The 70,961-nt window shown below is 33.0% G+C and overlaps 6 protein-coding genes, 1 long non-coding RNA gene and 1 pseudogene across 15 annotated transcripts; 1 reads left to right on the top strand and 7 right to left on the bottom strand.

The window, feature by feature from the left end:
- Positions 1–6,552: 6,552 nt before the first annotated feature.
- Positions 6,553–8,876, bottom strand: LOC140177450 (uncharacterized). Its single transcript, XM_072210557.1, has 9 exons — positions 8,698–8,876; positions 8,509–8,574; positions 7,944–8,427; positions 7,770–7,856; positions 7,526–7,654; positions 7,301–7,435; positions 7,053–7,165; positions 6,889–6,982; positions 6,553–6,803 (listed from the first exon to the last, which is right to left on the bottom strand). Exons 1-8 carry the CDS (start codon positions 8,874–8,876, stop codon positions 6,952–6,954), a joined length of 1,224 nt encoding a protein of 407 aa, XP_072066658.1. The 3' UTR covers positions 6,553–6,803; positions 6,889–6,951.
- A 372-nt stretch (positions 8,877–9,248) lies between these two features.
- LOC112735761 (uncharacterized) lies at positions 9,249–9,813 on the bottom strand. Its single transcript, XR_003168530.3, has 4 exons — positions 9,772–9,813; positions 9,622–9,696; positions 9,495–9,548; positions 9,249–9,258 (listed from the first exon to the last, which is right to left on the bottom strand). It is a non-coding gene; the product is annotated as an uncharacterized lncRNA (long non-coding RNA).
- Positions 9,814–15,695: 5,882 nt separating this feature from the next.
- Positions 15,696–23,707, bottom strand: LOC112737339 (cytochrome b5 domain-containing protein RLF). Of its 2 annotated transcripts, none has more exons than XM_025787193.3 (7): positions 23,523–23,707; positions 18,939–19,074; positions 18,735–18,826; positions 18,054–18,441; positions 17,044–17,178; positions 16,850–16,900; positions 15,696–16,295 (listed from the first exon to the last, which is right to left on the bottom strand). In XM_025787193.3, the coding sequence occupies exons 3-7, from the start codon at positions 18,765–18,767 to the stop codon at positions 16,219–16,221; spliced, it is 684 nt and encodes a 227-aa protein (XP_025642978.1). In that variant the 5' UTR covers positions 18,768–18,826; positions 18,939–19,074; positions 23,523–23,707; the 3' UTR covers positions 15,696–16,218. The 2 variants fall into 2 exon arrangements, with proteins under 2 accessions (XP_025642978.1, XP_025642980.1); XM_025787195.3 differs by having other exon boundaries at positions 18,968–19,074; positions 23,523–23,684.
- A 12,460-nt stretch (positions 23,708–36,167) lies between these two features.
- On the top strand, positions 36,168–40,972 carry LOC112737337 (polyamine oxidase 1). 2 transcript variants are annotated; one of them, XM_025787188.3, is made up of 10 exons: positions 36,168–36,309; positions 36,412–36,661; positions 36,804–36,941; positions 37,114–37,166; positions 37,384–37,538; positions 38,590–38,733; positions 39,180–39,329; positions 39,732–39,986; positions 40,142–40,223; positions 40,322–40,972. In XM_025787188.3, exons 1-10 carry the CDS (start codon positions 36,258–36,260, stop codon positions 40,531–40,533), a joined length of 1,491 nt encoding a protein of 496 aa, XP_025642973.1. In that variant the 5' UTR covers positions 36,168–36,257; the 3' UTR covers positions 40,534–40,972. The 2 variants fall into 2 exon arrangements, with proteins under 2 accessions (XP_025642973.1, XP_072069252.1); XM_072213151.1 differs by having other exon boundaries at positions 36,176–36,309; positions 36,421–36,661.
- Positions 40,369–42,585, bottom strand: LOC112737338 (uncharacterized). 3 transcript variants are annotated; one of them, XM_025787192.3, is made up of 4 exons: positions 42,042–42,585; positions 41,581–41,787; positions 41,105–41,252; positions 40,369–40,743 (listed from the first exon to the last, which is right to left on the bottom strand). In XM_025787192.3, the coding sequence occupies exons 1-3, from the start codon at positions 42,516–42,518 to the stop codon at positions 41,109–41,111; spliced, it is 828 nt and encodes a 275-aa protein (XP_025642977.1). In that variant the 5' UTR covers positions 42,519–42,585; the 3' UTR covers positions 40,369–40,743; positions 41,105–41,108. The 3 variants fall into 3 exon arrangements, with proteins under 3 accessions (XP_025642977.1, XP_025642975.1, XP_025642976.1); XM_025787190.3 differs by having other exon boundaries at positions 40,369–40,874; positions 42,042–42,556; XM_025787191.3 differs by having other exon boundaries at positions 40,369–40,871; positions 42,042–42,556.
- Positions 42,586–49,880: 7,295 nt separating this feature from the next.
- Positions 49,881–53,350, bottom strand: LOC112732706 (receptor-like protein EIX2; annotated as a pseudogene).
- A 2,027-nt stretch (positions 53,351–55,377) lies between these two features.
- On the bottom strand, positions 55,378–58,830 carry LOC112737336 (uncharacterized GPI-anchored protein At1g61900). Of its 4 annotated transcripts, none has more exons than XM_025787183.3 (7): positions 58,274–58,830; positions 57,119–58,000; positions 56,684–56,929; positions 56,545–56,568; positions 56,148–56,288; positions 56,000–56,044; positions 55,378–55,746 (listed from the first exon to the last, which is right to left on the bottom strand). In XM_025787183.3, the coding sequence occupies exons 1-7, from the start codon at positions 58,302–58,304 to the stop codon at positions 55,673–55,675; spliced, it is 1,443 nt and encodes a 480-aa protein (XP_025642968.1). In that variant the 5' UTR covers positions 58,305–58,830; the 3' UTR covers positions 55,378–55,672. The 4 variants fall into 4 exon arrangements, with proteins under 4 accessions (XP_025642968.1, XP_025642967.1, XP_025642969.1 ...); XM_025787182.3 differs by having other exon boundaries at positions 56,545–56,571; positions 58,274–58,824; XM_025787184.3 differs by having other exon boundaries at positions 56,545–56,565; positions 58,274–58,824.
- A 2,139-nt stretch (positions 58,831–60,969) lies between these two features.
- LOC112737334 (large ribosomal subunit protein uL1c) lies at positions 60,970–64,837 on the bottom strand. Of its 2 annotated transcripts, none has more exons than XM_025787181.2 (7): positions 64,299–64,837; positions 63,362–63,541; positions 63,184–63,238; positions 62,222–62,349; positions 61,918–62,001; positions 61,498–61,623; positions 60,970–61,402 (listed from the first exon to the last, which is right to left on the bottom strand). In XM_025787181.2, exons 1-7 carry the CDS (start codon positions 64,662–64,664, stop codon positions 61,271–61,273), a joined length of 1,071 nt encoding a protein of 356 aa, XP_025642966.1. In that variant the 5' UTR covers positions 64,665–64,837; the 3' UTR covers positions 60,970–61,270. The 2 variants fall into 2 exon arrangements, with proteins under 2 accessions (XP_025642966.1, XP_025642965.1); XM_025787180.2 differs by having other exon boundaries at positions 63,362–63,568; positions 64,299–64,821.
- Positions 64,838–70,961: the final 6,124 nt, after the last annotated feature.

Raw genomic sequence — 70,961 nt, 5'->3', positions numbered from 1 at the left:
CAGTGACATTTGGTAGGGATATCAGGACAAAAAGCCAGTTACTATGCTTCATCGAAATGAAATTACAACCGATACCCATTGAAAACTAATAATATAGCTTTGTGATTGAGCGTAGGTGTGCTTTTAAAGCTTATTAAGTTAGAAGTGATTTTGACGTATATTCTATTAGTCTTAGCTTGACTTTATCTAACTAATCAATTTATTCCAAAAAGTTAACTTTTAGTTTCAGTTTGATGATGAGTGGATTGAAGTACTAGCCAGTAGCCACTGGCCCATTGCATAAGAAGGGTATGAGGGTGAGTGGGGGAAAGAAAGCTAGAAAAGTATACATACATAAATCTGGCTAACATAATTAAGACTAATATTGAAGACTATGTCCATCCAACATAATGATAGGAATCTCGTGCACTGAAGTAGTACGCCTAACATCCTTTTTGGTAAGTCATGAGGATAGATAAAAAAAGAAGCCAAAGTAAAAGATAAAGACAGAGAGAGTGCTTATGGGTGTGACTTTGAACATTCCTTTCTTTTTATTATTGTTGCTTGCCAGTAAGTGTTGGGACCCAAAGTGTAGCTCCCTGGTGAGATAGCTGGGACATCACATATGATCAACCACAAAATCCCACGTTTGGTTTCTTCCTTGGCGACCAGGGAGAGCCATAACCACAGGACCACCACAACCCCCTCTCCCTCTTTTTTTTTTTTTTATATTTATTATTTTTCTTCCTATTTAACCCAACCCCCCCTTCTTTTTCATGCAATTCAATCATCACCGCATGTTGAAACTTCATTCAACACCACCCCAGAGCTCCCCCAAATAAAAAAGGTGATATATTTTCATCACATTAGAAAAGCATACTCAGAACACAAGGAAAAGTTGTAAAAAAGTACACCACTACATGTTTCAGAAAGACCAAGGAGGAAACAAGCATCAGAATCCCAAGTTGATATATGCAGAGGAGAAGATGAAGATAGAAACATCTGAGAGTATTAGAGTATCTAAAAGAAGGATTATGGGCAAAGGAATGGGTGATCTTCTCAAAGAAGGTAGAGGAAGGTTTTATATACTTAGAAGATGTATCGTAATGCTCCTCTGCTCCCATGATTAATGAGTATTTGTATCAGCTAGTTTTGTTCAGAATTCTAATCTACTTTGTAACTGTATGCATAGTACCCATCTTCTATCTGAGTGAAACTTGTTGAACATGAAGTGATGATTTCTGATGAAACAGATTCTATCTGTTTGCTGCATTTTTTGGGGGGGACGGGGTGTGGGAAGAAGTTTATATACTAAAACATGCGTTGATATATGTACAGAACTATCATTACCATGCAAATTAGTATAATATAATTGGTTATAGTAATTAAAAGATGTCACTGTGGCTGGGTTGTGACTTGTGACTAATGACTTGACAATGCAGCATGGCCTTTTCCGTTTTATTTCTCCAAAGAGGGCCCAAAAAAGTGAAAGAATGATTGAAAAAAAAATATATAAGATTTTTGCTGCGGGTTATCATATTAATTATACAACTTTATGTCTGAAAGGATGAACTGATTAATAGGAGCAACTTTAGTATCTACCCTTGGCTAGAAATGTTAAAGAAGACTTTTTTACCCAAGATGGAACCATTCATGAAGACTTCAAATATTAAGGTTCCGACCAAAAACAGCTAAAATAAAAAAATGAAAAACGAATGTAAAAGTATGAAGGTTTATATCATCATTTATCTAGTTGTTCTGTTTGTATTGAACAATTTAGCAGGAAAATATATGGAGAGAATATGATTGAACTCAAGTTAAATATTCTTTGTGCTTTACTACTTTTGTTAAATAGTGACACATAATAAACTGACTACTCTAACTATGTTTATTATTATATGGATGCTGCTAAGCAGTCCAAATCAATGTTAACTGTTAAAGAGATTGCTGCCAGAGTAAAGAAAACGACAATTAGCAATGGAAGTAGAAATCAGGAGAAGGAGTATGACACTGAAATTTGCAGCCATACATGCATTCAGGTTCAGACCATTTATGTGCAGCTCAACTTCAGGCAAAGCTTCATCTATAAAAATCTACGTCTAGCAGGGTGCTTCAGGACGTCTAATCTCACGGTTCCAAGTTCAAAAATTAAAAAAAATTAATGATTGAAACACTTAATTTATTCTCCTAATTATCGTTCTAATATTCAACTGAGTAAAAGTCTAAATATATATGTTATTTTTCAAAAATATTGAAAAGATAAAAATTTTGAATTTTTAATTAAAAGAATGAGTTAGATTCTCAATCGATTTTCTAAAACAAGCACACCCAAATCATAGTAGGAAAATCCTAACAATTTACGGTGAAATCAACAATGTATGAATATATCTTGAATAAAGGTAATCACCAATACTCTTTGAAAATTAGAGAATAAATTGCCTTTTTTTATATATTATCTTCTAATAAACTTAATTGTACTTTATTTAACACATTAAATAAATCTGTCTATATATTTTATTTGAATATAGATTATCGTATTTGAATTAAACTCTAGATAATTAACTTATCATTACAACATTTTTATTCTCATGATACCATAAAAATTGAGAAATACCTATATAATAAAAAAGTTTATTTTTATTTAAACTTTAATTATATATTGACTTAGTTAAATGTATGATTATTTCATGTGTTAAAAATGTTCAAAACAAACTTATTATACAATAATGCATGAAAAATGACAATTTATTTCCTATTTTAGGAAAATGCCGGAATAATTATTACCTTAAATAAAATGGAAAAGCTCTGCATACAAGCCCTAATGGCTTGTATGCTTTACAAGTTCATTAAACAATAAAATCAAAATATGCGCTGCTTCAGGTACGTTGATTACACGCGCTATATAACATCGCGCGTATATCTAACTACCAGATTTAAAATATTTCTTTCCCTTTTCGTTTTCGTTATTTTGAGATTTCGTTGTTCTTCTTCTCGCGCGTCTTCCCTCCTTCTTCTCCATCGTTCTTTTCCTCTCCTTTTCTCACTAGCATCTTCTTCGTTTAGGTTACCTTTTTCTCTCTCTGCAACTCGAGCTTCGTTTTCTATTTTTGATTTGTTGTTTTCTGAAATCAAAGTTTGATCTCGTTTTGAAGATAATGGATCATTCAACCTCAGATTGTCAGCTGAATGCAGGCGAAGTGGATTATGAGTCAGAATCTAACGAAGTCCCTGAAGTTTGATTTACATAGGATTAGTATGAATTTTCTTTCAGTAATTTGTATACCATTGTGTAGTTGAAAGATTGCTGAACATTGACTGTGAAAGTAACACGTTTACCTGAATCTGTCGATTCAATGTATTAGTTGTGATTAATTACCTAGAATTTGTAGCAGACGCTCGAGTGTAGATCAATTCTTGTTTGGGTGTATTTTAGCTAGAAGTGTGGGTGTATCTACACTTTACTGATTTTTTGTTATTTTAATTGACTTATTGTTGTTCAGGTGTATCAGACATGATTAGGTGTGTTTTTAGTTTTTGAGATGGTGTATATCTGCAGGCTGTGTATTTACAGTTTATGGCTTTAAAAGTCATTCTATAGTTGAGTTGTATCGTATTAGACATGATTGGGTGTATTTGAATCATATCTATGGGTGTATTCACAGTTTTGACACGGTGTATTTTGCAGCCTCTCTCAGTTGTTGATGACGAGCTTGTTCCAAAGGTCGGAATGACCTTTACCACCCTTGAAGATGCTGAAAAATTTTACAGAAACTACGCCAAGGCTGCAGGTTTCTCTACAAGAGTTCGGTGCACAAATAGGAAGGGAAACGAGATTAAGAACCAACTGATTACATGTAGCAGAGAGGGAAAATGGAAATCTAAAATATCTCCGACCGAGAAGACCAATCCGACAGCCGGTTTAAACTGTCCTGCAAGAATTTATATACACACATTGAAGGATGTCGGTGCTTGGATCATTTCAAAGGTTGTGCTGGATCATTCATACCCCTGCTGTCCAAGTAAAGCAGAGATGCTCAAACAACACAGGGAACTAAGCATGTCCATTCGTCGTACGATAGAGAATAACGAGGAGGCCGGTATCAGACCTAGCAAAACCTACCAATCATTTGTTGCGGCTGCTGGGGGTCACCGCGAGCTAAATTTTATCGAAAAGGACGTGAGGAATTACATTACCAGGGAAGTGCGGAATGTTTCCGAACAAGAAGATGCAAAGGAATTCGGGAAATATTTGTTAAGAATGAAAGAGAAGAATCCGAATTTCTTTTTTGAGCTCCAACTCGAAGAGGATCAATCGATTAAGCTGGCTTTTTGGGCCGATGCAAGAAGCAGAACCGCCTTTGAGTATTTCGGAGACGTCATTTCATTCGACACCACCTACAACACAAACAGGTAACAAACTGCCCCTGTTTATGATGCTAAATTAATTTATTTTTACGAATCCGCATCAGAGGTGTATATTGGCTGTTTCATTGGGTGTATGCGAAGCATTTGTTAAGGTGTAACTAATGATTTTGCATTCTGGACCATGGTAATTTGTTTTAGGTATAATTTGGTCTGTGGTTCTTTTGTCGGGGTGAATCACCACGGTCAATCAACACTTCTCGGATGCTCTTTGATGAAGAACGAAGAAATTGAATCATTCAAATGGTTATTTCAAAGCTGGCTTCGTTGCATGGGAGGAAACGCTCCGAAAGGGTTTCTCACCGATCAGTGCGCATCCATGAAAAGGGCTTTAGAGGCCTGTATGCCAACAACAGTTCACCGCTGGTGTATTTGGCACATCATGAAGAAGATTCCAAGCAAATTAAACGGGTACAAGGGACATGCCGATATCGAACAAGAAATGAGCCAAGTTGTTTGGAACTCTCATAGCAAAGACTCATTCGATAGGAATTGGAACGATTTTCTGCTGAATTTTGGTCTTGCGGACAACAAGTGGCTTTCAGGTAATGTCTTTTTAAAATCTGCAGCAGAGGTGTAAATTGTATGTCCCCTCGGGTGTATTTACAGCCTGTGTTTGGGTGTATTATGCAGATCTGTACGAAGACCGTCACATATGGGTTCCTATCTATCTGGATCAGCACTTTTGGACAGGGATGAGAAGCACACAAAGGAGCGAGAGCATGCATTCATTTTTTAACAAGTATATCACCCGGAACAGCTCGCTTATTCAGTTCGTCAAACAATACGATAATTGCCTCGGAAGCAACGAGCAAGCAGAGAGAGAATCAGATGCTGCAGATTTTCATACGCTTATACCGTGTGCAACCAAATCCTGCATTGAAGCTCAGTTTCAAGATGTGTACACTCACGCAAAGTTTAGGGAAGTCCAAGCGCAATTCAGAGGAAAGGCGAATTGCATCACCAGATTAAAGAATTCCGCTCTAGGCTATTCAGTATACGACGTCGGAGAACAAGTTTCCAGCTCAATATTCAACAAGTTCGTGGTTACTTACGACTCAGTGGCAGCCGAGGTAAAATGCCAATGCTTATTATTCGAGTCGAGAGGGATACTGTGCCGTCACGCACTAAGCGTGTTAAGCTTCGAACAAGTAAGCCAAGTGTCACCGAGATACATACTGGAACGATGGAGCAAGAAGGTAAAGAGGCGACACACACACATCAAGAGCAGCCACGACGAGCCACTAATGGAGCCAAGAAGCAAGAGGTTCGACCAATTGGTTTTTCGTCCGCAAAATATCTGCGAATTTGCCTCCGAATCGGAGGAGCTGACTGCAATTTTGCACCGTGCGTACGATAACGTCATGGCCGAGATGGAATCATTAAAAGCCAAAAGGAAGGGGACATCTTCTTTATCCCACGAAGACGCCAACTTGGAATCTGTTAACGAGCTTCAAAGCCCGCCAAGGATTCGAACAAGAGGACGTCCAAAAAACAGGCTAGGTTCAAAGCTGGAGAAACAGATCGCAAATGCCACAAAGAAGAAGAAGACGAAAGTTTTAAGCGAGGTAAAAGTACTGTTCTTTAAATTTGTGGCAATTGAGTTTATTTTTCTCGTTAATAGTTTAGGTAATGTGTGTGTGTTATATTTCAGATAAACCTTTTTGATGCTGCATCAGTGGCGCATTCAAATTGCAGCCAATATCAAGGACACGTTATGAGTTATTAGTTCAGGGTACCAGCAGCAGGGGATAACTCGTTGGGTGTATAGTTTTACATAATATGGGTGTAAAAGCACTGTTATTTTGGGTGTATTTTCGTTAATTCACAATTTACATATAGACACATATATAGATACATATAGAACAAAAGCTGTAAAAATTCTCAGGTTATGGGTTTATATTTGATTTGATGTTTTTCTTCATATTTTAGTACATGTAATTCATACATTTTGAATACAGCACAGACAGTTTGGGTGTATATTTTATGCAATCTTGGGTGTATTATTAGACTTGCGTTGGGTGTAACAGTTTATAATTTGCGTTTATATATGCCTTGATTTTTCCTTCATATTTTACCACCTGTAATACAGCTTTTGAATACATCACAGACAGTTTACCAGCACAGATAGTTTAACTATGGGAAAAAATATACATGGAATAGAAGTTGTTGATAAATGGCAAATATTTACATTATTTGTTCAATTTACAAACTACCAAGCAGTTGGATTACCCAATTTCTATATCAGCAGAATTAATCTGACAAAACGGACTTAATAATATAGAGGATGGCTTCGACAGCCTTATAGCACTACTCTCTCTAATTGCCCGATTTCTCTGTGTATTCATCTCACTGAATAGTATCCGGGAAGCGTACTCCACTCTATAGTGGTCCACCTCCTCCTACAATTAAAAAGTATATTCTGTTTAAACAGCAATATTAATTCAGTAAAGTAATACAGAGTTATATGGTTCTAAAGACAGTTACCTGTGGCCAATTATCCCATTGATACTTCCCCTTTTTGATGTTTTCCGGCTCAATTAACTCCATTCACTTCATAACGTACACAGCGCAGTCATAGCTGAAAACGAAGAAAATAAATTACAAATCTCATTTACAAAAGTTTAATGTTCAGAGTCACAAATTTATACCTTGTTTTTTGGCCTGATATTTTAACATATGGTGATTTAATTTCCTTCTCCCTCTCCCCTTTCTGCAGAGGTTCCCCGCCGGCATATGTTATCAATCTTGAAAATACGTATCCCTTAAATACGAAAACAAATCAGTAATACACCCGAATGAATGGACAAGATACACCCAACTGAATGGACAATATACACCCATCAGAACTAAAGAAATAGACCTATCTATTAAAGTAAAGAAGACAGAGGCAACTTACAGTGAATTTATTAATGGCCTTTCTCTCATCAGTGGGAGCTTTTTTGTGTAGCGGGTCAAGTATTTGACATTTTCGCTTTCTTGTTTTTATCAGCCATAACCACCAATGCCCCGAGTAGCAGACAGGGGCAAAAATCTGAAGGATTGCCACACGTGAACAGTGTGTTATTTTATTTTGCAAATAAGTAAATAAGCATACTAACAAATTTAGCAAACAAAAACTTACATATGGGTGCGAAGTCAATTTTTTTCTATCTATGAAGGGAATGAAACTCGGGTAGGCTTCCACCCTGAATTCCTTTTTCGTTTTCGGTGATACGAATTTCCCGTTTGGGTGATCCGAAAGTGCCATGCACTGCAAGAATTGCGAATCAAGAAATGAAATACTAAACTTACACCCAATGGAACCTAAAAAATACACCCAAATCAATACAGAAAATACACCCAAAGTTCGGAGAAGTAACACTTACCACAATATCGGGGGGGAGACAGTATATTTGTTCTTTAAACCTCTTTTCATTTTTGTTGTTGAGGATGAGGCAGATGGCAGATACAATCTAGAAATATATGCCAAAATCAATTTTACATTAATAAGCATTGTAATTGACTTTGGTGTAAAAAGATTAATGTTATTCTAATATTACCTGAGATTCTATACCACTTTTTGCCTGTAGGGAGGCAAGGTGCATTCTCATCAAAATGTATTCTCCTTGGCCAATCAGAGTGCACATTTCCTCATACTCGTTAGTATTGCCATCTGCATCTTCCTTCAGTCTCATCCCCCAGATGTAGCACTTTTGTTTCATATCATCTGGAATTTGATTCATTCCCCCAGGAGTTTCAAACTTTGCAGAACTTTCTCCCCCAGTCTCCCTCTGAATTTGTGGACTTGTGTTTTTTCCCTTCGCCGCGCTGCTTGCTATTCTTTGGACCAAACTGTCCAATTGTTCTATCAAATTCGCAGCTTCTGGAGATTTTTCCCTTTCTGTCTCCTGCGTTGACGCCCCCTCCTGGCTTGAATCAGTCAATCCAAGGCTGAATGATGGCACCCCTGGATCTGTTTTAGGAACATAGGATGCTGCCCGTGCCATCATCAACAGGGTAGCAGCGTCTTCTGCGTCTGGATGACTGCGTCATGTATAAAAATAAGAATAAGAATAAGAATATACGGATGATAAGCAAAGATTGATTTTAGTCTGATGAACTTACATTTTAGTTGGAGCTGGGGGAACCGTGGGTGTGGTCTCTTGAAGTTGTTTGGGGGTTTCAGGAGTGCTGCACAGTTACAAAAAATTAATCACGGCGTAAAAAAAACTAATCATGAACAATATACACCCAAACTGTTAGCTAATATACACCCAAACTCTAAACAAATATACACTCAATACTATTTCTTACGTTTCTGTAGTCCCTTCAATCTGTAGCATAGGGGTTGGTTCAAAATCTGTCTCAGTGGTTGTTTGGGATGCCGGCACAAAAACCTGAATCGGGACTCTAAACAAGAAGAAAAATGAAAGGTTAACAACGCCTTTGAAAATAATAAGGTTATAAGGTTGAAATATTATTGGAAAACTCATATTGCAAGCGCTTCCGACGGTGTCTGTTCCCTCACAACCATCATATTCGAATCAGACGGACTCAACCTAGAATACACCCAAAGAAATTTAAGAAATACACCCGAACAATTCAAAAAGAAGACAGGCTTTGTTTTTTTGAGAACTTACATACTTGCAGTTTTTGCTTTTTTTTCCTGCCTTTTTTTTCTTGAATAAAATAATAAAGGGCTTTTTTTTCTAAAAAAAATATATACAGAATTAGAAGTAGAAGGGTAATAGAAGAAAAAAAGTAACGGTTATTTGAAAGAGAAATTACATGCTCTGTGACGGCTGGTTTACACTACTCTGTTCTGTGTGTCCTTGAGAGGAAGGACCATCACTTCCCAAGTTTACAGCCGGTATTCTAAAACAGATTTCATGTTATTCAGACAAAATAAGATACAGGTATAAAATACACCCAAATGAATGCACAAGATACAACCAACCGAATGGACAATATACACCTAACACAACAAACTTAATATTCCAACTCATTAAACAACATACACCCAACTTGATCCACACAATACACCCAAATGGTTCCACAAGATACACCCAAATCATGATAACAAGATTTTATTAAATAATAAAGCTTCTTACGTTTCAGACGACACATAGCGACCTTCTGTCGATCGCAGGTCAGGTTGGTTCTCCCTGCGAAACAAGAAACAATTATTAGCATACAAAACACAACAAAATATGAAATAGACAGCCCAGCAAGACATACCCCTCTGCAGCAGATTTATCAACGTTTTGCCCTAGCCATTCATCCAGTTCGTCACTTGATATTTCATATGTCTCACTACATTCATAAAAGAAGATGTTAACAAAAATAATTACGACGATAGACGGTAATATAGCTTACGAGGTACTGTACCCGTCAAAGTATTGGTCTTCTTTAGGAGGTGAATCCTCCACGACAACTTTTTTCTTTTTTGGTTGTGTTCTGGGTGGAAAAAAAAGAGTACCAATCAGAAATAAAAAATTAATTTTATCACAGAATATTATGCAAAGAAGTGCTTAGTTTTTTGGTGTTGTTTTTGTTTTTTTCTTTTTCTTCTCCTTCTCTGCAGGTGATGATTCTTCGCTCCTATAAGTTAATATAATAATAGACACTTTAGTTAATACACGAAATCTTTATAATGAAGCCAAAAGAAAGGAGTAATAATTTCAGGACATTACTCATCACTTGGTTCAGATTCAGATTCTGAATCAGAATCTGACTCCTCTTGCATCTGCTTTCTTTTTCTGGAGTCCATTCTGGAAGGCAAACAATGATTATTTAGAACATACTAAAAATACACCCAACGTGATCAACAAAATACACCCAACTCGAAAAAGAAATTACACCCAAGTATGGTACTTACTTTTTCCCCTTTTTGATGGGGTGTTTTCTTGCTGAATCCTCTGAGTCTTGTTGAGTCTCAGAGTCAGAGGTAGAAGTGTCACTGTCAGTAGCTGTTTCTATCTCCGAAGACGATGTTGGACTCGCCTTCCTTTTTTTTGTTTTTTTTTATTTCTTGTTTTTTTTCTTTTTTTCTTTTTTTTTTTATTTTTTCTCTTGCTCTTGTCTCCGCCATCTTCACAATCCCCTGAAACATGAGATATTTTAGCTAGCAGCATTCAGGTAAATAAAATACAAGCAACATATTATGTTTACTTACCAAAATTTCTTCTCTTTCTGCAGTCATTCTTTCCACCAACTGCTCCTTAGTCCAGTTGGCAATCCAAGGCTTTGGTGGTCTTTCAGCCCTCTTCTTGCCTTTGTTTTCCGAAAGATGAAAGTATATTATCATCAGGGCAAAGAGGCAGCCATCAATTGCCTTCTTCTTCTTCTCCTGGTAGTCTGTGATGCCCTTGATAATGAAGGTCAAAACATGCCCCCCCCCCCAGTTTCTCTCCGATATGCCGTCCATCTTAAAAATTGGGGCCAGGTGCACGGGCGATATTTTGTTTATCGTCGTTGGCAAAAGGAACGCCATCTGTATGTAGAGGATGAATATCCTCTTGAACATCAGGCTTTCCTCTTCGCTGCCAACGCCTATTTCCATCATTTCATCGGTAAGACTTTTGAGGGTCTTACCCTAGAATCTTCTATAAATTATTTTGTCATCATCAGAAAGTTGCTTATACTCAACTTTCTCAGGAAACAGATTTCCTACAAAAAAGAAAACAACAAAGTATCAAAATCGGTTCAAAAACACCCAAGCATCAACCTTAAATACACCCAATCATGAACTTAATATACACCTATAATTTTGAGCTAGTTACCTGTTGCATTGATGCCAAGCGCATCACCTATTGTCTTTGGTGTTATTTGGAAAGAACCATATCCTGTCTTCAGTCTGTTCTCCCCAAGTTTGAAGTTGTTTGCCAGTTCCCTTAAGAGTTGGTGATCCACCCTTAGAGGTGGGACGTGCATCAACCCACCAAATCTGAGATCCCTGACAATTGCCTTCTTCTCCTCAGTCATGTTTCTGAACTTATCACTCAGGAGATGTGTGACACACTTAAGGTCCTTTGTTTGGTTTCTTGCTGCCATTTTGTCTGAAACGAAAAATACACCCAAAGACATCAGTAATATACACCCATATATATGAGTCAGATACACCCATTAATAACAGTAAGATACACCCATAGATATGAGTCAGATACACTCATTGATAACAGTGAGATACACCCATAGATATGATTCAGATAAATCCATATATATCAGTCAGGTATCACTCAAACATGCTTCAATATCAAATTAATTGAGATATCAGTAAAATACACGCATATATGATTCAGATACACCCATTGATAACAGTGAGATACACCCATATGTAAGAATCAGATACACCCATTGATAACAGTGAGATAGATATTATTCAGATACATTCATATATATCAGTCAGATATCAGTCAAACATGCTTCAATATCAAGCCACATTACAAGTTCAAGCAGTATACACCCCCCAATCTACGGAATAAACCCCCAAAAATCAACAACATTAGCAGGAGAACTTAGAACGACGTAGAACTTAGAAGAACGACGTAGAACTTAGAACAGTGTAACAAAGAAGCAAGAATAATAGCCCAGTAAACCCTAGAAGAACGACGTAGAAGAAAAGTAGAATATACAGTAATGTTAATGAACTTACGTTGAGTGTTGTTGCTTTGTTTTCTCTTCAGATTCTTCACGGAGAGTTTGATGTTGTTTTGATGGAGGTTTCGAACAACGATTTGTATGTTTTGAACTTTGATTTTTGCTCGAAAATGAGAGCGTTTCCTTGTTTTCGAAGCGTTTTGAGAAGTGGAAGAAGTGGAGGAAGTGGAAGAGTCTGCCATACGTAACCGTTTGTGTTGAGCGCGTGATTTTGACGCGCCATGTTATGCTTCTTTATGCGCGTGTCTTCGATTTGGGCTGGGCCAACTTGGATGCTTGTAAACTTGTATGTGTAGCAGGCCCGTAAATAAAATTTGTTAGACTCCACCTTGAATAAAATTTAAGGAATGTGTGCAAATGTAAGATGTCAAAACTATGCCTACAGAAGAATATATGGGGCAATAAGATAAAAGACTATTTTCATAGCTTTTATCATTTGTATTTGAATAGCTTAACCATACTTTTTTGTACTTGAAAATACCTCAAAATTTTATTTTTTTAATCAATAAAAACAATAGCTGATATCAAAACATTTTATTTATTTGTTCTTTTAGCTGCTAACATTTCGGTGAAATTCTGATTTTGTCCATAATATTTGAAATATTCTATTTTTATCACAAAAATTTTATTTTGTTTTTTTATTCTCGAGTTAAAATTAATTTTTTTTTTTAAAATTATCATTTTATTTCTTGTATTCTTAAGTCATTTTCATTATCGAATCACTAAAACTATTACTATGACTACAACAATTAATATTTTTACCGTTATTTAGAAGGAAATTATAATAAAAGAAATAATATTTTTGGAAGAAAAACATTTAATTTTGACTAAAAAACCAAAATAAAATGAAATAAGATGTTTAGAATAAAATAATTTACCTTTGTGTTTGGTGAAGCAACTATTAAAATTTTAAAAAAATTATGATAAATAGAAATATAAGGATAAATTTAAATATTTATATTATATATTTTTATTTGATATAACTATATTATGCATACACAAAAAATTAGTCTAATAAGTCACAATTATTAAATCATATAAAATATAGAATAAATAATCATTTTTTATCATAAAAAATTTAATTACCAATAAAATTGACCATAAAAAATTTAAATAAATTTAATAATCATTAAAATTTAGTTCTATTTGACCATTTTGACCAATAGGTAATTTTAATTAAATGTCCTACGTGATAAGATACACTCCAACTAAACCCTAAAAGATTAGATTACCATTCCAACCCCAATTTCTTCTTCCTCATTTTGCAAAATATGAAAAAGCCCTTAGTATTCTGACTCTCCTAACCCTCAAAATCTATCCACTTCTCCTGAAAATTGTGATTCAAGTAGACAACAATCATATACAAGAAGTTCAATCAAGCAAGAAAGATTGCTGGGTAAATTTTCTTTTGAGTTTCGGACAACCACTCAGAGATAGGTTTGATAGACTAGAAAACTCAGTATACCATCTATGATGTTCCATTCCTCCCACTTTGCCATTGACTCAAATCTCAGTTTCTTCAAATTTGTTGAGGACTTAAGATGTTCAAGCACGTCTTGTTGGGAATCTTCCAAAATTGGATCACTCTTCAATTTGCTTTTTCTCCTTCAAATTGGCACCGAAAAAAATTAAGGTAGATATATTTTAGGGGTTTTGCATGGCAGAAAAAGGATGGGAGTGTTAATCGAAATTCGAAAGTATGTTGCTGAATTCATTTTAATTAAGGTAGATATATTTTAATTTTAATTCTATATAATTAAATTAATATTTATTTAGTTTTTCAAATTTTTGTTAATTAAATGAATTATATCATGCCGCATAGGACACTTAACTAAGGGTGATACATTAAAACCAATAATTAGTTAGAATTGTCGAAGAGAGCTAAACTTTGATGGTTACAAGTTTATTTAAATTTTAGATGGTTAATTTTATCCGTAATCAAATATTTCATGGTTAAAAATAATTATTTATTCTAAAATATATATTAAAATATAAAATATATATTATAAATTAGTTAAACAACATATATATTTATAAATAAAAATGATTAATTTTGTGATTGATTTAATATGCACGTAATATTTTTTATTTTAATAAATACAATCTAACTTTAAAAAATATTCTTATTTTTAAAAGATGAAAGTACAAATACATATGATATTTTTCATTTACAAACGCAAAGTGAAATACTTGCAATAAGTACAGGTATCTCTTTAAAAAAATTTCCAAATCATGCTGAAGTAAATTATTAGCCAAACGTTTTGTACCAAAAGAGAAACAAAAATAAACTATGTTGCTTTGCACCACCAGGTACACTCAGTGCAGTTTATGGATGACACACCATTTCTCATCACCAGAAAGACAGAAACCATCATAGCTGAGCCAAATTTACTGTTATATTACCTTACTCAAGCACTTACTAAAGCTATAAAGAAGACAACAAAGTTTTAAAGATTAAAAACAAAATAAGGGGTATCAACTTACCACTTTTATCAGTACAAATGTAAATGCACTTAAAAGTTCTTGTCTCTCGTGAGTCATATCACAATGATATTGTCTTCTTTTTCTTTTTCATTATTTTTTTTTCCCTATCGGAGGGAGTGCTCAATTTCATTAAGACATACAAAGCGTAAGATAGAGGAGGGCAGTAACCTTAACAAAACAAACATACAAAACGAAGAATCCATACAATTCAACCTCAACAGATACATGAATAGATACAGATTTTATATCGAGAATGTTGTTAAATACAATACATCATAAAACAAGGATGAGGAACCAATTTGGGATGGTCTAGTGGTTAAATGGAACTCAATATTGCGGTGAATTAGTCTTTAACTTGTCGGACTAGGGAATACCGTGAGAAATAAAAAAAAAAAATAAAACAAGGACGAGTCTTTCTGAACCCTGTACTCTGATCTTTGTCCTTCAATTCAAACATTCTTTCAATATATAAAAATTAATAAGAAAACTACACAAAAAATGATACCACAATAACGGACATTATAACATGGTTACTATTTCTGAATATAGACATTCTTTTGAATTGTTATGTTCACATTTCAGACACTTATTTAGTACGTATACTTTTGTGTTCAACTATATCTTATAAAAGTACTCCTATTTACATATTTAGACACATTCAAATACAATTTCGTATTAATTTGTCCAATATTATTTTTAATTAACATGCTTAAAATGAATTTAAAAATAGTATATATCAAAATATTATAATTTATCTAAAATTCTCTTTTTATACTGTATATATATATGTATATATACACCTTGATCTCCTTGTCTAACAAATTTAAAATGAGTGTATCCATACATCACTACACTGCCTTGATTTATATTTCTCCCTTCTGTTTGGAATCTTGATTTGTATTTATTAGTTTTATAAGTAAACTTGATTAGGTTCGCTATAAGTGACTCCACCATATGGCATATGAAATGAATCCCTCACTTGAATGAGACCTTGGTTCCTCATTTTTGGAATTACCATAGAGCAGATTTTATTCAAGCCAGGTTCACAAGCAATGTTTATCCAAGAGTGGACTATGTCAATATAACTAGCAAAATACAAGCTTAAAAGGAGAGAGAAAAAAAAGAAAACACACTTTGCAACCTGCACCACTAAAGAAAACTCAGAAACGTGAAATAATTATCATCTTGCCATATTCACTTATTGTAAATCATGTCAAATGTTGAAGAGGAGGGGGGGGGGGGGATGAAAAAAAAAAAATTACTGAACAAAGTCAATAGTCAGTAATCACTTATGAAATGTTACATGACAACCAAGCCTTCAAGTTTGGAGAACAAATGCACTGTCCATCATTGTACAGCAAATTAAGCATGGATCCTCTCAATTTTCTTGTAATGTGTGATCTTTTACCATACACTATTTAAGTAGGATCAAGAGAAAAAATATGAGAGAAAATGTTGAATGGTAAAAGATCACACTTTACAAAAAAATTGAGAGGATCCATTTCCCAGCAACTTCCGATCGGAATTCTTTAAATATAAACAAATTCACAAATGAATTTATTCCTCATTCCACTATTGTCTTGGTGGTTTGACCAGAAAAGGGATCATGAAGGGGTGTAATGGATTGGAGTGCAGTTTTTAAATAATGTGACCTAGTGATAATTTAGTATCTGTATACAACTGTTAATTTCTTTAATGACTTTCATCTAAGGTGCCCACAAGGCATTTCTCCAATAAGAATTCGGCATTAACCCAAGCATGGTATTTATCTAACACAAGAATTAAGGATAAAGCTGAAAGTGCTCCTTAACACGCAGAAATTGAGTTTATAGATAACAAACGATCATGCCCAAGGAACCTAAGCTACAACTTGAATCATAAGCATATGCATAAAACCATGTAGGGGTTTCATCAAGTGGACATCCTGATTTTCCAAGTGCTTACACACCTACTTAAAACTAATTTTATTATGGTATATGCAACAGAATTTAACTCTCCCATATTGCATATGAAATTTAAGGCTTGAAAAACATGGATTATATATAGGAAATGTATCCAGTGAGAAAAGTGAATGGATCTTATATGAGGAGAGAAAATGTTAGAATTAAAAGTTTTTAAAAGGTCAGTTGATCTTAAAAATATCACATGACTTAATGTTTAATTTGTGTTTTTGACCAATGGCAAAAGATTTAATATTCCAGATTGCTTCTCTCGTTCGTGTATGTGTGTACACGTGTATAAATGATAATGCAAGAAAATGTCAACATCCTACAAATTCAAGCATAAACTTAAGTTGGATAATCTCAAAAAAGAAAAAGGATACTGAAGAGAGATGTGCAATCTTTTCCCACTGCTTTCATCAACATATCAACACCTGAGTTTTTTTTTTTTTTCCCGGTTGGGTGGCAGGAAATGATTTTCATGTTAGCAACTTATGCATGCATAATTTCAACGAAACTAGCAATATAAAAGTGACAAGATTATATATGAACATGTACAATGAGCAGATAGCCATACCTCCAGGGTGAAACTTCATATATGGAGATATATTGTAAACATGTCCTTTTAAAACAGTCCACATTTCACCTTCTGTTTGGTGCTTTCTAACTTCATCCATTGGAATAAGTCTCTTATTTGATTGTCCCTTTAAGCCTGAAATTAAATAGATAAGATTAATACATTATGTAGCCACTTCTTGGAAGATGAAAAGTAAAGAAAAGAACTAACTTTTATGCTTATAGAACCAACCAGCTACAGAAAACCTAAAAGGAATTCCGTATATCAACCAAGGGCTACCATAAAGGCACTAACACAACAATGACTTAGAGCATGTTTGGGAATATGCTAAAAAAGACTTATTTTTTGAAAAAAGAAGTATGTTTGCGTAAAAAGTGAAAACAGATTATAACAAAAAACCAATCATTTTAGCTAAATTTTGAAGCTAAAGATTATAAGCTAAAGCTTTTTTTTTTAATAATTGTAATGATTTTTGCCAATTTGACCCGAAGCATCCAATGTTAAATGATATAAACAATCATTTCATACCAATTTTTGTAATTATACCACTAAAAGAAAGAAGCTTTTTTCATATATTTCAAACACAATTGATTATCTTCAACCGCTTTTCTGTTAAAATGTCCAAACATGAATTTATTTGCACATAATTATTTTAAGCATTCCCAAGCACACCCTTAATCAGAGGACAAGATGGAAATCAATAAAGTAATGACAATGTTCCAGATATGGTGTATTAATAGATGATCAGAGAAAACAGCACTTCACCGCCAAATTTAGAGTATAGTTGCGAAATTGTAAAATAACATATAACCAATAGCTTTAGTAATGTAACAAAAGAACTTGAAACTACAACTGTATTCAGAAATTTGCAGCAATTTTTGTGCAACTTATTCTAAATTCAGCTACAATAATCAACCATAAGCTTCATGTATTTTTATCATTCAAAGCTACAACTAAGTAGAGTCATTTTTTTAAATAAAAAACTAAGGCAATAGATTAAGTAAGAGAACCTGCAAGGTCAGGATGTGTCCGAGTAAGCTTAAGCCAATCCATTTGACTATATCCTTTTTCAAAAGGAACTTTGGTCCGAGCTGCCGGCTTTGCAACAGGACTCTTCAGTTCTGGAGACCTTTGAATCGAATTCATCCCATCACTCAGAACTGATTTCTTGTTCAATTCATTCGGCTGACGTGAAGTCGCACTGGTTACGGTGAAAGACAAAGAACCAACCTTGTCCTCCTTTATAGAGTCCGAATTATTTGCAAAACCATCCTTCCACAAGAAACCACCATCTTGATTACTACTAATAGTGGGAGAACTTGAGGATTCTTCTTTTATGGAAATGTCAGCAATATCCGAAGCAAGTTTCTTTGTTTCAACACCCTCCTGCGAACTAACCTATAAATCCAAGGCATCAAATTAGAAGAATAACAAAAGATATACAAATTCTTATCAAATTCTCAAGTAACTCAAACTCTTAAAGCTGCAAGTTTAGATTCCCAATCGAGCTAACTATTTTACATGCAAACTCTTAAAAATTTACGAGTTAAGCTTTAGAATTCAACTTAAGTAAATTCTCGAGATTGATTAACTTGGAAATGCACATTCCAAACCTAAAGAATAAAAACCAAAAACACAAAAGCCAAAGGAGCATCAAATAGAAGTAAAGAAAATGGCATTGATCTCTTAACCTGACAAAATGTGAAATCATCGTCGGTGTCCATATTAGATCACGCTGCGATTCTGGACAAGAATTTTACTTCACCAGCTGCAATTGATTTCCCTAACAATGAAAAATACCAAAATCGCAATTCATCGAACCAAGTTTATTCTTAATAATAATAATAATAATATGATACAAAGCTCAATAGTTAGTGAGAATGAGAATAACTCACTTTTTTTTTTGGGTCTTAGAATAACTCACTTTGAATCACGGTTGCGCCTTCGTCTTCCTATCTCTATCTTTGTCTTCGTGTTGGAAAAATTGCAGAGCTCCGCGACTGCTTTTTTAGTAATGGGCCTATGGTGGGCCTTGTTGGACCATTACAAAAATAAAAATTCAGTTTCTCATAGTGGCCCCACAGAAAAACCCACTGTTTTGGAAATCAGACTGAACGAACATTGGCCTTCGGACCTCTTGTATTTCAAAAAAAAAAAAATAAAAGGAACATGATATAGAGGATAGAGGTACAAAGCATAAACCAACATCTGTTGGTCGAGTGGTTAGCTCACCCGTCTGTTTAAGTAGGTGTTAGAGGTTCGAATCCTCCCTTGTACATGTAGCAACCCACCATGAATGGACAACCCAGTTGTGTAAATCTAAAATTTCTACATATATCTAATATATTCACCTTAAATTATAAAATGTTTTTTTTTTTTTAATTTTCTACTTTATATCAGGCCATCATATAAAAAATAAGTATATTTTTCTTCATCTTTTGATAGTGAATATAAAATTTTTCATGTGACTCAAAATTTTCAAAAGGCAATGATTACCAAAAAAAGGATTTCAACTAATGTGGAGCATATAACTTGCAATGAAATTGGAATGAAGCGGTTTGTGACATCTACTGTTAAGCGTAGGAGGTTGGTTGAAGAAAATGGCAATTAAGGTGGAAACACTACAAACATAGATCCTTTGTATGCTGAAGCATGTGATGATAGAAATTACTTACCATATGCCTTCATATGTTTTTATGTGTTGCATTATTAGCTGTTATTTAAATTATTATCTTTTTTCTTTTGAGACACTTTGTGCAGATATTTAATTTGATGCCATGTTCTTTTAATGGTCAAATATTGATCATTGTCTTTTCATTAGTGATATATTATTCTATTAAGTTTTATTATTTAGTTAGTTTGGAGAATAATTAGTATATAAGTCTGCGTTTATTTATAGATACGGGACACTAAAACAAGAATACAAAGATACAAAATTGTATTTGGTAGATGAGACATAAACACTGATATTGTGTTTAAATATACTGAATTAGTGTATTTTTTGTATATCCTGACAAAAAAGACATAGAAAATTAGAAACACTAATAAAAGACACAATTTATTTTTTATTTTTTCTTTTATTATTCTTGTTAAATTTTATAATTATATTTTTTATTATTATATTTTTATTTTTATATTTTTTAATGAAAAAAATGAGAATAAATTAAACTTTTTATAATTTATTCTAATTTATCACCAAACAAAATACAAAAACACTAATTTTTATGCCTCTGTCTTTTGTGTCTTATTCTTAGTGTTTTATCTTTGTTAAAAACACTGAGATAGCATATAAAAGGTAGCAGATCCTCGAAGCTCAAGCAATAGGATTGATGTTAAGAGTATTAAGAGTATTGAGAGTACATATGATAAAGTACATGCAGTTAGCTGGAGTCAATTAGTTTGTTAGAACTAGTCAAATAAGGTATAAGTCAGCACTAGAGTCAATTAGCTTTCATATAAATATTTACACATTGTACCAATTAGTTAGATTTGTCAATAAAAGTATAAAACTTCTCTCCAAAGAAAATATCAGATATTTTCTTTCAACTTCTCATATTCTTTCTCATCCTCTCTTCGTTATCTTAGAGAATTTGATACCTTCACATGGTATCAGAGTTTCTTCGGTCCATGGACAACACTAGGCAAAACACAAAAATTCCAATGAGCTTTCTCAACCAGAACACGTTTGCTGCATTTTCAACAATTAAACTCAACGAAAACAATTACAAAACATAGAAGAAACAAGCACTAGTGTGCATAAAAGTGAACAAGCTTCAGAATCATTTAGATCCAAGGAAGATACCTCCACGGTTCAGCTCAAAAACAGATAGAATCAATATAATTGAAGCTCAAGATTATATCGATTGGGAAGTGCAAGATCAGTGCCTTGTAGCTTGGCTAATGACAACGATGGAGTCCAATTTCGTTAATCATGAGATCGAATACGATTATGCATATGATATCTGGAATGGGTTGAACGAATATTTTGAAGCCAGAGTCAAATTTAGGATTAAACAACTCAAAACGCAGCTGAAAGCACTCAAGAAACAAGGTTCAACAGTAGCAGAATACATGTCAAAGATTAATCAAGTAGCCGATGCGCTCAATGCTCTTGGAGCCTCGCTATCCAAAGATGAATACATTGAAGCTACGTTAAGAGGACTTGGTGAAGAACAGGGACGGACCCAGTAGCAACAATGAGGGGCAACAATGAGGGGGCACTTGCCCCCACTTTTTAATTTTTTTTTAAAAAAAATATAGTTATATATAATATGCTCCCACTTCAAATTTTAAATGATCCCACTACAAATAAATTAAACCCAATTAGTTAAAGTTTCAAATTCACTTTTTTATTTTTTTATCATTTGATTATTATTTAACCTAATCAAATTTAATTCTTGTGTCGTTACTCCTTTATTCCCTTAAACTCTCTTCTTATTTTTATATTTTCAATTTTTTTTTCTATTTCTTGTCCAGTGGTCATCTTCTCTTCATCAAAAAATAAATTTTAAATTTTTTATTTTTTTTATATAGCTCTCCATGACTCTATGTATCTTTCAATTTCATTGTTTCTCTTTTTTGATATTTTCAATTGCAAATTTTAATTTAAACAATTATAGTTTAGGTATTAATCTAATATTTTATTTTCTTCGTGACTTTATATATTTTATTTTATTCTCGATTTATTCATTTTTATTACTTATTTTTTATCTTTTGTTCTATTATATGTACCTATGTTGCGTATAAAATTTTTAAATGAATTGATTAATTTACTAATTTAGAATATATTTTTTATTTTTAGAAATAGTAATAAAAAATATTTTAATTACAATACATAATTAAACAAATGCATAAAATCTTTCATCTAACATTAGGGATATCAACGAGGCAGGGCGGATGCCTCCATGCTCCCCATCCCCGTCCCCATTCCCCGCCCTGGGAGAATATTGCTCCCCATCCCCATTCCCCATCTACATAATAGTTCTAACCAAGGTTCTGAGAACCGGACCGGTCATCGAACCGTTCTAGTCACTGGTTTATTGGTCTAACCGGTCCAACCGGTAGTTCAACCGAAAAAATCGTTTTAGAATAAAATAATAAATAAATTATAAATAAACATCCTAAAATATAATTATAGTCTAATATAAATCTTAAAATATCTTCGAAATTTAAAACACTACATAAAATATCATCAACATAATCCATATGATCTTATCAAAATACAAACTCAAAAATTAAATAGTAAAAAAACATATCTAAATATTAAATCCCAACATCATGATTTATCAATCATCAAAATCCGCAAGAACTTGTTGCAAATTTGCTTAGGTGGATTAGGATTAAGATTAGCAGCATCATTCGAAATTAATAAAAGTTTTATTAATTAAAACAAAACTAAAGACCAGCCACAGCACAATGAAAAATAAAAAAATTATCAACATGATCATATCTAAATTCTACCACCAACATTCAGCAACAAACAAAGCAGCAAAACCAGCAATAATTAGGAGCCAGCAACTACAGATCAAAGCAAAACCAGCAACTACAAAACAAAGAAGTATCCATTACCAGATACGAAATTAAAGACTAGCCACAGCACATTGAAAAATCAAAAAATTATCAACATGACCATATTTAAATTCTGCCGCCAACATTCAGCAACAAACAAAGAAATAAAAACAGCAGGACATTCAGCAGCAAAAACACCATTACCAACAGCATTCAGCAACAAAAATTATCATTCAGCAACAAACAGGGCATTCAACAACAAAAATTAGAACCTTGTGACTGACTATTATTCGAACTAGGTGGATTAGGATTAGCAGAATCATTTGAATTAGGAGGAATAGCAGACGAATTATTACTCAAACAGGCATTATCAGCAACTGCTGCTTGATTAATACTTTCATCCATAACTAAAATCAATAAATCATAATCCAAATTAAAAACAGCAATAGAACGGCTAGAAATCCAATAATCATCCATGAGACCATAGAACAGAATCAGTAACAAATCCATTACTCAGTTTCAGAAACAAATCCATTACTCAATTTCAGAATCAGTAACAAAAGCACATATTAGAACAGAATCAGTAATATATCAGAAATCAATCACTAACTTCAGAGTTCATATTCACAAATCCCTAATTTCAGAAATTGCATATTTGAGTAATCTGAAATTTCATGAGTTTAGCCCACTAACCTTGACGGAGAGATATTATAAAAGCTAGAAATTATAAAACCAATCAGAAATATAGTTAAAGCATTTCATCAAACATGTTGAGTGCGGTAAAATTAAAACGAAATAAGAGAATCCAAAGCTTAATTTCAATGTGATAGAGAATGCAGAATGCAGACCGAAGAACGAAGAAGAAGAATTGAAGAACCAAACTTCAAGCCAAGACCCAAGAAGAATTGAAGAAATATGGAACAAAAATTGAAGAAGAAGTTCAGAGAAGATGAAGACAAGGAACCACTCACCTGGGTTCGAGAGGCCAGCGAAGACGAAGAGGACCTGGGGACGGCGGCGGCGCTGACGACCTGGGAACCGCGGCGACGACGGAGAGCTAGGGTACTGGGTACGGGGTTCCTCTTCCTTGGCTTCAGAGGGCTAGGGTTCACGAACGACTGAACGAGTGAGATGAGAGGAATAAATGGAGGAAGAGGTGTTTGGGGGGGGAGGGACGGGTGGTTCACGAACGAGTGGATCGGGTTTTTTTGTTTTTTTTTTAAAAATAAACTAAAAAACGGCGTCGTTTTAGAGGAACAGGCCGGTTACGATTTTCAACACAGAGGTTATTGGAAGAGGACCGGATCGCTTTCATTGCCGGTTTCCGGTTAAATCGGTTCGACCGGTCGGTCCGGTCCGATTTTTAGAACCTTGATTCTAACTAATTATTAATTTCTATATGAATAGAGCTGCAAGTATCTATTTTATATAAAAACTGCAAGATTTTATACAAAAAGTCTAAATGACACGATGATGACTTCTATTGAAATGACGCAACGACGAGCCAAAGGACAAAGCAGTGGACAAGGTGGGAGACGCGGCAACAGAGAGGAGAATGGATACGACGGCAGAATTACGAAAAGGAATGCCGCAAATAGAAATTACGACGCGGTAAGGGTGATGGTACGGTGAGGTGTGACGATGCGGTGAGAAGGGTGGCGAGGGGGTGGCTGCAAAGAGGTTGGATGGAGTATGGACAGCGCTAGGGATCTCTAAATTGAAGAAGGGTAATGCAAATAAAGATTAGGAGTTTTGGGTTTATATATATATATATATGTGTGTGTGAGAAATGACTAAAAAACATATATGAGAAATAAACTATTAAGGATAATTCAAGAAATTCAAAAATTTCGGAGAATAGCGGGGACGAGGCAGGGATCCCCGCGCGGGTCCCGCGCCTGCTTTGGGGAATTTTGTCCCTCGTCTCCATCCCCGCTAAAAAAATTCTCCACATTCAGATCCCCATTCGGGACAGTGCCGGTAGGGATCCCCGCATCTCGGGGAATTTTGTCATCCCTATCTAACATTATATCAAAATTAAATTAAAAAATATATAACAAATTTAATTATTTAAAAAAAAAAGAAAAAATTGTGAATTATGTTTCTGTTATTTTATATAAACATACTTTTTTTATAAATTATATATAATGAATAATATTTTAAGAATGAAAGTGTTCACTAACTTTTTTTAATTTTTATATCTCCATATAATTAATAGGTAAAGAATATAATGTGTTTATAACAGTGGCCACTGCAAGAATGGAGCAAATGTCAGAAAGTGAATTTGAATCGCAGTTGCTAACGCAAGAAAAGTTGATTGAAAGGTTCAGGCAGACAGACCTAGGTCCCGTTCAAGCAAACGTTGCTCAAAGTGAAGACGTTCAAGAATGCATGCAAGGCAGAGGCTACAACAACTACATAGGAGGATTTAGAGCTGCAAGAGGCAGAGGCTACTTTATGGGTACAAGAAGATCATTATGGTGGCAAAGTAGCAGACCTCAATGCCAACTTTGTGAAAAGATAGGTCATATAGTGGTGCAATGCTTTCACAGGTTCAATCCAGATTTCATGAATCCGCAAGCGCAACCCCTCAATGCAGCAATACCACCCTCAATGACATTTTAAAATGGTGCAAGATCTCAAAGCTCCCAGTAATGACTTCAAGAAATGAAACCTCAGTCTCCCTCAACAGTCAACCCTCAAGCTCTCCTTGCATTGCCCTCAGTAATTCCAAATACAGCCTGGTATCCTGATTCGGGAACATCGTCCCACATCACCTTTGATCAAAAGAATCTCATCACAGGATCTGATTATGATGGCACGGAGCAAGTGTATGGAGATAATGGCCAATGTATGAAAATTGAATGAATTGGAAGCTCATTCATGCATGCATCATTATCTAATAGACCTTTCAAATTGCAAAACATGTTACATGTGCCAACAATCTCTAAAAACCTAGTGAGTGTAGGCAAATTTGCTTTAGACCATTGTGTGTTCTTTGAGTTCTAGCCTCATTTGTGCATAGAATGTTAGATATCCAAGAAGATTCTCCTTTAAAGATTACTTAAAGATAACCTTTACAAATATAAAGGGATCCAAATTGGTCTAACAATAAAGTCTGTGCCTATTAACTCACCTTGTTACAATGCAAATATTGTTAAAAAAATCCAAAAATACAAATACTGAGTATGGAAAGAAGCTTATCTAAGCCACTGACACACCTATTCATTGTTGAGCAACAAAGAAAGAGCTGTTGTCCACCTAAATACAGCAAGCTTAGCTGCTGTCAGCCCAAGCCTAGTCACTCCAACCACTCCCTCATCCTCAACCTTAAATGATGAAGCTGTTGTCAAAAGATTCTCAAACACAGTTGCAATCAATTCAAATACAACTTGCTTAGGTGTTTCTTCATTTTTAGGTGTAAATAAAGAAGCTACTAATACAGCTTTGACTTTGAGTCCAAAATTACTTGGTTCTGTAAATAGTCCAATTTTAAATGCACAAGTCAATGTAACTTGTAAAAGAGTCAATGATACAAGCCAATTATGGCATAAAAAGCTAGGACACTCATCTGATAAGGTAGTAACTCTTGTGATGAACCAATGTAATATCCTAAACTCTGATGATTCAATGAATAAAAATAAATTTGATCCTTCATTGTGTAATGCTTGCTGCATCACTAAAATTCATCAACTGCATTATCCTGAATCATACTCAAATCATGCACCTTTAGAACTTGTCTTCTCTGACGTTTGGGGGCTAGCACCCTTGTATAGCAGATCATGTTACAGATTGTATGTTTTACATCTGTTTCATCGATGCAAGTATAAGATACATCTATACATATCTCCTCAAAATCAAAGGTCATGTATTTGAGGCTTTTCAGCAATATAAAGCAGTAGTAGAACTCAAAATTGGACTGAAATGAAAGCCATATAAACCAATAATAGAGGAGAGTATCTATCATCAGCATTACCACAATTCCTTGCGACAGACTGGATCCAACATAGGCTCACATGCCTTTACACTCACTAGCAAAATAGCACAGTAGAACGAAAACATAGACACATCACCAAGACTTCTCTTACACTACTAGCTCAAGCCAATCTGCCTCTCACCTTTTGGGATGAATCAACCCTCACTGCCACCTATCTCATGAATAGACTACCAACCCCAACCCTTAACAACAAAATACCACTTGAAGCTCTCACCAATACTAAACCAAATTATAGCCTCCTGAAGCCTTTTGATTGCACTTGTTACCCCCTCCTCAGACCCTACAATACCCATAAATTTGACTATAGATCACAAATATCTATCTTTTTTGGCTATGCCTCCAACAACAAAAATTACAAATGTCTATTACCAAATGGAAAGCAAATCATCTCTAAAAATATAATTTTTAATGTGTTCAAATTCCCTTACAATGAACTCTTCACTCATCACACAGAACAGCCCAACTGCTAGCCTCAACTACTCAAACCAACCTTTATAACCCAACAACTAATGCTTCAGCCTTTACCCAATCTTTCAACCTCAACTCACCTTTATCCACTACCTCAACCCATTCCAGTCCACATTCCAGCAGTAACCACATCTTCACCAAGCATCTCAGTAAGTATAGCAGTTGATACAACAGCAAATCCATCAATTCAAAGCAGTAACCTCCTTCCAATTGCTTCATCAAACACTGACTTAACTTCAACTACAGAAGCAGATCCAATACCCAACACCAATCACACACACACTTCTTACCTTACCACACACCCATCCCATACTGCATTGTATACATTGAATGACACTTCCAATTTAATCAATGATATATCTGAACCATTATCTGGATTACTTTTCTCAATATTTATTAATCATGATTCTAATAATCTCTCTCCCAGTGTAGTTCCCTCAATTGCAAGTGCTCATGAGCAAGCACGCATTAAGACAGTGCTCCCTGCACCTCTAACAACTACAACAAATCAACATCCCATGCAAATTCGCAGCAAGTCTGGAATTTTCAAACCTAAAACATATGCAGCAATACTCCAAGGAGTTGATCTTGATCTCACTCAAAACATACCTCTAACAGTAGACCAAGCATTGAAGAGTGAACAATGGAGGAAGAGTATGAAGCCCTTATGAGAAACCAAACATCCCCAACATAGCACCTACCATTGGCAACAATTGGGTTTTTCGAATTAAAAGGCATCCAAATGGCACAATCCAAAAATACAAGGCAAGGCTTGTGGTCAAACCTCCTACTGTTGGAGTTATGTTAAGCTTCGCATTGGCAAAAGGATGGTAAATAAGATAGTTCGACTTCAACAATGCCTTTTTAAATGGATACCCAACCTAAAGGCTTCACCTTAGCTACCACTCCTCACCTTGTGTGCAAATTCCAAAGATCATTCTATGAACTAAAGCAAGCCCCAGAGCATGGTTCAATATCACTCTTCGCAAAATTCACAACATCTTCAACAACTTATGTCCTAGTCTATGTGGACGATATCCTAGTCAGAAATTACAGCATTAATCAACCAACTAAATTCTGTGTTATCGTTAAAGAATTTGGGAAACAATGATAATGTGATGATGCTTTGCCAAACGAAATACATCAAAGAGCTGCTGGCCAAAGCAGGGATGCCCATACCTATGGCATCAAGCCTAAAACTTTCAACTCATGGAAGAGATATATTTTAGAAGCCAGCACTTTACACGTTCATTGTCGGGGTACAAGACTAGAAATATCTAAGATGTTTTCTCTTACTTTCTCTCATATTCTCATCTTCTTTATCATACAAAATCTGATACCTTCACAGTCTTATCCTATTCTAAGAACCAAATGTAGGCTCAAAAAACAAATAAAACCAATAGTACTCTAACAATTTTGCTAACTACAATTTTTCCTATATCTCACGGGATATACACTAACTTTTGTGTGCATATCTCTTATATATTTTTTTATGATATAAAAGCTAATTTTTATCAATCAATTCTAATACTAAAAATATATACATTCTTCTTAAAATGAATACTTATTAGAATGGGGAGGGAGTTATACACACTTATACACTATGCTACTAATCCTACTATGCATTATACGGCTGGAATATAATGTGCAAAGCATGCTCGTTTTTTCTACAACAGCCTTTGTAGCCATCATTGCAAACATTGAAAAAATCATATTACCAAATTGATTATTATAGTGCTTTATTTTCCAACTCCAGTAGTTGGGGGGGCTATCATCTATTTCATGAAAGTGATGGACTTATTGGGGGAACTGTTAGAACTTAGAAGTCACTTCAGTTGAGGGAGATTGATCATAATTGATCTTGACAACAACCCTTTTAATTTGCACATTCCCTTCGTTTTGCGGCTCATGCTCTAGGAATTTCAATCCTTCATAGGAACTTTCCTAAAAGGAAAAGAAAAAGGTCCAATTGAATATGATTTGTTCTTCATTATTTTCGTTGGTGGCATCATGGCTTTGGGAAATAGATCGTGTGAAAGTAACATCGCCGAGAATAATGAAATCGCTTTCACTCACACAATAAGCTAAGAGCCACTTAAAATAATGCTATTCACGAACCAATAAGTGACACAAGAATCATATATTGAAACCTGATCGATGCAGAGTCTGAACGAGAAGACTTGAGCACAATCACAATCACACAATATACATGTACCATAAGGATTTTTAAGCCAGTAATGTAATGTTAGAACGACCAAAATTTAAAATTATTTTATTTAATTTAATATTGATAATTATATATATATAATATTTAAAATTATATATTTATTTTAAAAATAATTAATAAATATAAAATAAAATAAATTTTCACTAATTTTGACTAATTTTTATTGTTTTTAAAATATTTTTATTTCTAAGCTTATTAGTGATGGTTTGGTTGAGGCTCAATTTTTTTAGTATGGATAAGGGTGTGTGCAATTTAACTATACTGACTATGTAAGATTTTTTTTTGGTATGGTAAATATGCAATTGGACCATCTGATTATTTTGTATGAAAATTTTTAAAAATTGTTTAATATTGAATTAGATGGTTCGTTTTTTTTATTATTTTTTTATTTTAGAGTTAAAAAATCATATGATCTGATTTTTGCATTTTTATTTTCAAAAATCGAAAGATTCAATTTTTACATGCTAAATCAAATAATACTATATTATTAACATTTTTACCGTTCATGAAGATAAAAAATATCATTTCCACCTCAATATCATTAAAAAATAATTTGAGTTTGGTTGATTAGAAATTTAAGTCTTATATATATATATATATATATAAAACAATGACAGAGGTCATATTCCATTAGGTAGAATCGGCTATAAAATAAATAATGTAATTATATATTATTATATATTATGTCTCTATTATATATTATGTTCGTATAAAAATCATTTAGACTTAGATATCTTTTGATAAAATCATATATAATTTTTTAGATTTTTTTTTACTTTGTGTAATATGTCTATTTTTCATCTGATCCACTTTTTTAATTAAATATTTTAATTTTTTTTCTTACGTGTTCAAACTACTAAGATGAAACTCTACTATTTTTTTTTTAAATGGGTATTATTCCAAATTTTTTTATATTTTTATTCTTTATTTTATTCATATGTGTTTATTTACTTATTCATCTAAATATCCCCATTTTTATTACGGATAAATTTATCATCTTACACTACTTTCACTTCTCATTTAATCTATTTAGATAAATGTCCATTATTTTAGCATTTTGGGAGATATTTATTCTGCTATAGGAATCTATACTTACTGAGATTTTGGCTTGGAACAAGAACCTATTCCTCTGTTGGTGCTCTTTTTCTTTCTTGGGTCATCAGTAATCACTATTTCGTACTGTGATATTCAATCCCAACTACTGTTCTTAATTTTTTTTTTCTTTTTCTTCCTTTTCTTTCCGATAATTACTACCCTTGTTTAGTAGAAGCTAATTGAGTATCATATCCCTCTTTTCCGATAACTACTACCATAATTCTAATGCTTTCAACTGGATATAGAATTTTGGGGTTAGAACTTAAGAATATGTACACAAAGATGAAATTCGTTATGTTTATGATAAAAAAAAATTAAAAATTATTCCTGTCTTGGTTCCAATGGGCAGATTTGTGTAAAATTAAGATTACGTAATGCACTAAAAAATTACTAATAATAATGGAACATGATGGTAACATATACCTATATCCTATACGGATAAGGCATATATCTCATAATATAATGCTTTTTCGTAGATTATAACTGATTTCTCATGGGGTTTTCATTTCCAATTTGAAATACCTACCTTATCTTCAACATTCCAATAATCACATTAACAAGTAGCCCAAAAATCGGAACAAAAATTATTATTATATACAATTGCAAAGCAAATTTCAATAAAGACAGGTATATATAATTATATATATAAACCAAGATCACTCTTTACAAGCTACAGAGTTCTGTCAATTTCCGTAATCGAATAAAAGAGGACATGATGATATGCTATTATGCTACCATTGGAATATATGATTGAAGTTAGTTAATTAACACACATATTAAGTCTGTTTTCCAATGTTATAGATATTTAAACCGTAAAATAATAATAATAAAAAAATTGCTCTAGAAAATTAGAAAATATACTGAACTTTATGTTATTTAGAGGGGTTTAATTCTTGTTTAAAAATGTGTTTTTCGCAGTATTTTTTGTGAGATAAATTATTTAAAAGCTTTTCATATGGTGCGCGGAAAGAAGTTTGATGATATTATTCCGAAAAAAGATCTTGTCAAAAAAAATTTAAGAGATTCTGAATTAGAATTAAAAGACTTAATATCTCCTTAATTAAAAAAAAATCAATTATATGTAGCTGATCTTATGGCTAAAAATACTATCTCAAATGTAAAAAAACATGTGAATTGAACTTTATAATTTTATATGCTTAGATAAGAATTATGCGAATTAATTTGGCTTTTTTTTCGTTTGTTCTTTTCTTTTTCTTTCATATGCAGGAAAAAAAAAAAACTGATCCCTTTCCTTTTTTAACATAGAACTTATTTTATGAGTGTCCTTTAACGCTTTAAAAATACTACATCAACCAACTTTCATTACAATCGTTAAACATGTTAGTCCTTAACCATAATTAATAAAAATTTTTATGAAAAGTATTAGAAGACTATCAAAATTTATTATTTTTGCCCATTAATTAAGAATCAAAATTTAAAAGCGTGGGCTAAAATATATTATTATATTATTAGATTAAGATAATCGAATTGATGGTTAAAAATAATGGACAAAAATAATAAATCCTGTTGGACTCTAGCATTTCTCACCTTTTATTAACTTGGTGAACCCTTGGTAATGTGACAATGTGGAAGTGTGGAAATTTAGTTCAACTAGTTTCTAGGGGACAGAATAAGAGACTAGTTCATGTAGTTTATAGGGCTCGAATCCAAACCCTAAGAAGAAGGGGAAAATTAAGCTACCTAACCCAACCAACTGAACTAACCTCAATTGGCACTAACTGAGGATCTGGAAGCCCCCATAGTTCTTCTGCTTTTTTAGTTGGCATGTCCCCTAAGCTTTATTTTCAGGTCAACACATTTTCAACACTTGATACAAACGTTAAAGCTTATAGACCAACTATAAAACTTTAATTAATAAAAGACTATACGGCAAAAAGAGTTTCAATAACATGTGACGATACAACTTCACATTGATAATCATCTATGAAAATGGGTGAAGTCGCCGAGATCTCTGATCTGAGTGTCTAGAACTACTCACATGGCCCTTTTCCCTTGGTATAGTTATCAACAAAGTTGTACAAAAAGACATATTGCCTCAAAAACCATTGTCTAGTTGCCCTCTATCATCATATCTAGCAAAATTTGTTGCCTTATTGGAAAGAACTATACCTGTCAATAATAATTAATAAAAGGGGGGTAAAAGGAGAAAATAACTAAAAAGCTCTCAACTAAAGGCCAAACAGAATCTAGGATCCATTCCTATTGAGAAAAAAAAAAAAGAAACATGGTATTTAATAAGTTATTTTGGTGTTAATTGTTATTTTGATAATATCTAAAATAGGAACCACTTTGATAAAGACACTAAAATGTATTTTTTTAAAGACGTTTATATGTGTCGTGTTATTATTGGACGTCTTTATTAAACCAGTTAATAATTTATTTTTTAATAAATCAGAACAAAATCGATTTATTATAGCAACAATAATAAACCCAATTGTCCACATTATAATTACTAGATCCGATTCGATCCGATGGATTTATACAATTTGAATCGAATCATGTTTAAATTTTTTGATAAAAAAACAAATATATCCTTAATTTTTTATTTTGCGAACATTTAAATCCCTAAATATTTAAAAATACAATTAGGTCCCTAAAAAAAATCCTAACCCTAGCCTCTTAGTTTTATTCTGATTTGCTAAGAAATTAAAAAAATAACCAATTCATTAATACGTCTAATAATAATACGATATGTAAACGTCTTTATAAAAAGACGTTTTACGCGTCTTTATAGGAGCATCCGCCATCTAAAATTATCCTATATAATATAACATTTATAATTTTATATACATGACATTTATAATTATATATTTATTACATCTAAAATAATATAATTATTCTAACGATAATTAATTAATTTTAAATAAAATAATTTTATAGTATTTGGACTGATTTTTTATTATCTCCCAAACTTTATTGTGGTTATATTAGGTCGTCTATGTTATTCATCTCATAAAAAAGTATTTGCTAGAGAATATCAACAAGGAACAAATCAACAATCAATTAGCAATTGCAATTTCAATACACCTAAAATCATAAATATACATATACACATCCAAAATCCAAAAATTACTAGAGCTTTGTGTCTTTGTTCTTTTTCTAAAGCAGAGTAAATTTTCACTGAAGATATAGAAGTCTATTAAGATTTTTGTATTCAGCTCGCAAGAGTATATAACGCACAGATTCTTCATATGTCAGCAGAAAAACACAGACTTAATCTGCCATGAATGTGAATTGAACTTTTACAGAGAACACAAACAGCTAGGGGAAACATAAATCCATCTCCTAAAAGTTGTACATGTCACATTAAAAAAAGCAGATTCGTTTGCGAATAAGAACCCAAGTGCATGGATGTTTAAGCACCTTGCTAGAATCTTAGGAGGAGAGATATACCTGTTATTTTGTCAGAGGAATGCTATGGAGCCGATAAATTTATGATTTGTAGTTATCAATTTGTAGAATTACGTATTTTTTTTATTGGTTAAGTGTTCGCCAAATTTTAGTAAAAATGTTGGCTTCCTTTCTCATTCTGTAAAATCACTACAGCTTGTATGTGTGTATTGATTAGATTATACATCTTTTAAAAGCCAACCATTTTATTTTCTAAGTTCACTTTTAATATCTTTTTCTGTTGTGACTTGTGAGCATTAGGAAGGGAAGTATTCCTACTTCCTAGTCCTACCGGTTAATATTCTACTATTCATGCGCCAAATTCTTTTATTTGCTTATCATGCAATTCAACTATATTAACTACCTCTGCTTAATTAGCCATACCAAACATTATCTTTTAAGTTGACATATTTATTCACACTTGTATTAAATTATGCCTTTTTGGTACTTATTTATTTAGAAATAAGTTTATTTTATTCTATTAAAATATTATTTTTTTAATTATTAAAACTAGCCACAATTTAAATTCTTTTACAGATATAATATATCTAGTTATCTACCATTCTTTGAGTAATATTTTCCTTTAGGATATTCACATTAAGATATTTAAATAATTCAATTATATTAAATGTATATTAAAATTAATTATCAATATAAAAAGATTATTAAAAGTAAATTAAATTATACATATATATTTATACATAAATATATAATTATTAATTTTTTATATATACGTATTATTTTTTAAATAATTTAAGAAAAATATTAGATGACCATTAAAATTTAATCAATTTATTATTTTTAGTCATTATTTACTCATCAACTTAATTTCTTTAGTCTAATTTTTTTAGAACTTATTTGAAAATTATTTGAATATGAGAAAAGAATTCTATTTTATTTAAGAATGAAATTCATTTCTATTTAAGACTCAATTCTATGAGTTGAAAAGACTTTAACATATTAATATAATGGAATTCAATTCTTTAGTTTGAAATAATTTTTATATGAGTTAGATTTTTTTCTTTTACAATTTTGTCTTTAACAAGGAGAAGAAAAAGGACTAAAACAGTATCGAGCAAAATTCAAATAATCAATTGTAAATAGAAATATTTTTTACATTTGACATATTGAATTTATTCGGTGTGAGAATTGATTTTAAATTCAGATAATTTTTTGTCTGATTTGTAATGAAAAAAAATGAGAATTAAAATTTTAAAAGAAAATCATATCATTTCTTTTTATTTGTTTCAAAATAAGAAAGAGAATTCTAAAACTTGAGTGAATTTTAATTCATAAATTTTCAAATAGATTTTTAGTTTAGTAATATAAAAACATATTTTATCCCATCTATTTTTATTATATAAAAGTTAATATTTAATTTAAATACTTTTACATTGTGTTTAAGCTATATTTTTCTTTCTAAATGTCATGTCAAAAATTTTGCTTATTTAGCAAGATTTAAAAATTAATCAATTATTTTTTATTAAAAAATTTTAAAAAAATTAAAAAAACTCTTATATATTATTATTCAATTAAAACATAAACTACTAATTAAATACAATAATATATATTAAAAGTGTCATAATATTAATAATAATAATAATAATAATAATAATAATAATAATAATAATAATAATAATAATAATTTTTTCAGTTATAAATAATGAAATTCTATAACTTATACAAATATATTATGATTATAAAATTTTATAATTTTATATTTATATTTTTTGTATTTTTTATTTTCATTCATTTTTCTAAATTTAAGTAAGTTTAAATTTGGCACATCTCCTTATTAGGTATATTCAAATATATCATGATTATAAAATTAATTTATATTTTTAGTGTTTCTCATTCTCATTCATTTTTAAATTTTTTTTCTTTAATTATTTGCAATTCAAAAAACACCATATGAGAAGACAAAGAATAACAAGTAAAACAAATGTAAAAATAAAAATAACAAATGAAGATATAATTTTGTATAACTCTAATATAAAAAGTCTATATTTTTTTAAAAAGAAAGAAATTCAAATTCTTAAATAATAAATTATATTTTAGTTTATATTACATTTTAATGAAATAATTATATAGAATTATATACAAATTATCAAATAAATATTTTATAAAATATTTTTAATATAAAAAAATTAAATTTAATATTAATTTATATATTATTTAACCAATTTCTAAATACTATAACATTTATTAAAATACAATATATAGTATATTTAATTTATCTCTCTACACATCAAGCGGATCTCATTCTAGTATTTTTAAATATTAATAACTAAACTGATAACAAAAAAAATACATGCTAATAATCTAGTAGCATCTCTCATAATTTAATATATTTGACAAAATATCTCATATATTAATTAAAAAAAAAACTATATAAAGGACTCCCGCTAGTTATGGTTGTTATGCCAAACTAACAGAAGCTCGCATTCAGTTATTCACACACTTGTGGACTCCGTTATTCTGCTACTCTCTCTCTCTCCTTCTCTCTACATGGACTCTCACTCTCCCTCCTCCGTTATCATTGTCGGTGCCGGCGTCTCTGGTGTGATTACCTCCACCGCCATTCCTCTTGACATACACCACCAATCTTCAATTTCACTAATTTTTCTTCTTTGTTTTTTGTTTCTTCTGTTCCGGGATTAAGGTATTTCAGCCGCCAAGGTGCTAGCTGAGAACGGCATCCACGACCTCTTGATCCTCGAAGCTTCCGACCGAATCGGCGGTAGAATCCGGAAGGAAACCTTCGGTGGCGTCTCCGTCGAGCTCGGCGCCGGATGGATTGCCGGCGTCGGCGGTAAAGAGTCGAATCCTGTTTGGGAGCTTGCCGCCAAATCAGGCCTCCGAACCTTCTTCTCCGACTACAGCAATGCGCGATACAACATCTACGATCGCAGGTTCATATATTTAATTATTTATTATTTAATTATTTCTTATTTTGCGCCATTTATATCTATTGTGCGCCACTGTGCACTTTCACCGTCTCACGAGTTGCTCTGCTGTTCTTTAACTAACTGATTTAACCGTAACGAGTTGCAGTGGGAAGATATTTCCGAGTGGAATCGCTACCGACTCGTACCAAAAAGCCGTGGATTCGGCGATTCAGAACTTGAGGAACCAGGAAGCGGAAAGCGGTGGCGATCATAGCTCCACGTCCAAAGTTACGGAACCGCCTTCGTAAGTGCAATTGCTCGTCGTTTTCACGTTGAAGCTTGGGTGAACAGTTAATTTGTTCTGAAATTAGGATTGTAATAATTAACGTCAAGCATCTAATTATTTCCATGTGATATATTTTGATCATGAGATTATTCTTTTTCTTTTTTTTTTTTCGATTTTTGATTCGTTTTAGGACGCCAATTGAGCTGGCCATTGATTTCATCCTCCATGATTTTGAAATGGCAGGTTCGGTTAACATTTACGGATTCCATGTCACTTTCGACATTTGAAAATTTTAACTGTTATTTGAAGCAAGAATAAAGATAATTATTGGCCAATAATTTTATCTTCTTGTAATAAGCTAATAACATGTTTCTTGCTAAATAAGCAACGGGTTTTAAATTTATTTGCCTGTTGAGGAAGTAAGAATAACTACTGATAAAGGTGAATATTTTGAGTGCAGAGGTGGAACCAATATCTACCTTCACAGAATTTGGGGAGAGGGAATATTTGGTGGCGGATGAAAGAGGGTATGAATATTTGCTATACAAAATGGCAGAAGATTTCCTCCATACATCAGAGGGTAGAATTTTGGACAATCGTCTCAAACTCAACCAGGTTGCTCTATCTCTAATAATGAGCTCATGAACTGTACTCTCGTTCTCAGTTATTCACGGAATCCACCTTTAGAATGAACCCAATCGATCGGGAAAAATTGTCATATATACTCCTAATTAATTAAAGCATAATACGTGTTTTACAAACATTCGTAATCATTTATTTATTCTTAATTCTTTATAATATCTTTTTAATAAATATCTTTTTTAATATTAAAATTAAAAATAAAAAATACAAATTCTTATAAAACACTAATTAAGTGTGCTATGCAATAATCTCTCCCCCTATTACTGGAGTACTCATGGTACAATTATTTGTGTCAGAATTTTCATTCTGCAAATAGTCCTATGCATGCCATAACAGGAGAAGCTGAAAATCGTTATTTGTTTGCATGGATCGGACTACTTTCAAGTTCATCATTTTATAATCATTTCACTGTATATTTTTATGAATCTTATATCATTCAATATATATATATATATATAGCCAATGAGTAATAGCTCAAATGGCATAGTCTCCCCATACTCAATTAAGAGGTTGCGGGTTCGAGTCTCATATTTTTGGTAAAAAAAAATATATATATATATATAACATTATTAAATTAATCACATAAAATTACCTAAAAAGTAAAGCTTTTATTGCATAATCCTAATTTGAATCATTGATATAATATATCCAACGATCTTAATTTACCTCTCTCCTCACTTAATACTAACCTCCAATTTCTATCTTAGAGAGCGTTTAGCATCTCATAAATAATAGGTCCCAAAGTCCAATTGTGTGTATATGCTATTATGTCATCTCAATTAATATCGTGGGCACTGGACTTCATTTTTGTCTATGTCCCAACTGTATGAGAAACCACAACAAAACGTTTTTCATCAAAGATAAGAAACTAATGGATCAGCTCAGGAAACATGCATTACCTAAGTTTGATTTTTGGCTGTATTTGACTTTTGATTTTGGACTTTTGGGGACTTCATTTTTTCTTTCAAGTGGCATTTTGGACGGTAATAATGCTTCGTGACGTCTTTGCATGGATATTGTGCAGGTCGTCAGGGGAATACAGCAATCGAGAAGTGGGGTTAGAGTGGTGACAGAGGATGGTCGCTTTTACGAAGCTAATTACGTAGTTCTTTCCGTTAGCATCGGCGTTCTGCAAAGCGACTTCATTTCCTTCAATCCACCCTTGCCCGTATGTCTCGTCTTACCATATTAGACAAGCATTTCTCTTTTTATTGCATGATCGCATTGACGTGAACTCATGTTATGTGAACATCTCACTTGAATTTAATAGTAATAAATTGGCTTCGTCTTTATTAATATGACAATGTTTAATTTAATGTTTGTATCAATTTTTTGTACCAATAATTATATTAAAATTAATTCAAACATTTTAGTTAGATCTAACAGTTTAAAGCTCTTCATTAACCAACTCATGTGATTCCTTTGATCACTCTCCTGTGTGTGTTGATAATATCAAGAAATTTATTTTGTATACTCAACTAATTCTAAACACCACCACTCATTTTTTATCAGTATTTTTGATGCTATGGCAATATAAGTTAATATTTAGTGCTTTCAGTTTTGTAAAACAATATGTATGTCTATGTCCATAACAAATGATCAAAAAATTGACAGAGATGGAAATCGGAAGCCATCACGAAATGTGAAGTTATGGTTTACACAAAAATCTTTCTGCAATTTCCATATAAGTTCTGGCCAGGTTGTCCCGAAAAGGAATTTTTCATCTATGCACACGATCGGAGAGGCTACTACACATTTTGGCAGGTTCGTTTGAAATGTTTCTCAATTCTTTGTCTATTTTGTTTCTCACCAGGTAACCATCTTCTGCTATTCAGTTGGTCGAACAAGGAAACTTTAAAGTTTAAACGCTTGTAATTTATATTTTAACAACTCCTTGTTAGATATAACGGTATATAGCTAGGTTAATTATTAGTTGGTTAGTTATAGACTACTTTAGTTGCCAAGGCTAATTCACATTATATATAGGGTCCTCACTACCTTTGAAATCAAAGTTTCTGCAGAAAATCATGTCACTCCTTTATCAAGAGACGTAATCCATGTCAATAGTTCGTTCTAAATTTGGAGTAGTTTAACTACTGAGCTTCATAGAGTTTATTTGCAGATTATCTTTTTGAACAATCTTCTGATTTGCCGCTTTATGACCAGCACATGGAGAGCGCATACCCTGGTTCCAATATCTTGGTTGTGACATTGACAAATGGGGAATCTAAACGTGTGGAAGCTCAACCTGATACAGACACTTTGAGAGAAGCTATGGTGGTACTGAGGGATATGTTTGGGCCAGACATACCTGATGCCATAGATATACTTGTTCCACGCTGGTGGAATAACAGGTTCCAACGTGGAAGCTATAGTAACTATCCTATTATCTCTAATCCCCAAGTTTTCTACAATATCAAGGTTTGCTTACTGCGTTAAATACGCTTCATCATATATATTGCAATTCTGACTATTCCCCTGAGTTCTGATTGCATTTTGTTATCAATTTCTATCGAAAATATACCTCAGTTTCCCATTGTGTTTATTTGCCTTGTATCTGTATGGGTGTGCTCCAGGCCCCAGTAGGCCGCATTTTCTTTACTGGAGAGCATACGAGTGAAAGATTTAATGGCTACGTACATGGTGCATACCTCGCAGGTAAGACTCCCAAACTTTACTTTGATATTTCATGAAAATGTAATTGATAATTGCAATAGCAATAACAATTACAGTTGTGGATGTCAATTGCTTAACAGGTATTGAAACCAGCAGAGCGGTATTAGAAGAAATGAGAAAGGAGAGGGAAACAGAAGATGGGAGCCAAACTCAATTGCCAGAGCCATTGCTAGCGCTAACAGAGTCATTAACAATGTCACAATCAGACATGGTCTCAAATCTCCACAAATGCGACATTCCAACACAGTTATATCTCAGTGGCAAACGTGGGATCACAGAGGCCATATTATGACTAGATGAACCTGCAGAGAAACCCCATGTAGATGATGGAAGAAGCATGGCTAACCAGAATCACGACTTGGTGGTTGTTGGTCCAAGGACAGTTCAATCCCTTGGTGTCATTGGTAGGGCTGATCAACGAATTCAGAATAGTATGCACAAACAAACATCCCATTTCTTCGGCCATGGCACAAATGTATCCACCACCTAAACGCAATTGGTTCTGGCAACAGTAATAAAAGCATCAAAATGCAGGGAGTCATGGCTAACTGCACAGTGCACAAGACATCGCAGAATGCTACTCCTCCATGCTAGTACTCGTAATTTGACCACCAAAGTTGTGAATCCATTCTTCTATTCTCAAAGTCGTAATTTAGCGTACTTCAGTATGTGTAAGATGCTCCAAAAAGTAAAAGTTCGTCCCCAAAGTAAAACAAAAACTAATTTTGCAATTACAAGTTCTCAAAACAGTAATATCATCAATTTGTCATAGTTCTAGAAAAAAGATTGATTTACTTCCATAGCAGATAGCTATGCTATGTTGAATGAAATTATCAGCTGTGTATAGTAAGAAATTCCCAAACCTTATTAGGAGATATTTGCATTCTTCAATGATTGGCATGCCACTGAACCTGCAGATGTACGCATGATATCCACCCCCAGCATTGCAACACAAGAATCATCTGTCTTTAGATGAGGCTGCACTGTTTCCCATATCTTCTTCTTTTGAATCTGCAGGTTGTCACACAAGATAGAACAATAATAACTAATGACATAACTAATCAATTGCTCCTTCTCTACAATTCATCTATATATGAAATATGTGAGAAAAACTAAATCTGCTTGAGTTATTGGTGTTCTTCCTAAAGCTCAGTCTGTATTTCCTTGGACATCAGATTCATTGTTTTTAAACATTTTCACAGTGAACTTCCTATACAATATATGTAAAGGTATAACCGTAAACCAGAGGCTTTATTTATATAAGCACATATTATCCAAATTCTGTAACTTCAGTGATCAGCTAGTTAATCATACTAATTAAGCAAGTAAGATATATTGCCTGATTGGGAGTGCCAGCAACAGGTTGATTATCCTTTTCATCCTCTGATCCGAACCATATTCTTTCACCAGGGATTGCATCCTCCGGAGGGAACAGAAGTTCAACATTCTCATGCTTTGCATCAGAAGCAGCCATGAGCATTCCACAAGACTTGACACCACGCATATTCCTTGGTTTCAGATTTGAAAGAACAATAACCTTTTTGCCCTGCATAGGCACCATACCATTTGTTAATTTGTATAGCAAAACACAAATGGGACACCGAAGTCACTAATTCCCTATTTCCAATCTATTTCTGCAATATTGCCGCAAAGAAATCAACTAACTTGACCAATCAAAATTCCGTAATCCGTCATCATATATTGCACAACATAAAATATATATGTGCAGAACTAACAATCAAAATTATGTACACTATCAACTAAATCCTCGTTGATATATATATATATATAAAAGAGCACCTGAAGTTGTTCAAGAGGGACATAGTTGACAAGACCACTACATATGATTCTGGGTTCAGGCTCACCAATATCAACCTCTTCCACATAAAGAGAATCAGCTTCTTCATGCTTCCACGCTTTCACAATTTGACCAACTCTTATATCAAGTAACCCCGCCGCATCCTTAGCACTATTATTGTCGTTCTTCTCAGTGCCTTCACCATTACCATCATTGGATGCCGTTGTGGGTTCCGCCACTGTTTCAGAAGAAGAGGAAGAAGAAGAAAGTGTGCAAAATGAAGGGAACCCAGATGGGGTTCTGCTCCATCTTCTTGTTACTGATGATGATGAAGAAATGGAGAAAAGAGGGAACTTGTTGCGACGGAAGCGCGTGGCGTTGGAAATGAGGGAGCGGTGAGTTGAAGATGTAGCTGAGAAGAAGGAGGAGAGTGATGAGAGCAGAACAGCTCCACCACCACTCTTTAGCGCATTCGCCATTTTTTGCTGTCGCTCATTTTTTGATGTTGTTCTCAAGATAAATTACTATCCTTTTGTGGTCAATCTTAAAATTTTAAATTCTTTTGGATCAGTTTGAAAATTTTATAAATTTAGGGGTTAAAATGAATATCCCCTAAATTGTAAGGTCATTGAATGAAATTATACCTACTTCGGTTTAACTATTAAAAAGGTATAAGAAAAAAGTCATGTTAAAAACGATAGAAAACTTAAAAAATTACAATTATTCTTTTAAAAAGAGATAAGTTGTCATAAATAAAACATGATGTCAATTCATTGTTAATAATTAAGACTAGAGTAAATACTTTTTTCGACCCCTATCCTTTTTGAAAATTGACTATACGCCCCCTAACGTTTATAAATTATCAAATCGGCTCCTATCCATATACTCCGTGATACCAATCAGTCTTTCCGTTGGTTTTTTTGTTCAAAGTCGTCGGAAAATGCTGAGCTGTAAGGTGCAGCCCGTGACAGATGGATGCACACTTACGCGATAGTAGGAACAACCCAGGAAGATTCTGTCCAGATTCTTGGCTGTCCCAGACTCTTGCATTTAGGGTGCTGGAACTTGGCCTTCATACCCTCACTTGCATTGATACTTGAACCCACCATAGTCTTCCTCTAGACACGGCGTGTGTTAGAGGTTGAAGATTGCTCTGGATCGCTCATGCTTGATACACTAGTGTTAGGGTTTAGAAATGGGGAGACTGAGATTTCACACAAAACGAGTCATAGGGCTTCTTTTCAAAACGACGCCGCTTTGCTGAGTGTGGAGGGACTTAATTGTCCAAATGCACACAGAGCATTCCACGCAGGATGATCCAACGCCACGTCACGGGCTGCACCTTACAGCTCAACATTTTCCGACGACTTTGAATGGAGAAACCAACGGAATGGCTAATTGGTATCACAGAGTATATGGATAGGGGCCGATTTGGTAATTTATAAACGTTAGGGAGCGTGTAGTCAATTTTCAAAAAGGACAGGGGTCGGAAAGGATATTTACTCTTAAGACTATTAGGTAGCGTTTGTTTTGAGATATTGAGACAGAGACTGAGACTCAGTATAATGTTTGTTGGTTCAGAGACTGTTACTAAACTTTTTGTCTTTGTATCTAAAATTTCAGTATTTCAGTATCTCCAAAAAGTAGGGACACAGGGAACTAAAATTTTTTGAGATGGAGACTGAAATTTTAATAACATTTTATACCTAAAATACCCTCCTTTCAATTAATTAATTCCAATTTTACTCTTTGTGTAAATTAAATTAGAATTTTATTCTTATTTCAATTTCTGTCTCCCACTTTGCACCAAATAGAATACTGAGATTTATTTCAATCTCTGTCTCTTAGTCTCTGTCTCTCAATCTTAATTTTTCCATCTCTATCTTTCTGCCAAATGCTATAGGAAAACGAACAAACTAGTTGATCCAACCCATAAATGAATAGGATTGGTTGTGAATATAATAAAGTTCAAAATCAAAACCAATCATATACTACTTTATCTAGTGTCACCCCTACTAATAATAAAGAGATTCAAGTTGTTTTGTCGATTTTTAGCAAATTGATGGTGGTTCGATTCTAATGGTCTAGGAGCGAAACTAACTCCTCTTTTGCAGGTACCAATTTTCTATAAGTGCATCAAAATGTCTTCGATTAGACGGGTATTGAAATAACAAGTAAATAAAATTTGTAAAAAGGTAAAAGAAGATAAAGACAATGAATTCGAAAAGTAAATTAGCTGAAATCGGAAAAGGTTTGCATTGAGATTTAAAGAAAGCAGTAAAGGTGTCTTGGACTGAGTCAAAGGACTTTTGGCAAGAAAATTAAAGATACTGAAAGATAAATTGCATTCGAAAGTTAAATCATTACTTGAAACATAAATTTGCTTGAAAAGGTAAAGTTTACAGAAAGTTAAATTGAAAAGATAAAGACATGGAAGGAACCCTACAGATAATTAACTCAAAATAGACTCAGAAAGTCTCTGGGACGTGAGTGTGTGTGAGTAATTTTTGGAGTAAAGTTCCAACCCTTATTCCCTAAAACTTTTTAGTATTTATAGTCTACTTCTATAACCGATTATTAATTACATAGCGCTGTCTTGTATGTGCACTCCCAGGTAACTGTTCCGACTCTTTTGCCAATAAACATTATCCACAAATTCCTCACATGATGAAAGCCTTCAAATTTTCCACTTACGTAACTGCTCAATCTGCTATTCGAACAACTATTTGATTACTCATTTCAAATACTTGTTCGACTAGGCCCATTCGATTTAATAAGGTGTTTGAAATCGAGTCTGTGTAAGTTCTCCCAACCAATGTCTACACGTACATCTTTTCAACAACTGCATACATCCCAATCGACTTTTTCACTACTTCGAACTAACTTACCTTAATCGAAAATATTGTTCGACTAACACAAATGTTTAAAAGTCTAAATTACAGTTATCATTTTACCCTTTAGAAAAGATAAATCTGGTATTATTTCTTGTAACAAAATAATTATTAGTTCCTTTCTAGTTTTTAACCCATGATTACTTCAGTTACAAGTTACAACTTAAGACCATTGTTTTGCTCGATTTCGTCATCTCTTTCTCGGAATCAATTTCCACTTTTCCTTAAGATCAACGACCTAGGTACATACTTATTTCATTGTTTCTTGAAATCGTTAAAGCAATAGGGTTCATGCCATTATAATAGGATAAATTGTCAAATTCGTCTGTAAAAGATCATTCGTTCTCTAAATTAGTCCCAAAAAAAAAATTTTAATCAAATTCGTTCTTCAAAGATTTTAAATTAATTATGTTAGTCCTTTTGTCATTTTTTTTATTGACGGCGCTAAAATTTGTTAATATGACATGTTAAGTGATACTACAATACACACATAAGAGTCTTAATTGACTATTAATATAAAAAATTTATAAAATTAGATCAAATCAAAATCTAATTGAGAAAAAAACTTGAAGCATTAAAATCTCTCAATTTGGGATTGATTTTATCTAATTTCATGAATTTATCATTTTAACCGCCAATTAGGACTACAACTTATCACATCAATAAATTTTGACGCCATTAGAAACGTAAGTGATGGAAAGACTAAAATGATTAACTTAAAATTTTTAAAGGACAAATTTGATTAAAAAAAATCTTTTGAAAACTAATTTGGAGAATGAATAATCTTTTAGAGATTAATTTGGGCATTTACTCTATTATAATAGGGATATGTAAACAACAACAACAATTTTAGCTCGAATAGTAAAATGAACTCCATTTTTGCCATCAAGCCATGCACTTCGTTTCTTCCTTCCAAAACCTCTGTGATTTCGCAAACATAAAAGAGGGAGCACAGATCCTATCAATTAAAAAATCTCCTTGATTGGAGGCCATTGTATAACATCGTACAGAAAGAAGGTACACAACAAAGCCACAAACATAAATAGAAGAATACATGTATATAAGATGGAATCAGAGTAAATAATTGAAATTTGAATTACACATGAAACCAAAGATGTAATATCTTTGAAAATGATGATTAACTCAGTTTTCAGTGTCCTCAGACCTCAGGCTTAATAACTTATAAACAACTTGATCCATGATAGAGAAATAAACAAACCCCCATGAACTCTTGACTGCAAAACTCCTGCTGCAAAACCCAAACCAAGACTCAAGTAAAACCATCCATGAACAAGAATAGAAGTAATGTGAGAAATCACTGACGAGGGAGTATCAATGTAATAGTCCTAACACAGTGAACGAGTATATTGAGTAAGTGTATATAACTGTAACCGAAATGACGTTTAATTCTCTCCACAATTCTCACTCTAGTATTTTCCTACCTAAAACCAATGATCCTCACTTCCTATTTATATCTCTCTCCTGTAACTAACTCCCTAAATTCACACCTCTTCTCCTATATGGATATTTAAAAGGAGTAATCTCTATGTTCCCCTAAACTTCTTGGCTGTTGGAACTTAGCTTCTTCAGGTTTAGCGCGTTAGGTGAGAGAGAGAGGCAATCTGTTGTTTGAATTAGGATAGTTAGACGGGCGGGTCTGGGTCTCGGTTCGTTTTGTGTGTGGGCCGGGTGTCCAATAGATGGTGCTGCCTCAACAATTCAAATGTTCCATGTGGGTCTCGATGTCCTTGCTGTAGACAAAGATGTCATTAAAGAAGACTAACATAAATTTCCGCAGGTTATGAGGGCTTGAAACGTGAATGGGGCATTTGTGAGGCCAAAAGGCATTAGGAGAAATTTGTAGTGACTTTCATGGATGCGAAAACATCCTCCTCTTTCATGCAAATTTTAGATTCAGCTTAGAAAACACCGCTGCCCCTGCAAGTTCATCAAACACAAAAATGCCACCTGCCATCTAAAGCATTTTATGAATTATCTTGTCCATCTCTGTCTTCTGGTAATGAGGATACCAGTAAGGCCTAATGTTGGGAATGGTAATGAGTCCATTGCGGTGGTAGTCCCGATGGAGTCTGGAAAAGTTCCTGTAATCACCTTCAAACCGACCCAACTCCATCACAAAGAAATTGGCCTGTAGCCACCCACCCCTTGTTCGATGGAAGCAGAGAGGAAGTTCGCCTCTGCTCTTGGAGTGGAGGGAGAGAGTATTGAGGGTCAACACTGGAGTTTTTTCTTGTAGTTCCTCCAAGAACCCCTTGGTAGCTGGATTTGGGGCACTATAACTTGCTGTAGATGCAGGGCTTGAAGTGGAGGGGATTTGGGCTCTCAGTAGAGGAAATAGCGTTGTTAGGCCTGGCCCAATTACTGCCACAAGGCCTACCCACACCAGCTCCTCTTGCAAAATTGGAAAGGTTTCAAAATTGAACCTTCACATATACATAAGACAAGCTAAGGTCAAGAATGTGCAGGCTAAGATGTACCTGTTAACAATTAATTTTCTATAAGAAGAAAACCATCCAACACAATTGCCATTGTTTTATGTATTTAATCAAATTAATTTTTCTGTCCTACAGTTCACTAGCCAAAGTAAATTGTTTATTGATTGATGACTGCACTTGGAAGAAAAGGAAGAGTTCTTTGATTTTAATTTATTATGCTGATTATTATTATTTGCAAAGTATGCTTTAACAATAAACAATGCCACTCTGCCGCCTGCTATTAAGTAATGTCAAATTTCCGGTGTTCTTAACTTGCAGTGGAAATTATTAAATAACATTGTCATTCTTGTCAGGAAAATTCAATAACTTGGGGACAAAAAGTTCAAATAGAAGTAATAATGTGTTCTAATAAACGCAGTGTTCTTAATTTCTCTTTGGCAAGAAATTGTTATTTCACAGAGGAAAAAAAGAAGACTGGTTTTTAACTTTGAAAAATAGCTCATACAAAAAATAAGAAAAATATATTCTTATTATATAAAGGTTGATACTTAAGTTTTCTTATATTGTGTTTAAGCCATATTTTTCCTTCTAATGATGTCATGTGGGCAATTTTGTTTACTTTGAAAAAATTTGGAAATCAACCAATTATCTTTTAGTAAAAAATTTTTAAGAAAAATTAAATTCTTTTATCTATTATTATTCAATTAAAAGATAAAATACTAATTAAATACAATAAATATACATTAAAAATGTTATAATAATAATAATTATAAAAATTTTCAATTACAAATATTGAAATTCTACAACTTAAACATATTAGTACTCTTTTTTTTTTTTTTTCAAAGATAAATATTATTTTATTAATATAAAATAAAAGTGTTTCCATAAGGAAGTACAAAAGAATTGGGTATTCCCATTTATCATTAGCTGTGACCGAAAGACTAAGAGCTTAAAGAAGAGTAAAGTAAGAGTAAAGAAAAAGTAGCATCTATTAGGTATGGTTCACGAGTTCACGCACTAAATTGCTAGCTTCTTTCACTATCTTTGGTGCTGGGCTTATTACCTTCTCAAAAACACACCGATTCCTCGCTTTCCAAGTGCTCCAACACAACGCCGCTATGAGGAGGGTCTTTTGTCTACCGTCGAATTGAGCCGTTACCCAGAATAAGACTCGTTGCCACCAATTGAAAAAAGTTTCTTCTTCTCTCATCCATAGGTCAGGGGTTATTAAGCTTAGGCTCCATATTATTGAAGACAGGAGGCATTGGAACAAAGCATGAGAAATTGATTCAGCCTTCAACATACATCTTGGACAAGTGGCAGGAGTGGATGCGAACCGGCTGTGAACTTGTTGCAACACCATTATTACAACTACATTATTTGGTCTACTTATGCATGCTACATAAGACTTTACTAATCTTTAATTATTAATTTCTAATACTAATTAGCAAAAACTCCTTCAAGTATACATTAAAAGTGTCATGATAATAATTATAAAAATTTTTAGTTACAAATATTAAAATTCTACAACTTAAACATGTTAATACTCTTACTAATACTCCTTCAAGTAAGTTTAAATTTGTCACATTTTCTTACTAAATACATTCAAATATATTATGATTATAAAATTAATTCATAATTTTATATTTACATTTTTTTTGTATTTTTCATTCTCATTTATTTTTCTAACCCCAAGTAAGTTCAAATTTAGCGCATCTCCTTATTAGGCATATTTAAATCATGATTATAAAACTAATTTATATTTTTGGTGTTTCTCATTCTCATTTATTTTGTTTAAATTTTTTTTAATTATTTGCAACCCAAAGAACATTATATGAGAAGACAAAGTATGACAAATAAAATAAATGTAAAATAGAAGCAACAAATAAAAATATAATTTTGTACAACTCTAATATAAAAGGTCTATATCTTTTTAAAAAATAAATAAATTTAAAATTTTAAAGCCATAGACTATATTTTAATTTATATTATATTTTAGTTGAATAATTATATAAAATTATATACAAATTATCAAATAAATATTCTGCAAAATATTTTTAATATAAAAAATTAAATTTAACATTAATTTACATATTATCTAATCAATCTCTAAATAATATAACACTAATTAGAATACACTATACAGTATAATTAATTTATCTCTTGACGCATCAAGGGTCTTACTCTAGTTTAAAATAAAATGAAAAGCACCTGAGGTTCTTTAGGGGCTAAACTGTATATAGCATAAAATTTAAGGATGTTAAAAACAATTATTCCCATTTCGCTTTGCTGTTTTATTTTGAGTAAAACCTCACCTACACACAAACAATTTTTTTACTATGATGATTATGGACAAAACACAATAGCCTAAACCAAATGCCAATTTTACCTTTTACACTATAACTACTACAACACCACCATGCACCATCACCATTACCACCATTGCTTTCCACCATTAAGTTACTTTTGGCAACAAAAAAAATGAAAAAAAAAAAAGGACCAAGACAGAAGCCGTTCACAGATTATGATTAAAACATAAATTTCAAGCTCCTAAGGTTACATTTGGCTTGCTGTAACTACAAACCAATCAGAGACCTTATTCAAAATGAAACTAAAATATATGAGTATACAACGAGAACACAATAAACCATTTAATGGTGTATGAAACAAAAAAGTAAAAACACTGACAGTCTGACACCTGCTACAATGAGGCTACTTCTTTTGGACAGAATTTTCACCATAGTCTCAATATCTTGTAAACAACTTGATCCATTATTGCAAAATAGACACCACCCCACGATCTCTTTATTGAAAAGATTAAATAAGGAATCAGAATTCCTGCTGCAAACCCCAAACCAAGACTCAAGTAAAACCATTTATCAATTAACCTATCATCATTTGCATCCTCATTATTTTCTCCCTTGTTGTAGTCATGACTAGGATAAACATCGTTTGGACACTTTACAAGAAGGGGAGGACCACACAGACCAGGATTCCCAACATAACAAGATTCATCAAAGGTTGTCATGTGACCTGTATAAGGAATGACACCTGAGAAGTTGTTGTTGGACAAATCTAGGTACCCCAAAAATGATAAAGAAGCCAAGCTAGAGGGAATCATTCCAGAGAGTTGATTATGAGAGAGATCAAGAGATGAAAGTTGATGCAAATTTGACATGCCTTCAGGAATTTGGCCAGTTATATGATTTCTTGACAAGTTGAGAACTACCAAACCAGATAGCTTTGTAATTTCCTTGGGAAGATTTCCAGTGAAATTATTATCTGAAAGGTCTATGCTAGTAACAAGAGAAAGAGTCTTGGTATACACTAGAGATTGGCCCTTTGTAGTCACAACCAAGCTTTCTTCATAGTACACTTTGTACACATCCTCAAATCCTCCGTACCTTAAATATTTGTTTTTCTTTCGCTCATCAACTATAGCTTTCAGATGACCTAGGCTAGGTGGAATGTTGCCATCCAAGTTATTTCTGGCAAGATCTAGGACTTGTAATGCATTGAGTTTTGAAAGCTCAAGTGGCAATCCTCCAGAAAATGCATTAGACCTTAACCTAAGAATTCTAAGGTGTGCAAAACCATCCGTTAGCCAAGGTGGAATACTGCCTGAAAATCCATTGTTTCCAATATCAATGGTTTCCAAATTGGACAAATTTCTAAAAGACAATGGCAAAGTCCCCCAAAAATTGTTATTACTTAGATGCAATGATCTGAGTCTTTGCAGCTGACCCAATGAAACAGGAATTATCCCAAAAAAATTATTGCTCCCAAGGTCTAATACCTCCAGAGATGAACAATCTCCAAGGCTTGGAGGGACCTTTCCTGTTAAATTGTTGTTTGAAAGATCCAGGACCACAAGTGACTGCACTTTTCCTAAAGACATTGGTATTTCTCCTTGAAGCTGATTATGTGAAAAAGATAAAAATTCTATGCCAAACATGATGTTCCTTGGGATAGCACCATAAAAACGATTGTGTGAAAAATCTAAAAATGAAACTGGCACTGTTGGAAGGTGAATTGGTCCCTCAAACTTATTAAAGCTTAGATCAACAGCAGTAAATTGTGCAATAGGTATTGGAGTTGGAAGCTTTCCCTGTAATTCATTATGGGAAATGTTTAAATATGACATATTAGATGACATATCCCAAAACCAATTTGGCACAAAACCAGAAATGCCAGCATTTGAGAAGTCTAAGTAATCAACCTTATTTTGTGATTTCAACCAAGCAGGAAAAGAAGGCCCTAGAACACATGAACCCATTTCAAGATCGGTGAGTTGGAATGGTGGGATCCAATGGGAGCTAACAGTCACAAAGAATGAATTGGAAGACAGCAATAAAGTATCAAGCTGACTTAGCTTTGAGAAATGGGCTTCAGAGATCACACCTGTTAACTGATTGTCAATGACACTTAAAATTTGCAACTGAGAAAGTTGTCCTATGCTTTCTGGGAGAGTCCCATTGAGTCTGTTGACTCCAAGGTCCAAAGAGGTAAGCTTTTGCAATGACCCTCTGGAAACTGGAATGGGACCTTCAAGTAGGTTAAAAGAAAAGTAGAGTTCAACAAGATTTTCTAGTTGATTGGGATTTTACCAGTGAGTTGATTGAAGGATAGGTCAAAGGTCTTCAAATAAGGAAAAGGTTTTCTTGAATGACAGTTGTCTATTCCTTCAAGATATTCAGGTAGTCTTCCTGTGATTTTGTTATGCGAAAGCCGGAAAAAATTCAAGTTGCAGAGTTTACCGATGGAAACTGGAAGTTCACCCTCAATAGGATTGTCAGAAAGATCAAGGTGAACCAGAGAAGTCAAGTTTCCAAAAGAAGATGGAAGCTTCCCATATATTTGATTAGCTACCAAATTGAGAACTTGTGTCTTTTCCCATCTTCCCCTGAAGAGTTGAGAGCAGTTTGCTGTCAGATTCTCATTGTCCAATAATTTCAAGGACAATAAATTTGGCATCTCTCCAAAACCAAGTGGTATGCTTCCATACATGTGATTATGGCTTATATCAATATGATGTAGGCTGGTTATATTTACAAGCCAATCAGGTATTTTTGACACAATGTCGTTAGATCTAAGATCCATCACAGCAAGTGAAGTGAAATTCAGCGATGGAAGAATCGGAATATGACCTTGCAGGCTACAATCAGATAGATGCAACTCAACTAAAGAAGGCAGTGTATTTATTGCACTAACCCAATCAGTTCCTACCATTGAAAGGTCAACTCCACGCAAGGCAAGATGTTCCAAAGAGACAAGACCAGTCACCCATTTCAGGGTTTCAGCATGTAAGCTTAAAACCTCACTGCTTATATCAAGAGACTTCAAATGAGAGAGGTTTCTGAAATTTCGAGGAATTTTTCCACGAAAACCAGCATATGAGAGGTTAAGATATTGCAAATTCTCTAGTGATCCAAGGAATGCAGGTATTGGTATACCATTGAAGGAGTTGAGACTCAAGTCTAAATGCCTTAATGACTTGAGTTTCATCAACGACGGTCTTACTGCACCACTTAGATTAAGCAATCCATACCTGTTATAAGAACCTGGGAGATCAATTGCAACAACGGCTCCCGTGCGGTTGTCACAGCGTATTCCATGCCATTGACAGCATTTTCTGTCCATCCATGATGAAAGCTGGTTTGCAGGATCATCAAGCCCATCTTTGAAGTCTATTAGAGCTTCTCTATCGGAAGCTAGGCAATCAACCGGTTGAGCATAGCTGTTGGGAGCATAATATGTGTTTGTGAAGCAAAATACTAGTAACAAAAATGCAACTAAGGTGATCTTTTCCATGGTTGTTGCTCTCAGGTCTGGCTGCAAACCAACATATTCTTGTCAATTCTTAACCTGTCCTCATTATTAATTTCTGTGTTACATGATAAACTTACTTTAATTCCATGGAAGCCTTCCAAGCTGAGCCATCACACGGACGAGACAAGATGGATATATACAAAGTTGATATAAAAATAAATATATGCAAGACAGAATGATTGACCAGAAAAATGCATCAGAAAGAGAAGCAAATGTTTCTGAAAATAACACATTCAAGTCATGACAATTGCTAATGTTCCATTGTGTCCTGAATCCTATTAAAAAACTCTCCAACACTCCACTGTTCTGATCTCTAGTGACTACTCTGCTACTATTTTACTTCTATTGGTCTCTCTCGATGATTTTAATCTTAGCCTCAATAATTTGTAAAGTAGATCCACAACTTGCTAATCCTTGCATATAGGTGAAATAACTAACTTCAGGTCATAATCAGGTCAATTTTGCTCTAAACTATAATAATATACAAAATTAGAAAGAAAGCAACCTGCCAACGTTGCGTAGTGCTTGATTTACAAAGGAATGTTGAGAGTAATTTACTCTTTCATTTCGTTCGTCCTTTGGTGTTTGGTTTGTAGTGGCTATGCCTACTCAGCAGAATATCGATCTTCTACTTGATATATAGGTTTAATTCCTCTATTAGTCCCTATAATTTTACCAAATTTTCAATTATGTCTCTATATTTTTTTCTTTTCAATTGAGTCCTAACACTGCTTTTAATTTTGTAATTAGATCCTTTCTAGTGTAAAAAATATTAGTTAACTAATTGAAAATATCTATTATTAAGAACCTAATTAGATTTTTTATCACATTTTTTTGAGAGAAATATTCTATTAATTTTAACATTTTTGACATGAAAAAAACCTAATTACAAAATTAAAAACAGTATAGAGATCCAATTAAAAAAAGTATAAAAACCTAATTGCAAATTTAATAAAACTACAAAGACCAACAGCATAATTAAACCGGATATATATACTTTTCCTTAGTATTTATTTAATTTATTTTGTGGGGAACAAATAAAATTATTTTGGGATCATAACAGTCAGTTAAACACTATGATGCACGGACACTGACACGGACACGGGACACGACACGACACGGGACACGCTGACACGCGAATTTTAAAATCTTACATGACACGGGGACACGCATACGTATAAAATATAAAGTATTTTTTAGATAAACTGTAATAATATTTTAATATTTTATTGATATTAAAATATAAATTAATTTTTTTAATTATTTTTAATGTCTTATTTTAATTATATCAAGTATTTAAAATATTTTTTATTTTAATAAATAATAATATATACTATATCTAAATTTATTTTAACAATATATATTAAGAATAAGACCGGACACGCCGACACGTGATGGTATTTAAGTGTGTCCAAGTGTGTCCGGAGAAGAATTTTTATTTTTTATTGAGACACGGTTTGGACACAGCAGACACGCGTGTCGGACGAGTGTCGGTGAGTGTCGTGTCCGAAATGTGTCCGACACGCGGACACGGCAACTCAGCAAAGTGTCCGTGTTCATAGGTTAAACACAATAATATAACATTTAACGATATAAATATTTAACTGTTAGAGGAATTATAATGTGTTGCAGCTCAGTTTTCTTAATCTCGCTACAGCACGAAATACTTGAATATCAACTGAGTACAGAAACGGAGATATATCCAGTGGCTGATTCTTTTTGTGTATATAATAACATTTTTCAAATAGAACTCTGGCAGAACTCATTAATATAGTAGTTTGGTTTCTTTCTACAGCTTCCTCAGTTGAGATTTTATAACAACCAACAATAATCCATCCTCCGAATATCCCAATGCATTTAATTATACGGTTATACCACTGATAATCTGATATACTGTGTACTCTTTTAAATTTGAATCACGTGTTAGTTTCTCAAGTTCACAAACTTTTAACTGTTTCCTGAAAACAGAACAGGGTGGAGTGACGAAACTCACCATTTTAAACTCGATTACTCTGCATGTATCCCGATGTCACCTCATCTTTACAATCTGCCCTGATAATTTAGATGAGTTTCTCATAAGCGCACCAAATTATGTCTTCCATTATGTTTTTTTTTTTTTTCAAGTCACATCCTTCTAATTCTCAAATAAGGCTTACCAGTCGTCGAATTAAGAGCATCATCTGAAGTGTTATTAAGTTTCAGTTAGTGGCTAATCTGGCATCCGCTTGTCAGCATTTTTCAGCAGAAAAAAATCGAACCCTTCACAGCACAATTATGGATCCTAAATAAAATGAGCACTATTTCACTAAGGAGCTGCTCAGCACATACAACCAGAAGATGACACGTGGAGAAAAAGAGATGCTATACAATGAGACTATCCAAAAATATACATGCAAAATCAACACCAAGACACATGGAAACGCCCTTCCCGACACTCATCTAAACCCTAAAATCTATTCAGTACAACAGTGTACTGAAGATGAAAAATGAAAAAATAGGCACAAGAAATCCCACTCCACCAGAATTACAACCTGCAAGATGCGCAACATTCAGAAAGTCAAACTTTTACTCGGGACCAATTGACAAACACCAATAGATAATTTGACAAGAACATAATCCATGCAACCTAATTGTTAAAATTAAGCATGCACAAATCGGAATGCTAAGGAACACAAATGTTTAAAGAAACTATTGTATAACTATTAAATTTGTTGACAGCATACATAATTTATTCATTGAAAAATTCAAAATGGAACCTGAACTGCAATGAGTGATGATACTAACCAATATTTTTCAGTGCCGAAGTTGGTAATGCAGGTAAGGACATCTCTGCAAAACTCCAAGTAGACATGAGTTAAACAAATGCAAAAAATAATTTTGGAATATCAATATCCAACGGCAAAAATAAAGTGAAAATTGTCAAGAAAAATACCAGGTGCACAGAGCGACACAGATGTAATGGAAGATGATGAAGGCCAAGGTGCAGCAACATTGTCACTCAAATCACATGTAAAGCTAAATCCTGATGAATTGTCAAATATCACATCTTGAGGCAAGCTTCCAAGCAGACATCCTGCACATAAACCTACATTATTAATCTTAACAGTTCAATCTTTTGCTTTACCAGGAAAAGAAAATGGTTCACTTTGATTTAAATGGTTTTCTCCCCCCTAAAACAGTATAACCCAGGATTGTATTCTAATCGATCACCCTTCTTAAAAAACTGGGGCATAATAGCATGACTTTGCACTCAACTGCCCAACTCCACGTATCAGTTGAACCAGTGTGCAAACATATTATTGAATTAAAAATAATAGCAGCCAACCCACCTTGTTGAAGTCCAAAGGCTGCTGCTTCTCAACGCCATGCATAGCCACAACAGAGAGAAAAGTTAGGCCAGACAAATTAAGAGAATCACCGTGGACAAAAAATAAGAACATCAATTGACAAAATAGAGTAGGATAATACTTTGTAAGCTGAAATCTTTTAAGTCAACGTCACAGAGCTGATAAACATTTGTCATTATGCCGCCTCTACGTAACATAGATCCAAAAAGTGTTGCACATATTATAGCCTGCTTATTTGTAATTAACATTTGTTGCTGTATTCCGGCGATGTATGTGTTTAATGAACTACAGCACGAAGGGCTAGGGGCAGCAACATTCCGACAGGCATTCATTACTTCCGAGGGTTCCTTAAAATTCAAAGGGCATGCTGCACACACATTATGCACCTCATTAGGAGAATTAAACTAAAGCAGAACACAAATTATCATTTGATTTGTGGAAAATAGATAACAATTTCTAGCAGCATAATGATACATTCAACAGCAGATGCATAACCAAATTATCAAACTCAAAAGATATACTACATTAAAGTTAAAAAAAAAAATAAAAAATGTACCTTTGTTAACTTTGCAGGCAGACAGTATTCGGAATGTAGTATTAGCAGCTTCCAATGATAACTTTTTGGAAAGGTATGAATAAACAACGCCTTTGCAGTCATTAAGATAATCAGTGTGATTCATTTCACCAGCCACATTCCCATTGTCATTAAGCATCATCTGCCTTCCAGAAATCTGAAGTGCAGCATCCATTATTGCAGGCTGGCAAACAGGTCTACAACACTCTTTTAGCGGATCAACTGTGCTGCAGGCCTCAAGTAATTTACTTGTGTTAACCGTTTTTTCAAAAGTAGAAACATCCTTCACAGGGCATGACCCACCTGTAAGGTTCGATGGTTTTATGGAGCAAAGTGTGGGAAGCATTGTGCCATTTGACCCTTTACTGGATAGAATATTGATGATATCAGTAAAACAATGATCAGAAGCTGCAGTTGGCAAAACCAACTTATCAGATTTGATGTTGAAGAAACCCTGGAAGATGTGGATTAAGCTACTAAACTGTGGACAACATATTACATTCCCTACGAGCGCTGCCAGTGCTCCGGTGCAATCAGATGCTGTTTTATCTATGATATTTGATATATCCGAAACTGAAAAGTTTACAGGGCATTTTCCGGTTAAAACTGGTAGATATCTGTTTGGGGAACTAGGGAAACTAGTGTACATTGGTGACAAAGGCTCAGTGGGATATGGGTATTTTGGCAATACAGCAGGAGAAATTTCTATGGGCTCAAAGAGCCCAGATTCTCCAGAAATAGGTTCCTTAGCTAACTCTACCAGGGAAGAAATTTGTCTAGCGCCAGCATGTGTTTCTCGTGCTGTCACATCTTGGAAAGTAGGAAGCCAGATGAAAAATAGAATTAACTGACAGCACCAAGAACCTGCAAGAATATAAGCACTTAGAACTACAGAACGGTGTTTTTAGCCCTACACAACAATCAACCCTTCTACTATATTAAGAGGTCAACAAAAACCATAACACAAACCAAAAAAAAAAATCATATTAATGAGGCTTGAAAACAGTAATAACACCGCTGCAGTAATTGATTAAGGGTTCATATACAAAAGATTGCAAATCAGCAACAAATAACAAATAACATAAAAGTAAGAATAGAATGACAAAAGAAGCCTCCAAAAATTACACTAGTGCTTACCCCTATAATTAGCATCCTGAAAGCTAACCATAACTCCCTAGCCTTCAAGTACCATTGATTTTCACACAGCAGAACAAAATGGCCGCTGGTGATAAGTCAAATAACGGCACATTGTAGAAAACTTGGTAAAACCTCAGTACCTTCAAGCTTGAGATCTGGAACTAAGAACTGAGATAGTAGTTTAGTTTGCGTGAGCTTCCACAAAAGGAAACCAGCTTGGAGAAGCGTGGAACGGATATTCTGAGGACTCGCCGGGTTAACTCAGATAGGGATCGGAGAGAGAAAGAATCTTGAGATTGAAATGCATGGACTAAAGTTAGCAGCAGAAGAGGGGAAAATTGAAACCCTAACTGAGGAAGGAAGACGGTGGAGGAAGGAGGAAGAGGAAGGAGAAGACGACGACGAGCGACAGAGAGAGAAAGAGTGATATCATATGCTCACTCTCTTACATACAGCTGTCAACCGCATTACCAATTTCTATAAAGTCGAAACGCAGCGTTTTGGCGAGTACTAGACATACAGTATTACACAACAAACAAACATTAGTCTTCAGTCTTCACCAGTCAGTGCCGGAGTCTGCATTATCTACGTTGAAATGGGCCCAGTCCCTGCATTCCGGCCCATTTACCCGACAAAACAAATAAATAACCACTCCTTAAAACAATCTAAATTGATTGAACGGTCAGCTCACTCGTCTATCTAAATAAGTCGTTCGCCTGTCAGATTAAAAAATACTATGAAATATGGACAACTAAAAACAAATAACCGCTCTTTTTTTTCTTAGAAGCTAATTAATCACCTAAAAGTATTTTTACGTGAAATTTAAATTTGTAACTAAAAATAGGTAAATAATTTAATACATTTAATATACTGGACTGAACTTCTTCACATAACACTTGTTTACAAATCAACTATTATATGAAAGTATCTTTATGTGAGTAATCACTTTTTTCTTAATCTGATTCATCATAATCATATTTTTTATATATTTTTTTTTCATTTAAAAGTTTCGGCTTAATTAGTTTTTTATTAATCTATTGTTTCGGTGAGTCTAATAAATCTAAACATGATAAATTAAATGTTGACTTTGAGTGATAAAGGTCAATTAAACATTTTGTACAAAAATATATACATTTGTTGTGTGTTAATTCTACTTAAAAACGAAAATGCATTGCATGATCAGATAATATGAAGTTTATATACGAGAAAATCTATTATCATACAAGCCTTTCATATAGTCCTAAAAAGTTTTGATCATGAATGATCATAGTAAAATACTAAAATCTGAAATTAACTGAGAGTGGGAATGAGAATTTAATTGACTTTGATTGTGTACATTCACTACATTGTCTAGCACTAGATACATATATTCATAACATAAGTCACCGCTGTAGCACCTCTATTCTCTACAATAAAAAAATAAAAATAAAAAAGACATAAATCAACTATAAGCAAATTATAATAAAAGAAAATAATATTTTCTTACAGTATACAAGGCAGAATCAATAAAGAAAACGCTTAGTTACCATTAACTACCATCAATTACTATTAAGGCACAAAGCTCTAATAGCCAACAAGTGAGGTTGTATTGTGCCTTTCAAGGAATACAACCTCGTCAATATTGTGCAACACAAGTTACCATAGTTTTTTACTTTACCTATTACAAAAAAGAAGTCTCCACAATTTTAGTATTTGCTTTTCCTAACTAATCAATAGACTAAATTGCCTAAAGTGTGTTGATTTTTGGAAGTGTTAGTTGAGGTGAGGGAACTGGTTTGGAGGTTGGTGTCTCGGATCCCTCTAAAACAAGGTACACTCTACACGGATCAAAGTATGCGCAATTATTGTGTCCAAAATGAAACATTAACATGCGCAAATTCTTGTGTACACATGTTGTGACAAGTGCCAACACTACACCAAACTAACAAGAGTTCTTTTGGTCCCCACAATTGGGGGCTCCACTTCCTCCATCATTGAAATCTTTTTCCTGCAAATGCACGCCACAAAAACTAGCATCTAATGCCCTGAATCAACCACGTATACAACCAACTTCTTTACGACTCCTATAAACAATCAATCTAACAAACCTTTCGTCCTTGGAGGCTGGAGCCATGCTCTCTGAATATTCATTCATGAGGCTTTTTTGTTTGTGCTCATTAGAGGTCATTCATGAGATATCTTTGTTCCAAGTTTAGGTAATCTGACATTAGCACAAGATTGGAATAGATCCTCTCACGTTAAAATTTCATAAAACAATATCATGTATTAAGCTTTACCTTTAATAAGCTGCTTATCTAGACCTGTGTTTAATCTGAGTATCTAACCTTCTTGATCAACTTGATCAATAGTCAGAATCACCTTACATTTACATTGTTTGAAAATTTTCACACAAAAAGATGGTACACTCTTTTGCCATCTTTTTTGGTTACTTTTATATTTGAAAAAAAAAACCCTAAAAAACTCACCTAGAAACATTATCAAGAATAATAATTAATAAACTTATGAAGCAAACATTGATCAAATAGAATAGGATACTCCAAACCAAACAACAAAAGCATGTCTTTATGCATGAATGATGAATATTTGGAGTGTCAGTGATTATGTACTTGGATATAACTGGTTTTTAAAACACATTCAGAAATATTTGACTGATACTAGAATATAAAGCTTATATAGCCTGAAACCATAATCACCAATTGTAAAAATTGAAAATTTATTGCCACGAAAAGAAAAATATAATTAAAATATTGGGTGTTAACTACAAAGTAATACAAGGTAAAAATCCTCAAGCTGCGGTCAAAGACTATGTAGTGTTTCATATACTTTTGGTGCAACGTTTTTTTTTTTAAAAAGTTATAACCACCAAAGTATATCCCCTTGTATGCAACTTCGGTAACATCATTTTTTGGCTAAACCAGTTGGCAAAGATCTGACAAGGGCACCCAGAAAAGCTGACCAAATCAAAACAAGCATTTACACAGGTTGCTCACTATTTCTTCATGCATCTGGTCTGTAATCAAGCATCTCCCTGATGTTTAACCTGATTGAAGGTCCCATTGCTGAACATATGTGGGCACTCTTCCAGTACACACCTTTAGCACCCGATGGTTTGTTTGTGTCAACTGATTTCTGTGAAATGAATGAGAATGAGTTAAGCGGGTTACTTATCACTTGCGCGAAATGTCATTATGAAAAGAAGCTTGGGGAATGACGGAAGAACATACTACTGCAGCGAGCAAGTTTACAAGTAGATCCTCCTCCGAAAAGTCGGCTTTTCCAAAGGGTAAGTGCACAATTCCAGTTTTATCTGCTCTGTATTCAACTTTCCCCTGCTTGAATTCTGCTATGGCCTGAGAAAATGAATTTTGAAGGCTCTCTGGTTAACCAATCGCAGAAGTTTTGTGGAAGAAAAAAAGACTTACAGCCTTGTCAGATGTTGTAGGCAGAAATGTATTCAATTTTTCATGCACTATTCCCACACAATTTTTAGGATAGATAAGGAAAACAGAAAGGAGAAAAATCTTAGAAATACAATACTAGTATATGTATATACATTTTGCACTAAAAGAATGTGTATAACATTTTTCCCCATTGCAAATGAAGGAATGTTTCGAAGGAATAAACAATAAAAGTGGATAGCACACCTGAGGTATATTAGCTGTTACAGTGCCAGCTTTTGGATTTGGCATCAGTCCTCTTGGACCCAGAATCTTCCCTAGGCTAGCCACCTGACAGAATCCGCAATGATAATTAAGGGAGATTCTATCATAAGTAGCAACGCAGAAACTGTCCCTATTAAATTACTGAACTGCAAAGGATAAACATGAACATAGTAATATCTGGACTAATCAGAATGAAAAAGGTGGATTTAAACCTAATCACTTGAATAACATAAAGTTTGGATTAGAGAAAGCCAACTAATCAGAACATAGATCATCAGATCAACACCTTAGGCATCATATCTGGTGAAGCAATCAACTTGTCAAATTCCATGAACCCTCCTTTTATCTGTTCTATCAGATCCTCTCCACCCACCAAATCAGCTCCAGCATTTTTTGCTTCATCAAATTTTTCACCTATCAATACAAATTTGATTGCCATTAAGGAACTATTTGAAAAGAAACAAACAGCATGTGCATGTCCATTAACAATTAATAAGGAACAAATGCAATGACTGAAATTTCCGTTGGAAGCAGATATGAGCAAAGCAACAGAGACAGGACATAAAAACATTCATTCTAACAATGGATTTCAGACGCCATCAAAGATGTTGCCCACAATGGTTTGACCACCTCATTCTTACTAGAAGATACGAAACAAACTGTAAATAATACTCGAAGGTTAAGGGTCAAACTCAATATCACTATCACTATCAATATCTTTTCTTAAAGTGATAATCCTTTGCCCTCGGACTTACAGCTATTTGCACAAATGGATAACAATATTACAAGACACAACCAAATCACATACTACATTCTGGCACAACGTAGTTCCATAATTAATCAGATACTAAGAGTAAGCACACAGGTGGAAAAGAACGAGAGATGGGATTTTGCCATTTAGCACGGTGGGGGAAACGGGTGACACGAGTTTTTTGAGCTAAATTTCGTAAGCATTACCAATTATTAGTCACTTACTGTACAGACTTAGAATTATACGACCTCCCTATGAGTGCAGTGGCATAGAAATTCCTGTATGTCAATATCTTGATGGCAAGATATCAATCAGCTAGTGCAAGAAAAGGGTTCACTTTATGCTCATCCAGGGAGGCATCCACAAAGAAAAATAATAATGGATAAATTTCCTTTCATCCACATAGTTCTAATAAGAAAATGTATTCTGCATGATCGGAAATCTTTTAATCAACTAGAAGACTAAAAGTGAGAGTTAGAATTGAAAAAAACAAGCACCTTGAGTTAGAACAGCCACTTTAACCGGCTTCCCAGTTCCCTTTGGCAGATTTACCTATTAAGAAGAAGTGGATGAAGGACTTAGAATTTATTATTGTAAAACTTAGGGCTCATATGACTCAAGTTTTCATTGTACAGGTATGCAATAAATTAAAATAGGAGATAGTAGGAGACTCACCGTTGCTCTTAACTGCTGATCATTATATTTGGGGTCAATGTTGAGGCGGAAATGGGCTTCTACTGTTTCTACAAACTTGGTTTTAGCCGTTGCTTTGACCAAAGATATTGCTGTCTTCAAGTCGTACTCTTTCTTACGCTCTCTCAATTGTTGAATTTCCAAGAACCTCTTAGACCTCGTCTGGTGATAAATCATAATAACATTAACCTTATAATAAAAGGAAGGAAACACAACATCAAATACAAAAAATTCAATGAACCGAGCATGGAAAAAGTAAACTATTGCTTGAACATATCGACCGATCAACGAACCAAAAAGCTTGAATACAATTTCCTACACTCCAAAACACCTCTGACCATGTACTCAAACAACCTATCATTGAAAATTCAGATAAAATTATTCTATGATGACAGAATATTGAGCCATATAATCATGTTTTCTTGTAAATGAATATTTATGTTCCAAAACCCTAAACTATTGAATTTATTCATCCCCTTGGTCTCTCCTGGTGATCTCAACTTCATGAAATGCCAAGGTTTTTTTTTTTCTTTTTGTTGACAAATCATTTCCCTACAATATATTAAAATATGAGAAGCACAAGAAACTCAGATACACCTTCTTCCTGATTGCATATGCTTAAGAGAAAGAGAACTATAAGCTCAAAATGGACAAAAAAAAAAAAGGAAACACTTCTCTAATTGACGGGCAATTTCAACTGAAAAGCAAATAAATTTCCCAAAAATATTGACAAATTCTACACAGAAGCAGCTAAGAATCATCGATAATCTATAACTTGCATTCACACAAGCAAGAATGAAACTATAAGGCACACATTTTCTCTCTATAACACGAAATTGAAAGCCTAACCGAATCGATGAAAAATGAGACGAATGGGAAAAAAATAAATAAAAAAAAAAGCGGAGAATTTGCACATTACCCTGTCCCTCTTGAGAGGCAATGCAGCCTTTCCCTTCTTAGGCTTGGTAGTGGTGACCGGTGTGGCGGTGGCAGAGCCATCAGAGGCTTGAGCTCCGTCGACCTCGTCGGTGTCGTCGACGGTCTCCGCTACCTCGACCTCGGCAGCCAAAGCGGCGAGAACAGCGGAGAAAGGCTCCCTGTGGAAGGTAACATGGAGCCACCTTGTAGGAGGCTTGGAAAGAAGAGGGGAGAAGGAAGAGGAAGAAGAAGAAGAGGGGGAGAAGGTTCTAGAAGAAGGCCTAGGAAGGAAGAAGCGGAGAGAAGGAGAAAGGTCTTGAGGGTGGGCGAGCATGAGGGAGGAAGGAGGGGCGCAGGTTGAAGCCATGGATGGTGTTTGATGAAATTGCAGAGAGAAAATAGAGATAGCTTTGTGTTATCCAATGAAATGAAATACTATGAGGGAGGCACCTAAGATAAGATGTGCCCTATCCTCTACGGACTGCCGCGTGTTTATTTTTTTTGGGTGCTAGTCATTTTTTCTGAGAAAATGCAAAAATAAAGGTCTAATTTTAAGCTAGTATGATTCACACAAAAATTACTATGTGTAAATTTAGGTACAGTCAACTTTATCAAAAGTTGATAACTGAGAGCTGTTAAATCATTTGACCGATTTGACTAAATTTTTATCTAACGACTCTCAACTATTAATTTTACCTGAAGTCAACTGCACCTAAGGTTTCACCAAATTACTAACTTGGATTCTAATCAATTCACTTGTCACTTAGGTAAATATTAAGTATTTAAATCATGTATGTAGTAATTTTTAGTTATTTACAATATTTTTTAACTCGACAAGTTAAGGATTAATCTATTGCAAATTTGAGTTATCTATTATAAGTTAATGAGTTGCTGTATCTATAAAACAAAATTTAAATTTTGACACTTATTTAAATAAACGAGTAAATTAATTACTCAACTGAGCTAAATTAGTTTATGTATGTAATAATTTATTCAACTAACTCCTATTGGCCAAACCCAAAAATGACTAAAAATTTTAGAGGTAGGGACTAGAAAGAAATCTAAAATGTTTGTTCCAACTCCATTCTTCTTCAAATCTAAAAGCTTTATTTTTGCCTCTCTTTGCTTAAAGACTCATTTGCATTTACAGTAGTAGTTTGTGACTTATGCAGATTATCCAAAATAAAATAAAATAATATTATCTGAAATTCTTAATTTTAGGCATGAAAAAAATATATATGTCACTTTTTATTGTATTCAGTTTTGTCATGATATCTCTTAAAAAATATTACAATTTTTAAGATTTGAAAAATTATAATTATATTATTATAAATTTTATATGAATTTATAATGTAAAGAAAAAATTGACATTATTCTAATTATTCAATGAATTTTTTTTATTTTGAAAATATAACATTTTAAGAAGAAATATTATTTCCTTTTTTATTCAAAATAGTGAATACCGAAATAGACTCAATATATATATATATATATAATTTCAATTACTAGCTTTTTTTTAATCCCATGCATGAAAAGATATTTTCTTAAATGTATGTTAGAATGAAAATTTATGTCATTATTTAAGACTTAAGAGAGTACCAATGATTAAAATTATTTTATCTCATCCAATTTAATGGTCTATACTATGTATGACATGTAATAAGGTTTAGATTCTTCAATATACAAATAAATAAGTTGGTGTGCCTTCCTTAAAATGTTTCATATTGATAAATTTTTCAAAGAGAAATTCATTACATAATAATCATTTATCATACTTATAATAAATTAATAAAAGTGAACTTTAAATTCCTTTTATATTTTTGGATTCTATTAAAAAAATGGTGACACTTTTAAATTCAACAAACTAATAATTCATTACATATATAAAATATATAATTTGAATTTTCAACACACTTGTTTAAATAGATAGGTGGATTGGCAATTCGATAAATTTTATTTAATTTATATATCTACAAAATTTTTTTATTTGAAGGGATTTTGTCAATTATTATTTTACCTTATTTATTTGGTTAGATATTTTTTTTATTTTTTATTGTATCTTTTAATTTAATAAGTCAAAAATTAATTTATTACAGTACTGAATTTTATTAAAAATTTGTTATTGGTTAATAAATTATTGTTTGCATAAAATAAAATTCAAATCTTAATAATTATTTAAACAGATTAATAACCTAATGATAATATCAACTCAATTTAGTTTCAGTCAGATTTATTTATTACGAGCTATGAGGACATTTATAATTATATATATATATTTTGTTCACCACGATATTCTTTAACCCAATGGGATAAGAACTAATTTTCGCAGATTAATTTTATACATTTTGATGGGTGGAGTGAAGTTATGAAAGGGAGAAGCAGCCCACTGACAACCATTGAAGCCGGCCCAATACTGTGGGAGCCATCATTTTCTTCTTTGGCAGCTGCTAAGCTAAACAAGATTACTATGAACTACAAAAATAATAATTAAAAAAGCAATTTTATTAATACAAAAAAAAAAAACATTTTTATTTAAAAACCAAACATACACTTCAAACCAGTGAATCCATGGATATGTGGAAAAAAGAACAAAACAAAACAAAACAGATACGCAATGAAATAATTGAAAATATTCAGTTAGTTTCAATTTTGAATTTTTGAGAATGATAGTCTTTTGAATGGGATCATTTAAGTAAAAAATTTTATTTTTAGATTTCATTATTTCTATTTATTTCTATGTATATGAATTTAATTTCTTTGATTTGATTTGCACTTATTTATATTTAACATATTTTATCCTACCAATCTCTTCTGAATATAAAATTTTATTTTATTAATCTTGACCTGTTAAATGTATCTCAATTCTAATGATTCTATAAACCAATAATGTAATAATTTTATAAAATATATTTTATTCTGTTACGAGATATAATGTATTCAAAGTTGTTAACCATGCTAATAAATTATAAATGAAATGGTATAATTTTTTAGTCCTCGTTTAGAGGTTTTGACTTCGAATTAACGTTATGCTCAATTATTAAAAAATATTTTTACAGGTATAATGCTACCCTATTTTTATAGGTTATCCACACAAGTACAATATTAAAAATTTATCCAGTTTATTTAGAAGAATAAAATAATAAATATCATTTCAAATTCTATATTCTTTTATAATAAAAAAATTTAATACTATATCATAAAATTATTAATTATATATCTCAAAAATTTAAATAGTCTGATAAAATCATATGAATCGCTACAAATTTAACAAAATATAGATGATTTATTATTTCCGCTCTTACTTTTGTCTTAAGTATAATTATGAGGTATAGAATATAGATCCAACCATTGCTTTGCAAAGTTGGTGTATTGGAGCCATAAAAAATTTAGCATATTGTATATTGCTCTCTAATTATCCTTAGATATATAGTGGTCATGATTTTTTTAATGTTGAAGTTTTTCAACTTAATACGCTACTATAACCATCCACACAAAACCATTTTCATGAATTCGAAACATTTTCACGAACAAGGTTTTTGATCTATTTATTAATTAAATGATTTCATGAGAATCTTGTTGGCTTGTTCAAACTTTATTGTGTTCTCTCCAAAGATACATAAGATATTTGGCGATTACTCATATAAAAATATATTTATGTGAATATAATAATTAAAAATTATTAAATAATTTAATATATTTAATTAAATTATTTATTATAATATAATATGTATTGATATTTTAAATATTATATTTACATAAAAATATTATTTTCATATGAATAACTACCAATGTTCACTCTCGTATAAGTGTATAATAATGGATCTTCCGTCTTTGAGATTTGAGAGTTTATTCAATATTATTATGCATGCTTTTATGTATTTGAAAAAGTTTGGGAACCAACTATCATATAAGCTAATTCAAACTAATTCTTTGTATTTTTAGTTCATATTTTCATTCAAATTAGTACAGTTTTTTTACGGTTAACTAATCATAGAAAAAAAATTATTTTTTAAAAATTATATATTTTATTATATCTAATTCAAATCTAATTAAACATTTGAATGTATAATTGTATCAGTTGGATAATTAGTTCGGTTTTCAAAACCTTAACTTTTTTTAACCTATTATCATAGTTGTATTATTGGAAAATAATATTTGTATATTTAAATTAATGTTTTAATTTTGTACATTTAACTTAAGAGGAGTGCTACACATACAAGTCATTTGGTTTACAAGTCATACAAGTTGGGAGAAATTTAATAAAAAGCACGCTGACCCATATACGATTTCTATGGCGTGCTTCGCGTTCCTCCTTCTCCTCCTCCTCTTCCTTCTTCTTCTCCTTCTTCTTCTCCTACTCTTCTTCTTCTTCCTCCTCCATGAAAACGAATTTCTTGCCAAATTTGATTTCCTTCGTGCGTTCTCTCTTTGCCTTTTCATTCGTTATTTTATCTGCGTTTATCACTCGTATTCTTGCTTCGTTTTTTTTTTTTCGATTTTTATGGTTTCTGAAATCAAGCTTTGAAATCGTTTTGAAGATAATGGAACTTCAGAAATACACCCAAAGGATTACAGAAATACATCCAAACGGTTACAGAAATTCACCCAAAGGATTACAGAAATACACCCAAATGATTTAAGAAATACACCAAAAATTTGTTGAAGTACGCCTTATACATAATTCAGAACTCTTTCTCTTTCTCCTCCTCATCTTCTGCTCTTCTTCTTCTTCAAAAACGATTTCAGAGCTTGATGTCAAAAAACAATGGAAATCGAGAATAACGAAGAAAGAAAACAGAGAGAAAAGCACGTAAATGAAGAAGGAGAAAGAGAACGCAAGAAACGAAAGAAAAGAAGAAGAAGAGAAAGAAGAACGTGCAGCAAGAAGAAGAAGAAGGTGCAGGAAGAAGATGAAAAACGTGCAGTCAAGAAGAACGAAGAGAAACACGACGATGAAGATGAAACACTTCAAAAACGAAGAAAAAGAAGAAGAAGAAGAGGCACGGAAAAAGAAGAAGAAGGAGAGGAAAAAGAGGAGGCCTGAAGAAAAAAAAAATAATATGACTTGTATGAAAAAATGTTTGTATGTGGAGAATTTCTCTAAACTTAATTATAACTATTAATTACATTTGTAGTTGGTGTCCATTAATTTATTTATTTTAGTCATAGTTCCCTAAATTTTAATTATTATTTGGTTAAATAAATATTTAAAAAAAGGATAGAAAACGAATAGGACATATATATTTGAACTTTGGCTTTTGTCAAAGAAGCTTAGTTGATGAGTAATGAATATTGTCCACACATTAGTAGGTGATGTCGTTTTTGTTTTGCTTTGTCACATGGACTCTGATCTTAGTTCATTCAATTTTATCTACACCATCCAAATATGCAATATTTGAAGCAACACCTTTCAAATGCAAATTTATCAGCCACTGATTAAGTCTCTTCTTTGATTGATCGAATGAAGTTGCCCTTTTCCTTCGACATATAATGTATATATCAACAAAGCTATGTGTTAATAATTATAATTGTAAGAAATCATCAAGACTATTAAAGAACGCAATAAATTAAAATTCACATTTTTTATTTCCCAGGTTTGTTTTCCCGGTGAAAATCAGAGCTGAAGAGAACTTTGGGTTATTATTTATAGGATAATATATAGTCAAATTAGTCATAAGATATTTTTTAAATTTATTTTTAAAAGATTTTTTTAATCAAATTAATATTTTAAAGATTGCAAACTAATCATACTTATTTTTCAGCCACTCCATTAATAATTTTCTTCAAAAATTGATGTTGTAAAACATTAATTGATAACATATATAGTACTTAATATGTCTAATTGGATATTGACTAAACATGTTTATAAAAATTTATTAATTTAGTCATTTTCTTTAATTACAAAAATCTTATTCCTAATATGACCTAGTGACTAAATTGATAGATTTTCGTAAACATATTTAATCAATGTCTAATTGAACATGTTATGTGTCATGTCACTACAACAATTCCGGTAGATAGTGGCAAACATTTTGCGGCAGTTTTATAAAATCGCCGCAAAATAAATAATTGCGGCGCATATCGCGGCGGTTAAGAGTGGGGCTGTATAACCACATATTTCAATGTTTTCTTTAGTAATAACCATTTGGGTATAATTTAGTTAAGTTAACACTACTATTTTAAACTACATATATTTAAATCATTGTTATTTAAACTTGTAACACTTCTTTTAGATTCGTTGTACATAAAAAAGTTCACAAGTTAAATAAGTTGTATATGTTAACTCATATGAACAATTTACCAATAAGATTTTCTCATTTACTTTATTGTCATTTAAATTTGTATTCAAAAATAAATATAAAAGAAGAAAATAAAGTCATAGTCTGAATTTATAAAGTTAAAATAAAATTCTAACGAGCATAAATTAAATTTACTCCTCTTTAAAGTTATGCCTTACTAAACCTAAATCAAGAAACTCTAAAAGTAGATAAACATATAAAATTGCGGTCCAAATCATTAAATTAAGGGAATTAACGTAACTCTTATAATAAAAGATCAAAATTTCTCTTCAATATCGTATTGACTTGATGAAAAATACTCTGTCAAGAATTTATGGGCTTCATGTTTTACAGGATATGATATTTTATCTCCATACCATGTCTTT

The sequence above is a fragment of the Arachis hypogaea genome, chromosome 13 (genome assembly GCF_003086295.3).
Source record: "Arachis hypogaea cultivar Tifrunner chromosome 13, arahy.Tifrunner.gnm2.J5K5, whole genome shotgun sequence".
Lineage (NCBI taxonomy): Eukaryota > Viridiplantae > Streptophyta > Magnoliopsida > Fabales > Fabaceae > Arachis > Arachis hypogaea.
This window is presented reverse-complemented; position numbering and strand designations above follow the sequence as displayed.

Excerpts from the sequence above, each read along its gene's own strand:
- LOC112737337 (XM_025787188.3), top strand. The coding sequence starts at position 36,258 with ATGGACTCTCACTCTCCCTCCTCCGTTATCATTGTCGGTGCCGGCGTC. Across the intron at positions 37,167-37,383 it reads CCATGATTTTGAAATGGCAG|AGGTGGAACCAATATCTACC; the intron begins GTTCGGTTAACA and ends TTTTGAGTGCAG. Across the intron at positions 38,734-39,179 it reads CCTTCAATCCACCCTTGCCC|AGATGGAAATCGGAAGCCAT; the intron begins GTATGTCTCGTC and ends AAAAATTGACAG.
- LOC112737338 (XM_025787192.3), bottom strand. The coding sequence starts at position 42,518 with ATGGCGAATGCGCTAAAGAGTGGTGGTGGAGCTGTTCTGCTCTCATCA. Across the intron at positions 41,788-42,041 it reads TCCCTCTTGAACAACTTCAG|GGCAAAAAGGTTATTGTTCT; the intron begins GTGCTCTTTTAT and ends GTGCCTATGCAG. Across the intron at positions 41,253-41,580 it reads TTGCTGGCACTCCCAATCAG|ATTCAAAAGAAGAAGATATG; the intron begins GCAATATATCTT and ends GACAACCTGCAG.
- LOC112737339 (XM_025787193.3), bottom strand. The coding sequence starts at position 18,767 with ATGGACACCGACGATGATTTCACATTTTGTCAG. Across the intron at positions 18,442-18,734 it reads ATGATTTCACATTTTGTCAG|GTTAGTTCGCAGGAGGGTGT; the intron begins GTTAAGAGATCA and ends TTGGATTTATAG. Across the intron at positions 16,296-16,849 it reads AGATTGCACATCTCTCTTCA|ATAAATACCATGCTTGGGTT; the intron begins GTATCCTTTTTC and ends TTCTTGTGTTAG.
- LOC140177450 (XM_072210557.1), bottom strand. The coding sequence starts at position 8,876 with ATGAGTTTTCCAATAATATTTCAACCTTATAACCTTATTATTTTCAAA. Across the intron at positions 8,575-8,697 it reads ATTGAAGGGACTACAGAAAC|CACTCCTGAAACCCCCAAAC; the intron begins GTAAGAAATAGT and ends GTAACTGTGCAG. Across the intron at positions 6,983-7,052 it reads ATATCAGGCCAAAAAACAAG|CTATGACTGCGCTGTGTACG; the intron begins GTATAAATTTGT and ends CTTCGTTTTCAG.
- LOC112737334 (XM_025787180.2), bottom strand. The coding sequence starts at position 64,664 with ATGGCTTCAACCTGCGCCCCTCCTTCCTCCCTCATGCTCGCCCACCCT. Across the intron at positions 63,569-64,298 it reads TGCCTCTCAAGAGGGACAGG|GTTAATGTTATTATGATTTA; the intron begins GTAATGTGCAAA and ends TTTTATTATAAG. Across the intron at positions 63,239-63,361 it reads ATCAGCAGTTAAGAGCAACG|GTAAATCTGCCAAAGGGAAC; the intron begins GTGAGTCTCCTA and ends TCTTCTTAATAG.
- LOC112737336 (XM_025787182.3), bottom strand. The coding sequence starts at position 58,304 with ATGGTTAGCTTTCAGGATGCTAATTATAGGG. Across the intron at positions 56,930-57,118 it reads TGCCTGCAAAGTTAACAAAG|CATGCCCTTTGAATTTTAAG; the intron begins GTACATTTTTTA and ends ATGTGTGTGCAG. Across the intron at positions 56,572-56,683 it reads AAAAGATTTCAGCTTACAAA|AAGCAGCAGCCTTTGGACTT; the intron begins GTATTATCCTAC and ends CATGGCGTTGAG.